This window comes from Dermacentor andersoni, chromosome 10 (genome assembly GCF_023375885.2).
Source record: "Dermacentor andersoni chromosome 10, qqDerAnde1_hic_scaffold, whole genome shotgun sequence".
NCBI classification, from domain to species: Eukaryota; Metazoa; Arthropoda; class Arachnida; order Ixodida; family Ixodidae; genus Dermacentor; species Dermacentor andersoni.
The window spans coordinates 100,723,175-100,795,263 of NC_092823.1; the positions used below are offsets into that span (position 1 = coordinate 100,723,175).

Consider the following 72,089-nt stretch of genomic DNA (forward strand, 5'->3'; position numbering starts at 1 on the left):
CACATTTAACGTCAAAGCATTAATAGTTGCATTGTTTCTCTATTCACTATATTTAGACGATGGCATGAAAAAAATTGGTGAAGGCGTCACACTAAAGGCGAGCATAGTCTACGACACGGAGAAATATGGAAAAATGCCTGAGCAAAACGTAACCGAATACTTCAAGCATATCTTCTCTCGGGTAAGAAAACTGATATGCTGTGTTGCCTTCCTCATGGAACACAGGAGAGGCACGCATATTTGTAGAATATTAAAAAAGACGTGGCTACTGCGCTAGCGCATATATGTCTCAGGTCAAGCCAAGGCGTCCTGCTCAGTCCTCACTACGACTTGCAATCTTTTCTGCGTCTGTATGTGTATGAGTCTGCAGCGATACACATCGAAATTTCTCGCATATTCTTGATAGACTTACTTCACACGCATGTCGCCTCTCAGAACACGCCCCCCCCCCCCGCACTCAGGGCACATACTTTTTAGAAATGCGCGTATTATTATATTTCAAATGTAAGTGGTACTGCTTACCTCAATTATTGGCAATACGCTGGAAACAATGATTATTTGTTGACAATTAATGTTACTATGTGGCCTAATGTAACGTGTGGAGATATATTTTAATCGACTGGAGGAACATATGCAGGGCCCGGAGCCAATGTGGGGCTGCATCTCGTGTCATTCTGATGACGATACGACAAAGCTACGTGTAAAATGAGCCTTATGTTCTCCCAGGGCATTCATAAACTTCAATGTTGCCTTTAAACCTGAAATAATATGAACAACCTATGCATGGGAGCACTGCTTTTGCCGATATTTACGGAAAAAACAACACTTTACCAACAATACAATACATTTGCCTACAGTGTGATAGAGCCTTTGTAGAATCATTCTATATTAAAATATGTGTGTGTGTGTGTGTGTGTGTGTGTGTGTGTGTGTGTGTGTGTGCGTGTGTGCGTGTGTGCGCGTGTATGTGCGCGTGTGTGCGTGTGGATGTGTGTGGATGTGTGCGTGTGCGCGTGCGTGCGTGCGTTCTGAGCTGGTCGTATACCTTGCCCAGCCGCTGACATCCACATAGGGCTGCTTGTGACATTGCTCTCATAGATAACGGGCATTGTCGGTGGCTTCAATTTGCACTGTTCCCGGGCTTCTTGTGTGTTCATGGTGTTTTTTATAACCGTACATATAGTTTTGTAAAAAAGACTATGAGCGTAGATACGGTGATGTTTTCGCATTAGAGTTTCTAGATGAAGAAAACTTACTTTCACGCTAATAACCATGAGCTTCAGATGACTAAATAAGAAGCATTCTCACTCAATTTTTTTATCTCATCTCGGTTTGTTCATTATATGGCAAACTTCAAATTAGTTGCTTCGAAATAACAACACATTTGAAATAGTCACAATCAAATTCAAAGGCTCAATCCAAGCCATTTGAAAACCGAACATGTGGGGCAGTACAAATTGCAGTCCCTCTACCAGAACAGATGGAAATATTCTCTCACAAAAAGCATGAAAATCTAAGGAACTCAAGCTAGCGGATAGTCACTGATATGGCACGTTTTGCCGGGCCACCAACTGTCGCGAAGTGCCGTGCTCCTATTTGCCATGCCGTCATTCAACTTCGTCGCGCACCTTCGCCAGGCAGCGTTTTCATCCTACCTAGGAGCTCAGCACGCCCAATTTCAGTATTGTCTGGATTGCGCTTTGACAACTGATGATGATGATGTACATATAAAATTAGGTGAGACTTTCAAGATGTAAAGATATGGTATGTATTGAAGTGTAACTACCTGCAAGCTTGCGGTATAAAATTTGCCATTTATGCAGCCACTCGAAACGGGATAATAAAACTGTCGAATTGTGATATTATTCGGCTGAGTATTGTGTTATTAGTGCTAGTATATGTCAGCCTCGAATAGGATCCCCTCTGCATAAGCAGCCTGTACACACTACTCTCATAGCCTTTCTATAGAACATATGTGTGCGATAAGAAAACGCCCAGCACAGTTCCAATGTGCTCGGCCTAACTTGGAATCCGAATTTCTTCCTGGAGCATGCATTGCCTCTTTGTATAAGTTAGCGTATTTCGAAATATGCGATTCTCGGCGCATATGCAAGTAACGAAAAATACCCAGTTAAATGGCTTTCCTTGTTTCCAATAAACGATTGCTGCCTGTGATATCTGCTGCTCTTCAAAGATGGAGCCATTTAGGTGTTGCAGCGTCTAAATTTGTGTCAGAACCAACCACTCAGGTGCACTAGCTGCAGCATTAGCACGTAACGTCTCGACATTACTTTTTTGTTGGGCTCCTGGTAATCCAATTGTTTATACTATGTGTTACAATATGTAATAATGTCAAGACCACGGTGTCGTGCGATGCTTTGGCCGAGAATTGTATTTGTTACCTGATTCTGGAGGTATATGCCATCCTAACTACAACCTGTGCAATGACTAACCTGATCTTTATCTGCATTTAATTTTAATAGGCTGAAGAACACTTTCGCAATAACTCGGTAATGATAACTATGGAAATTCAAAACATCAGTATGGTAAGTGCTCAAGTCTCTGCGTAATAACCAAATATATATATATATATATATATATATATATATATATATATATATATATATATATACGCAGTTGTATCTTTCCCTTCGATCGAACTGGAAAAATATAGAATAGCACAAGACCTCCCGAAAATACATGAAATATCCGCAAAGATATCAGCGACCATAAACGTCAAAGCCTAGGCCTGATGGTCACACCGGAAAATAGCAACTTGAGGCACATCATAGACAAAATATCCCCTCACGTGTGTTAGTATCTACAGTGTTCAAGTAGAAATTAAAGCGCAGGGATACCTGCATTTATTTCCCTAAAAAATTGCCAATCCAGGTCACTAACTGTCGTACTCAAAGAGACACATAAACTATATGAGATGACAGTTGGGCTCACTGGTGAGCTATTATTAGAAGTGAATTAGACGCTGCAGCAGGTGATGGACAGCGAGTTATTTGGAAGCCATTCGTTGTCATCATCATCAGCAGCAGCAGCAGCGGCAGCAGCCTATTTAATGTCCACTGCAAGACAAATGCCTCTCCCTGCGATTTCCAATTACCCCTGTCCTGCGCCAACCGATTCCATCTAGCACCTGCGAATTGCTTAATTTGATCACCCCAACTAGTCTTCTGCTGTCCTCCACTGCGCTCCCATAGTCTCTCCATTTGTTATTTTTAGCGCTGTGTGCTTATTTCGATAATTGAGGCCTAGGATGCGCTACATGACACTGCTTCGGTCACAGTGAGCTATGTGGAAAGTGATCTAACATGTAGAATAGACATATGACAATTTATTAGAGCATGTCCAGGAAACACATTTACACCGAAACGTTGCTGCTCAGAAATGAAGTGTACATAACACTTGAAGCGCCATTGATCTAGCGACACTAATGTTAACACAACTTGATTTATAATGTGTTGAAAATACCTGATGGCCAACAGTATGAGCGAATAAAATAAATACAATTTTTGACCCGCTTTGTGGCATAGTGCGTTTTTTTCTTCTCTTTGCTCTGCGAACCTAAGAGCGTAGTATCAAATCAAGCTTACGCTGGGTGCATTTTAACAGAAGCCAAATGATTGGATGCACCAAGCCAAATGCATTGGACGCACCTTAAAGAACTCCACGTGGTGAAAATTATTCCGGAGTCTCTAATCATATTCCGCCTCCTAATCATATCGTGGTTTTGGCACGTAAAGCCACAAAATTTATTTGTAAGGTTAGTTTTGAGTGTCTTTCTGTAGCTCAGTTATTTCTTTTATGTTTAATGTTGTAAAGCCTTAAAAACGTATCGGACTAAATCCGACTCACTGAGCAAGTAAGATTTGTAAATAGAATATTGTGCTAAATATATGGTCGCCAAGTTAGCAAAATTTATGTTGGGTCCTGTGCTGCAACTTAATGTTCGTTCCTCTCAGCAACAAACACTTTATGCATGAATAGCTGTTGGATATACCACGTCATCATATATGAGCAAACAGCGTTAAGGAGTATAACAATGGTAACACAATTGTCACAAAATTTGCTTCCTCGGCCGAGATACGTAGATTGCTTAGGCTCTGAATCAGCATTTTCAGCGAAGTGAAGAACGAATGCGAACATTAACTTCATCGAGCGATCGAGCTCGACAGTCTACCTCAGAGGACTCCATTTCGCGATGAGAGTGGTTCTGGTTATCTTGTGCCTCGGGACTATTAAAGACGACATGGTCAGGTCTGATTTGAAGAACCTGAAATAAAATCATTAAAAAACGACACACTGGTGACCTATTTCATATGACATTGTTTACATAATAGTGCAGAAGCACGTGGACTACGAAAGGAACAGATGGGACAGAGTGCTAACAACTGAGTGTTTATTGCACAAGAGGAGATATATATATATGAGCGCACAAAAGGAAGCTAGAAGGAAGACGCAAACATATCAAGCTGGCCAGAAACCCTGACCAGTTCACCAGAGAAATAGCAGAAGCTCCACAGATTAGGAATAGGGACAGTGTCAGTTGCCCGTCCTGTCGGAGTTCTCTGTCCTTATCGGAGAAAAATGTTTTTGTCGCGTTAGCCGCCTGTGCCAATTGATCTTGCTGAGTTTTGTTTGTGTCTTCTTTCTCTATTCCTATTGTGCAATGATATATATATGCCTTTGCTAGTGCAATAAACGCTCAGTTGTTAGTTAGCGCTGTGTCCCGTCTCTTTCTTTCGTAGTCCATGTGCTGCTGCGCTACTGTGAACATATATATATATACATATGAAATTGTTAGATTTGATTTCCTGGGGTATAGAGGCATTGAGAGATTGGAGAATATGTCTTCTCTCCCACAATACCTTGCCGTCTTGTTCGCATGAAGGCTTCTTAAAAGAGGAAAGACTGCTGTGGACCCTTCTTGATTAGCACCCGTGCCTTTCGTTTAAGCTCGGATCTAAGTCGACACTGTACAATGTATACTGAGGCACCATGGTGACAGAAATATGGGCGTTAGCTGCTGCATATTACCACGCTAAAACTAAGTTTACAAGCATTTCGCTTAGTTAAAAAGTACATACTGGGCATCAAAGGCACCCACAAAGCTTCGTCCAGGACATTGCTTTATCCAGGTTCACAAGTTTTCGTTTCATTCTATCAAGCTTTAGTTGCCTTGCACACGTGCCCAGTTTGCTTTGCGCATTTTCCGCGTGCCTGCTACGGCTCGGGCGGTGTGTTGGATGATATTGATGTTGATGACGATCACTGGCTTCCCCTTTCAAACCGGGTGGTGACCAATAGTCACCTGGCCTGCTTCAGTTCTACATGCTGTACATATTTTTCATGATTCTGTATTTTTTTAAATATCTGATGTCAACCTTAACTCTGGTATTTAAACTCTGTGTCACAATGTTGCACCCTTATGTACGCTTGATGTAATGCTGATGATAATTTATTGGCATCTCTTGTGAAACGGGGCGGGACGAAAAATTCAGCAGACACAACTAAGTCTGCTTACTTGTTGGAATGTGAAAGCATTATAATCATTTAGGTCAAATGCTTTTGAATTATGGTTTCGACATATATTGAAGTTCTTTCTGCTGAAGAGGCGTGTCTATTTGCTCATACGTTATTAACAGACCGGAAAAATTCGGACCATTTTGCTGCATAACGATTGATTTAATTTATTTCGCTTGCTTCGTTTCCTGAGGCGTGCTTCCTTGGGCGACCTCGATTTACAGCTGACGCTGAGTTAGAGGCTTCGGAGAGCATGCTAATATACACAGCACTGCTGAAATCCAAAGGGCAGCTGACGTGCGGGAGGCAGCGACGTGACGTGTGCAATAACGCATGTACTAGGCACAACTTATTTTATATACATAATTTGGCGGCGAGACTACATCGCAGCCGACCGAGTAGATACAGCACCGATGGACTCCGAAGAGCAAATGACAGGTGGGAGCCAGTGACGGAAACAGTGATGTTACCTATACAATCACGCATGCACTAGGTTAAACTTTAGTCAACCGGAACCGTGGAGCAACCACGGCGTCGGGGAAGCTTGCTCTTCTGGCATCCCAGAGATCCGGGGTTGATTCCCACCCAGACTGAAATGTACCAAATTCTCTTTTTAATTCCATTCATGGACTTTGTTTGCAGACACTTGTCTGATAACCATGGCGTCAATCCGAGTATTTTTGACGTGTTTTTACTCTTCGCGCCGTCGGCCACTTTGTGTACCATCTCTCGGTCACTCTGGCGAAGAAAACGCCAGATTTTGCCGTAATGCTTTCGCATTAGTAGTTACCTAGCCTGCTTGCGTTAATCAGGCATGTTATACGTGTCTTTCGTTCTAGTATTCTATAGCTCTGGTTGACAGCGCCCCTAGTGCATTTCATGAGTGAGACGCAAGGAAGCTAGGCGAGCATGTTTAACGATGCTGCCGGAAAAACTGCGAGGGCAAACAAAGTGTGTAGAATGCTACGGTTTGTCCCACCACTATAGGGCCCACTTGCTTCTCTCCCACTAATAGAAAACAGCAGCAGGTCTCATGAATAAAAGAGAGCGAGGGGAAGCCTTTCTTTCAATCATAGAGGTCATTGCTCTTGAACAAATAAAAGAGAATGTTGGAATCTAGGTGGGTTTCGCTTGTAGCCAAGAGCTAAAATGAGACTACCACAGATCCCGCCATGGTGGTGTAGTAGCTTTCACGTTGCGCGGCTAAGGCCGAGGGTGCGGGGTAAAATCTCGGCCACGCAGCCTAAATCTAACGGTGTCACAAAGACAAGAACACCCGTGTACCACGCCTTGGGTGGACGATACAGATCCCCGGGTAGACAAAATATTTTGCAATCCACCCCTAATAATGCCTTATAATGATATCGTGGTTCTGGCTCGCAAGGTCCCCCAATTTACTGTCAAGCTGCCACAATAATTATGTGAACATCTCCTTTCTCACTGCTTGTTCCAATTTTTCACTCCACAAAAATGAGATTGTCCTGGGCTTTCTTCTTTTGTTTTCTTGAATAAAAACATTTTTTTACTGCGGTCCCGCTTTCAAGATTTCTTAAATCTTGGCACCTCGACATCCATACGAATATGCACGCTTCGAGGAATGCAAATATCTCGATCTTGCGATCAACAGATACTTTGCAACCATAGGAATAGTTTACCTGGTGCAGGCCTAGCTGAAGCCTAAATCAGTGGGTGAGGCTTTTAATCTGCACGTGGTATAGTTAAATGATGATGAGAAGAACATATTTATGGCACAAAATATAACATTAATGAAATATTTCTGCTCAGACGAGCAAATGCAAGTCACACAATGTTAAAATAACTGTCTTCGAATTCTGTCCAGTGCAATATAGCTGTAACACAAGCAGTTTTACATTTGTAGCCTGCAGAAGCAGTCTGATTTGAAAACCACGATGAGTTTTTCAACTATTTTACAGAATGCGGATCTGGAGGTCAAGATACAAAAGAAGCCGAAAGTATTGGACGGGAATGCTACACTAAAACGTTTACAAAACTACTCGGTGTCTCATGGTTTAACGAACGACAGCATTATTTATCTATTCACTAAGTAAGTAGTTGGTCTGCTTTCTGTTAATATCTACAACAGTTTAATAAATAACTGTTGTACGTGTTTCATACAGCACTATTTGTTGAACAGTGATGTTTTTTTTAATTTCTATACGTAGTTGTGGGCTGACATTAGAAATGATTCCTTCTAAAGCTCTACATAAGGAATTCACTTCACGAATTTATGTAGGTAAACGTAACTTTTTCGCCAGTCCTAGCAACGGGTATAAACCAATTAAAACATAAAAATACGCTAATTGTTTGGTTGCATGTCGCACTTATGACCGTAGAAAGAGGTCATCGATATGCTAGAGATTGTCTATAGTTACCAAAAATATTCCACCTATAACAACCACAAGCACAAGTAGTGTTGCAAATTTTGGTGCCGGTGGTTACAATCCTGAAGAACTGACAACGTGATTTCAGCGATGTCATTGGAAATTGTTTTGTTCATGCACAAAAGTATGTTAGCCTTCAGCAGCAGTGAATAATCTCCTGCCTTGCCGTTGATAATTTGTTTCCAGAAAAAATTCTAACAAATTTTGAACATTTTTCAACAAAAATGAAATACTTTTTAACGTGCCAGTAGAAAAAATTCAGGAATATGCACTGAGACAATGTGGTATATGCTAAGACATAGGCTAAACAGCTTCTGTTTTTCTTTACGTTTTACACTGTTTCTTGAAGGTGGTGTAATAATGTGCAATGGTTTATCGCATAATTATTTGACGCTGCAAAATCTTGCAAAGCTGATGAAAGTTCTAGAAAACAAAACACTTCAGTTTCCGTGTTCATTCTTACCAAAGGTTTGAAATGATAATGGCCCTGCTCTTGTTTTCATTCGTGTCTGTTTCTTCTCTCTGGTGCTGGGCATGTTCACTCCTAATTAGCGGACATGAAGTATCACAGTTTGACTTGACGGAGAAAAATAAGCAGCCATGTCTGCGCTGTACATCAACCCCGCTTCGAGGCCAGCATGCTAAAACAAAGTTCATACACATAGAGGAAAGTCACTCTTATTATCGAACACGGACACTTCAATCACTCACATAGCCACAAGGCAAGACAAGCAGTGCCTCCATGTCCATTGGGGTGGCATGCCAACTTGCTTTACGAGCTTGCATGGGCTGCTCTTTGAACCAGTAAGTTTAAAAAGCTTAACTAGCAGAAGACTTCTCTTCTGAAAACAGCGTTAAGGCCGTCAACAGGCCGATTACCTGCTCTAGGCAGCCGGTCGTCTATGTTGCTTGGCGGCGATGTCATAGAGTGCCCACAGACGAGGAAACGCGCCCTCCTTCGCATGGGATCTCTGACGAGGGAATTAAAAGCTATGAAATATGCCGTGAATGAAAATGAATGAATGCTTCGCTGCCGATCGCACTTACGTCGTATCATCGTTCATCGCTTCTCCTTGACTTCAATGAATCTGATAAAACAGCGCCACGATGGTGCTGTTCATGAGGCCTTGAACTTGTTTTAAAAGTCAAGCTGGGAGCATTGCTACAAAGGAGGAGTACATATTTCTTGTGCCCTTTAGTACATACAAAATCATGAGCCATTCCACTGTGGGAAGGTGAATGACCAGCAAAGGTGTTTAGCACACGACAAAAAGGTGACAGAATTTTCGGAAGAAAACTGATAACTCATTTACCGTCATTTTTATATACATTCGCATGGACGACTGGACCGCCAGCCCAAGGAGCCGACGGATACTAGACACGTGTGAAACTTCGATGGGACCGCCACCGCGGTAGAACAGAAGGACAGCAGAGTAGATAAGAAAGCCCTTGGAGCGCCCTAAAAGAGGGAGGGGTGCGGACGTAGACATGGCCGACGCGGTTCAAAGTGTAGCATCTCTGCATATCAGCTTAATATCTTATATAGGTCTATTTCTATCCAAGATAATAAGCTTATTTTAGCCAGTTGGTGGAGTACTTGGAGCCTGCTTCATCTCCGACGCGGGTCGGCTCAGTATTGCATATACTCCGGGGTCAGCCCACAGCTTTTCCACACAGAGAACAAAAGGCAACAAAGGTATGAACGCATTTCTTGTCCTGATCGGTGGCCATCGTGACCATGAGTACGCACACACATTTTCGTATCACATCTGTTAATAAATGCGTCAACAATTCGATGCCCACCCAGAAATAACCTTGTTCGTCACGTAAGACAACGAATGGCTCGTATACCCGTAGGCAAGCAAAAAAATAAACTGAGAGTCTACTCATATGAAAAATAATGCCTGTTGATAACTAATCTACTGAACATGCATATTCAAGGGATGAGGCGTATCCAACGTGCAACTAAAGTTTAGTGTAAGATGTCCTGAAGATATACAGAAAAACAGAAGGGAAAGAAAACAGAAAAGACAAGAGTGAACATAATCATTTTGTAGAACCGTCTAACAAGTGCGTGTTACTAAGCAATTGTCAAAACTGCTCGCAAGAAAGGTTATTGCTTTGGCAGACAACAAAAAGAAGGTGAGCTGACGCGCTCAGAAACCTCACTAGTCGTTACTGCAGCTTCCACGATCTCGCGCGTGCACCAATCTTTGTCTCCAAACAAGACTACAGTGTTATCAAGATATGGCTTGCACTTAGTCTCGGCATTGTATGGCCAGGTGTCCCTGTCCTCCCTTTTTCACATTCCTGTCGTGCTTGCTTACCCATTCATTTAAGGATTGTTCCAACTGCGCTACGTAGGTTTTTCAACACAATAGTGGTATCCGATAGACAACGCCTACGGCACATGTGCCGAATTATTCCTTGTACTTCGCACCCCTTCTGCTGGCTTTTGTCCGCTTGAAATCCGGTGGAAGTTAGATGTCAGCGCATGTCCCCTTTGTGATTTTGTGAACTCTGCGCCTATACAGTACAAAGCATCGATTACCAACTAGGCCGAACCAACGCTTTGCTCTCGTCAATATTGTTCGACTGATGCAATTTTTTTCCCCGAGCCATCCTACACGTATACCGGGTCAGCAATTTTAGGGTTTACAGAAATTTTTCGAAGCACCTATGGTAGATACCACAATTCCATTCATTCCTTGCCCTGCAATATTCAAAGAGGCGGGCGTTATTTGCACGACAGATCGAAACGAATATTCAACAAATATCAGAAAATCACTAATTAACTTCGTCATTATCTACTTTATGGCATATGCTGCAATTTACGAATGGTAGCCGGTGAGATTAAAAGGTGTGTCCCCTTAGAATTAATTTTCAGAATTGTAGCAGTTTCGAAGTATTCATTGCAAAAGTAGGCAGTGCCAAAGATGGGCGCTCAAGATACACTTGTGCTTCACTGCATAAATTAGTGGTTTGCTGAAAAAGTTGCCAAAACGATAGTGCAGTTTCAGCACAAGCTTCACGGCGCATATATAAAAACCAGCGCTATTCTTCGTATTTATCAGTGTAAATGCCTTGAAACCTAGCTAACTACAATGCGGAAATTTCAATATAAATTGATCATTTGTTGATTTTGTTGAATTTTAAAAATGGCCTGTGGTAGATAGCACAATTCATGTCATTGGTCTAGATTATTCTGAGAGGTGGACGTTACTAGCACGAGTACTTCAAACACATATTCAAATGGCAAACAAAAAATCACTAATTCACTTCTTTAACAATTATTTTACGACACATATTGCACTTTACTAATTACAGACGGTTAGCTTGCAAGACGCATCCGCTTGAAATGAATTTCTAGGATGACACCTGTTTCGAGATATTTCCCAATGTTCGGAATAAAATAGATGAGCGTGCCAATTACTTTGTGCTTCAATCTCCAAACTGGAGTCTTTCTGGAAACGCATTCTAAGTAGATGACTCATTGTGACAATCAGGACGGTGCTAGCGAGACACGGCTTCTAGGCATCTTGGCTCCCTGACGACGCCAATCCGAAGCCAACACATCACAGGCTTTCCATCTATACAGCACCAGCGCAACGCCAGTTTTCCCTCTAGGAAATATGCGAGAAACTGTACGCCTTTTGCTGCAGACACGGTATTTTGCTTGTGGTTTCGAGTCATTGTGACCGCGTTTTGACTGCCACTTGAAGCAAGAACGTTCATGTACCGATCATTTCATATCCTAAAGGAACATCAGTTGCCGAAAAATAAGCAATACAAGTTGCTCTGCAAAGGCAGCTACCACCAGCTAATTTCACAACACCTCAAATTAATGTCCTAACTAATTTTAGGCTCGGGTTGACTATCCAGAATTTCCTCGGCTCAGTAACTACTTCAAAAGTTCTTGACTCACGTGTACTAGATATAATCATGCGTTATATGTAGCTCCTTTTCATCACCTAACTAAAATGTTTATATGCTATTATTATTTCTATAATTAAACAATCCGCCGCTTTTCTTGGTAGTGACCTATCTTTATTGCCTGCAGAACTCCTTGAACATAGATGTTTACTCGTTTTGCTATGTACCTTGTACTCCCCACTAATCCGATAGAAAATAATATTACAGAAACTAAAGGTTTCTATTCGGGGCAACATGCCTGCTCTCATCGAAGATGACAGTGATAAATAGGGGTAATCTAATTTTTTCTTCCGATACGGTGCACAATTCGTTGTCGGTTCTCGACATTTGTGGTGCTTGCTGCAAATGTCAAGCTTCCAACAGGCGCCATTTTGAGCTTTCACTATAGTACGTTGCTCTGTGAAAGATTTTGTCTTGACACGGTCTAGTATACCTGACAATATAATAGCTGTATTCCTCGACAACCGTTAGAATACGTTAGTTCTGACTTGATCTATGCACCAACGCAAGCGAGCGGGTGGCCCGTTATTGGATCTCTGTGCGAGTTGTTCAAGGATGCAAAATCTAACGGCAAATTCGGGTACTTTTCCACCCGCGATTCGTGCGCCAGCCCTCAGAGTAATCAGTTTCACTCACTCAAAAGCAGGGCTCGTATAGTACCGCAGGTTTGATCCGAGCAAGAGTGGCGCGTTCCAGTTGGGTGAACACAGTTCGGCACTGACAGAGAAGGGGCGAACTGTGTTCGAGTGGTCATGGCACACCATCGAAGGATGTGAAGACAACGAGCCACCTGCGGTGATGGGCGAGGTGTTTCTCGGCATATTTCAGGTCGAACACAATGACCACATCACTTGCTCGCTTTAGATGAACATACAGTGGCGTCTCGTCCAATTTTGGACATCATGACCGTTATACAAAATTATTTGCGTAACAATATTTCTCCGACATTTGCATAATTCCTTTAGATTATCACTTCTTAAACTAGACAAGTTACGCAAACACAAGTGAAGCTTTAACACTGAGAAAGCCCAAAGATTTTAGGGAGTAAACAAATTAGCAAAATTAACTTAGCTAGTACATCCAGGCCGCCGAACAGCAAAATACACAGAAGCACTTTAAGTGCGCTAAAGCTCCGAGAATATCGAATTCCCCACAAACCACAGTACTGGAGCCACCTTCAGTTTCCAGTGCAGTCTAGACATGAATTTTTTTCGCACATAGGGTTGTTGTGTGGATCACGGTCACGTGAGTGCAATGTATGCATACAAACGTCACCTTGTTTGCCATTACATATTATTAAGGCCATGATAGGCATTCTATGCGCGTTCGTATGTTTATTTTTCTTGTTTAAAATACACGCAAAATTTGCTTTTTACCACATTGGCGAAGAAGTGTGATCCGTCAGGACTAAGGTTTTGAAATTGAAAGTTGCATAATTTCTCTTTCTTGCAGTAGGACCCCTGTTGACAACCGTTACTTTGGTGCTGCGTTTCCAGATGTTTTTTCAAGTAAGCCACTGGAAAGTGAAATATGTAGGGAGCTCTATGCCAGTTTACGTAGGCAGCTTCTTCGGTACCCGTGTTTAGGAGGGCATTGAGAACCATGCAGCAAACGCGTGCAATGCCAGACGGGCTGTGGTGCTTATTTTTGTAGCTATGCAATAACTTTGTTTTACCTATGTCTTCCTGCACTGAAGGCATCGATCGCTTGAGAAGCAAACGTCTGTTTATGGGCCATTTCACAGGATAGTAAATAATCTACTTTCAATACTTGCCGTTGAAAATTATCTACCATATCTGCAGCCAAGCTGATGAGTGGCGTTAATGCTACCTGGGAGCTCGAGTAAGTTTAAGCAAGAAGCCGTGAAAGTGAACGTACGCTTAGGTTAAGGAAGAGATCGTGTGTTTAGCTTAAATTCCGGTTATCTTCCCTTTGAGTACTAAGGTTGTCGCAAATTTAACGCAATTGCTATTGAGTTTGGCGTGTAAATGAAATCTTAGGTTTTCCAGACCCAAAACCACGATTGATTACGAGAACATGCCGGAGTGGGGCATGCCGGATTAAGGTTGACCACCAGGGGACCTTTGACGTGGCTCCAATGCACAGCCCAAGGGTGCTTTTTGTATTTCATCGAAATGCGCCTGCCGTGGCCGGACTTTCATACCGCAACCTCGTGCTTGGTAGCGCAACACTATAGCCGCTAAGCAAGCGCGGTGGGTCTCGTGCTTAGCAGTGCAGCACCGTAGACGCTAAGCCACCGCGGCGGGTGAATTCAACGTTGCAATAAGACAATCACTTATTTCTTTATGCTTTACACCACTGTGGTATATGTCTGCTTGGTATCGTCGTTGCTATAATACTGAGCTCCCCGATTTCACTAATACCTTTCGCAAATTTCATTAGAGCGTACGAAAAAAATCTAGCTGACCAATTCTCATGACAAATGTCCCCGTTAATGCTATTACCATTACAGCAATGTATATTACACTGCACTGTCCATCTTCGAACATGCCTATATGAAGCCTGTATGGGGCCAGGCTCCCTTCTCGCACTTCGAACTTTAAAGGCTGCTCCATCTAGTGCCCCAGCTACCACGCGCGCGCATATCACGTGCGGTAGCGTGAATATATAACGAGACAAGATTTCCTGAATATATGTGATGCAAATTCGATACCGCCCAGCGCTGGGCAACTTAATCTTTTGTGCTGTTGAAGAGGGGCACATAACCAGGGGCACACACTTAGTTACCCAAATTGGCGTCAAAGACGTTCAACAAAAATGCGGCTCATGAATAGTGGCAGATACCCTGTAACCTACGTTAGGCCCGACCACTTATTTCAAGCCCTGTTCCTTCGGAAGTTTGGCATTGATAACCAAATTATCCACAGAATTTGCCGATTTGTGTATGATTACCGTGCCGTTCTTAACGTACCTATTGTATCAGACGCTGGCAACAATCGTAATAGCATTGTCAACGTTTCTGAAAGCTTTTTTTTGGCATTTTTCATTGAAAATGTCTGAAGTGAAATGTCTGTCTCTAAGACTCGGTTTCCGTGTGACAGTATTCATTCAGAATTGGTCGAAAGAGAGATGACGTCCATCTTTTTGAGCACAGCGCTAGCAGAAAACAAGCGAGCAGTATGTCTTGCGCAGTTTTGATACCCATGTCAGCCGCTTTCGCAGTTAAATGTACACATTCGCCCTCGTTTTGTGTGTGAGCTGAAGCGTAGTGAACCCGTCCTGGTGGCGTAGCAGCTATGGCATTGCTCACACTAAGACCGAGGGCGCCAAATGTCGGCGGTCACCTCTCGAAGTGGGTGAAATGCAAAAGAGACCCATGTATCATGCATTGGGTGTACGTTAAAGAACATTAGGGGTCAAAATTAATCTGAAGTCCCTCACTACAAACGTGCCTCACAATGGCAATTTGATAAAGGTATGAGAGTTATGTTAATGGCGTCAGAAATTTATGGATGCAGAAAAGCGTCAGAAATTCATTGCGTTGCAGAAATTAGCTGCCCCGGCATCTTAACACGCACTTGGATAAACTCCTGAGACGAGACGATTTCTGCATGACATTAGCGCTCACTGTCTTATTTAAATAAATTGCGCCATTAGAAAGCGAGCAAACTATTGACGCTGTTAGTCTTCTACAGTACGTGTTTTGAATGCGCTATTCCTTGCTATTCCTGGTCAAATCTTGACTATCAACTGTGAATATTTCTGTCTAGAAGTCTACATTCCTGAATTGTCCCTGTTACTATCTCGAGTCACAATAAAATTAATGTTTTCCTAGGTAATTGAATCACCCAAAACCTGCCTAATTATCATGCGTGAATATAAAATCTCGACCAAATTTTCTAAGAGATCCGGTATCCTTTAACCCCACTGCTGTGTAAATTAGGTTCTGTGACAAATTTTGTCAAGACATTTTGTCTCTAAGCCTATAAAAGAAATGAACCTCCATGTGAGTTAATATGAAACAAACAATATGCCTGTTTCCCTGCAGCGTTCTCCACGTTTGGGACATTTTGCAGTAACGCCAGCAGCGCCGCAATAATAACTCAGCCGCCAACCAGTGGGAGTTATTGGCAGACTGTGAAAGCGACGGCAGAAACGTGAGCATAAGTCTTTCTTCTTTCTGTGCAGAAATAAAAATTATTTTGGCACAATCAGCCGAGCAGGAAGTTCTCAGAAGACACTAGTGCGCATTCACCTAGGCAATGAAGGGTATGTGTGCTATCAGAAACCGATCATTTTCAGGTTGCTGTCAATGAAATTTCGCATAAGTTGATGAGATTCTTGTTAAAAGGCAGAAGACAAATCACCATCTCGGCAACTTTCATTTTCCTTTGGAATAACAGGGCAAGTAGCGATGTCACATAGGCCGACACTATCAGGCGTTTTTTTTTTAGACAATTAGGCTGTATTATCACGATGATATTCTGTATAAGTAAATGTGGTAAAAATTGCTGTAGTACTGCCTTTTCGCTTGAGAATATTCGACCGCCAGATGAATCGAGGCACACAGTCAAACTGCTGAGCAACACTGAAATTCTGCCCGAATAAAAGCTGGGATTTTATGAGTTAACAGAACTTTTACAGGCATTGTATCAAACGTTTACAAAGGTTAATGACAACCCTGAAAGGATCAAGGGGGCCAACAATTTCATATTTTGGGAAAAATGAGGCCTTACTGTGACGGACTTGTAGGCAAGGTTTGAAGCGTGTAGGTATTATGAATGGCACTTTGTGAGTATTTATTGTATATCTGTTTCTCTTGACTTTCATGTGGTATACGAGGAGTGTTTGCTTATTCTTATATGTGAAATGTGTGGAGTATACTGTTTATTTATTATTACACAGACCTTGCGTCAGAACCCATCTCACAATTGCTGGAGACGGTAATGCGTAAGCATTCAACCAATTCAGCGACAGAACGTATTGCCGCCGTCGAAACGAATTATGCATTAAGCTGTACTACAGGGAGACTCCTCTTTCGCGCTTTCCTGTAAACATTCAGCGCCACCTAGCGCCGCCACCAGGAAGCCTGCGCGTAGCCTGCAAAATGCATGATGCGCCGCTGCGCGCGAACGCTGAGTATCACGGCATGCAACAGCCGGGCTCCTCTCTCGCACTTCTTTCTGAACACACTGCGCTATCTAATATCACAGTCAGAAAGTCCGCGCATGGCCTCGGAGACGAGAAGCGTGACGTGCCGGTGCTTGCGAACATTGAGAATTCGTCCCACGCTTGCTGCAAACTCAGTGGCGCATGCGCAGTGACCCAGGTTGGCGAGAGGTTCATTGAAGAGCGTCCCATACCTAGTGTATGCATGGCGCAGCTCGCTAGACTCTTCGCGACATCTACATCTACAAACGTTGGCATGTGAGGCGTTCGTTTCAGAAGTGACGCAGATCCAATGCATTTGTGGCGCAGCCGGCTAATGCGTCGGGTCTCCTTCACAAACGCTTGTGACTTGGCTTCGATCCTATTCAGCGTCGGATAAGTTTTGGGGATCTTTTTCGTCATTATAGACCGGTACATCCACAGAGACACATACCTAGTTGTCCAAACGGGCATCAAATACGTCCATTGAAGTGCGGCACACCCCAAGTGGCGCATACGGAGCAACCAAAGTTGGCAATCCCACAGGCTCATTACAGACCAGCGCAGACAAAGTGGCGCATATCCAGGACTCCAAGTCGGCGTCAAAATGTTTCGGCGAACAGTGCCCCTTACCCAGCGTCGCATCTACAGTGGCGCCTGTCGACGTGAAATAGGTTTGTTAAAGAGTGGCACATATGTACCCAGTGCCACATACTCAGTCACCCAAATTGGTCTGTTGGTTGGTTTTGAACCCTTCGTCCCCGCGCTGTAGTCCAATACGCTACCCTTTTGACTGCGGAAGAACCAGTGACTCGGGTAGGCGGGAAAAGGTTAGAAGCAAACATCGATACAACCATAGACAGATGCACCGAAACATAGCTGCAGAAACTGCGTAAAGTACCCTATTTTTGCTAACAAAAGAGTGTGAGAGAGATACAAAAAGGGAGGAAAGACAGGAAGGTTAGGCGGTGTATGTACCGGCTGGCTGCACTGTACTGGGTAAAGAGAATAACAGGAGAAAGAAAAGAAAAAAAATGAGAAAAAATCACACAAAGGTGCGCTACTACGCGCTACAACATATAAAGACGGCCGCATAATTCACAAACCCTTAAAAACTTGAGCAGAACCGTTAAGGCCTTGAGTGCCGAAGCCCGTCAGGACCAGTGTCTTAGAACATTTCCTGCGATGAAGGGGTGACTGTCTAGTTTTTACAGCGCGGTCGCGAGCACTTTTCTTGACACATTGTTTCGGGGACAGTCAAAGAGGAAGAGCTCGATCGCATCCTCGCAGCCGCAGGTGTCGCAAGTAGGCCTGTCAGCTATTCTAATACAGAAGGAATTGGCGTTCGAGAATGCCAGGCGGCACAGAAGTGTTCCTTCCACTCGTGGTGACCCTAGTGGAAGTCGCAGTTCCAGACGTGCATCCAATCTGTGTAGACGTGCGTTCGTGAATTTACTGCTGTTTCACAGTGTTCGTAAGCTTGCGTGCGAGAGATAAGTTGTATCCTAAGTATTATGTATGATGGAAGTTTGGCGTTCCTGGCTTGAATTGAAGCGTCCCTCATTGTTGCTTATTACTCGTGTTTTCTTATTTTTATCCATTAGACAAGACTCCTTATTGGTTTCACCGGTGTCTCCCTTGAATTATAGACGGCGCCTGCTTTTATTTGGTGAATATAAGGGAAGCGCTATGAATAATATGAAACCAACTTCAAACAGTCAGCGTCTTGCGGCCATTGAAATAATTACGTGTTCATGTGCTCCTTAGTTGTTAGTATGTATTCACGACTGAGCCAAAATTTATCCCTCTTCCCACGGATAAATACGAATGACACTAGTGAGAAATTCACACTAGTCAGAATGACACTAGTCAGAATGACACAATTTGTCAGAAATTGTGCAAAATTATGACCAATCTTTTGTACAAAGTTTATTTGCGTGTGCATCTAAAACAGCATTCGTAAAAAATTACACTCATGAAGTGCTTGATAGCGGTAGTTGGCCCATTTCAGGATATGTTTCCCAATCTCCTGAGGAAACTCTGCGTAACTCCACGTTTATATTTAACGGCAGTGGGGCTGATGTCAAGTTCAATGAGTAACAAAAAAATTAACGTCGCTGGCCTAGTTAACAGGGTTCCAAATTATAACTAGCCTTTCTTATTTGCTTGTTTTTATGTTCGTAGCTGTAGGTTCGTAGGTTCGTAGTCGCTTTTTCTGGTGTTTTGAGTTGAATAATGAAGCCACCTATTTTACGTTCGTTCAATATAATGAACCGTATTCGAAGTAACGTGTAGGTGAAGTTCAATATGTATGGTCTAATTACGGCCTTTGCAGAGTGTCACGCATGTCAGCTGTGCAAAACGTTGTATGTACGTATTGCGGCAGCGCACATTTTAGCTCGCTTCCTTTAGCGAACTGCGAACGCCACCGAGAGGAAAGTAACCGAAAATTATGGCAGGTTTACATTCTCGCGCAGTAAGATGAGTGCGGATGAATTGATACCTTAATGTTAGAATCATTTCTTCGAAAGTACTCGAAAGCAACCTATGCGGGCAAGATATCAAAGGGGCTGGTCAAATGAGGGTAACAATGGGTATTTAAGGTATACGGGCCATTGACAATTTCTTGTCAATTACTCTAACGAAACAGATTCACTCGAAACAGAATTGTGAATAACCAAGGTCCACAAGTCCGTTTTGATGTTTTTACATAGGATCTCGCAAATACCTGAAGAACCAATGCATTTATCAAATAATTGCCAGGTGCATATACAAACATTGTTGTCATCCTCAAATTTTTTATGAATGATACATCCTGTGAGTTCACCTGCTACCACTCGTGAATTGCAGCGCGTGTAATAAAGAATAAATTTGAATCTTAGTTGGCCAAGTTTTAAAAAAGATTTTCAAAAACATTTAAATTTCTCGTAGAAACCTTTTATATATTTTTGAACAAGCCAACTGAAGCAGTACAACATGGCTACAAGTCGCAGGCGGTCATAAAAAAGTTTTCACTTAAGCAAAAACATCTACCTATTCAAGTTTATATGTTCGCAACATGCGAATGCAACCTGCAGAATAATAAAATTTTGAGAACTCGCATCTATTGTGCTATTGTACCACTCTTGTTCCTCACCAAATCTGATGTCACTTCCGTTCTTTTTCAGGTTTGGTACAAGATACTTCATACAGTTCACTATGAAAGACATGGAAACAATGAACGAGACTTTCTCGTATGAACAATTTATTTTCTGCTGACGCAGTCGTAGCATGCACTGCTAGTTTCTACGTACTTTTGATGCCCAAATTTAGATCTTGAGCCCCAGGGGTCGTGTTTGCAACTCTAAACATATCCATTGAGCTAGAGTTTATTTTAACTGCAATGCAGGTCTACAAAGTGAGAGTGACGCTCATATTTGCGAAAACACGTTTTTGGCGCGACAGATATTAACTTTGTTTTCCTCGGCAGAGGGTAACAATTTCGACATTTTTATGGTTAACCTAATACCTTTCTTTACTCTCTCTTTCTTTCTGAAGCGGAAGAAATTGTATGCATTGATGAAAAGAACTTATCTGACCAAACGACAACTAAGCTCCCTCTCCAGAGGGAGAGGGAACTTAATTTTTATGATTTCGCGGCCTCAGCCGTCATCACCCCCGCCCCGTCTGGTAAGAAACACAAAAAAAAGAAAACAGGAAAGCACCGAAAGCACCTGCGAATGATGTTGCCCGCAGTGCCCCTGCTTCATTCTCGGATGCTCCCCTAGCAAGCCGAGCTGGAATACCGAATCTACGAGCAACGTCTTACACAACGAAGATGTATGTGTTTCGGCAGCGCCGAGCTATCCAAAGAGAGTAGATAATCACGCTGCCGAGGGATATGACAATTCCGGCTGCTTGGAGCCTAATTTATATTATGGATACCTAAGACCCACAACTTGCAAGCGTTCAAAATGACCGCGGTTTCTGGTCTGTTTGTACACCGAATTTCATGGAAGTTGAGCGTATCCGTCGAGATTAATTGTATTACTGGTTCGGTACTGTTGTGTCGGCAGCGGCAGGCAAGCGGGGGCTCGCGCCCAGCGAACGCGCGGCGAGCGCCGATGCAGAAAGGGAGACGCGGAGCCAACTGCTCCTGATGAAAACCGGACTAGGACTGGGCCGGCTCGCGGCTGTTTATTACTAAAAAGGACTTCGCACGCCAGAAGACACCTCCTGATTGGTCCCAGCTCTTCACATGACAGAAGGGGGCTGCGCCATCTAGCTAAACTACTACGAAACATAAATGTATGATAACACAGAGATCTGGCAGGGGGCGACACTATACTACAGTTACGTATGTCGAAACGGCATTCTTCGACCCCTGAAAGCTCAGTAAGATATTTTAAGATATGCGAGAACAACATTTATGTTGATGCCCCTCGGTAGCGTCCTTCGGGAAATTTGCCGACGAGCTATGACGGACTAGAGAGAGAGAAAATTGATTCTAAACCTCCAAATAGTCAAGCGCCTGCAACAAAATAAAAAAATAAACAAGGAAAATAATTTCATATGGACAAGCTACAGGCCGAGGAGTAAACACGCCTATGTAAATATTGTAAGGAAGATGACGAACGTGCGCGCAGTCAGCAGCATCGGCAGTATCAAGCGTGCAGCAGATGCTCGAGCTCGGGAACTGTGCTCCGTGCATCGTAGAACCAGCGGTCGCTACGAACCCCAATAAACCTCCTTTATAAGTGGTGGAGCCGTGCGGGGTAACGTTCCACTCTACCATCCTGGAACTCCGTTCTCGGACGCTACCCTCTGCCATGCCGGACGCCGACCAGCAGACTCTTCCATCGCTACCCGTCCCTTTCGCTGGCACCGTTCGCCAGCGGGAGCCTTCCATCTTCAGCGGAACCTACGACAATGACGTTGAAGAATGGCTGTCGTCCTACGAACGGGTGAGCGTTCACAACAAATGGAATGACTCGGACACGCTGGCTTACGTATTATTCAACCTCGCAGGCGTGGCCAGTCTCTGGTTCAGAAATCATGAAAGGGATATCCGAACGGGGTCGGTGCTCAAGACATCGATTACAGAAGTATTTGACCAACCCGCCGTCAGGAAACGCCGAGCCGAGCAGCGTTTGCGTACACGCGCACAGGACACGGGTGAGACATTCACCAGCTATATAGAAGACGTTCTCGATATGAGCAGGCGCGTGAACGCTGCCATGACGGAAGCGGAAACGATCAAGCATGTCATGAAGGGAATCGACGATGACGCGTTCCAAATGCTTCTGGCCGAGGACCCGCGCACTGTTGGCGACGTCATCAGCTTGTGCGAGAGCTATGATGAATTGCGTAAGCAGCGAGCTCTGACAAGGCGAGATCCCACACCAAATGCGGCATCACTCTGCAGCCTTACCATCGGCCCAGAACAAGCCTCCCTGATAACGCAAATCAAGGATTTCGTCCACGAAGAAGTCGCACGACAGCTATCTCTGGTGTCCGTCACTCAGGAGTCTGCCAGCACTTTGCCGTCTCATATCCGTAACGTGATCCATGAAGAGGTCGCGGAAGCGCTGCCGGCTGTTCAGCAGCAGGATGTCGTGACTACGCCAGTCACTTATGCTACGGTTGCTGCAATGGCCCTCGCAGTGTGCCCGTGCATCGCTTCCAGCAGCCTGTGCACCGCCCTCCCCCTCCCGTCCCCTGGACCACCATTGCCGTCACTAACCCGTGGCGTACTCCAGACAATCGCCCTATATGCTTCGCATGTAGGTATCCCGGTCATGTCGCAAGGTTCTGCCGCCGCCGATCGCAGGCGTTCGATGACGATCGCCGAGCGCCCTATGTGCCGCCTGATGCAAATGCGCCTTGCGAACCCTTCGACCCATCACCAGCTCGCTCCCAGACTGATCGCCGTCCTCGCTTCGAACGCCTCATTTCACCCTCCCCACGCCGTCGATCGCTCGCAAGTATCGCAAGAACTGCGCAAGTGTCGACATGCCGAAGTCCTCCTCCTTTACCTGCCAATGTCATTGATGTGTTTATCGAAGATGCCGCTACAGTAGCCTTAGTTGATACCGGTGCCGCTATTTCAGTTATGGATGCCAGGTTTTGCCATTCGCTTCGTAAAGTGACGACGTTTCTGTCTGGATTGTCGCTCTGAACGGCGAGTGCTCAACCCATTCGCCCTACCGCTGCTTGCACTGCCCGTGTGATCATACAGGACGTTTTGTACACGATTGAATTTATAGTACTTTCATCGTGCTCCCACGCCGTTATTCTACGATGGGATTTTCTCTCACGCCACAATGCCACCAGCAATTGCGCTCAGGCTGAGATTGAACTTTTCCACCTTGGTGACCAGGCCTCGGTCGATGCTCATCCCGCCGCTAAAATTGTCGTGAAAGAAGACACCTGTATCCCTCCGTGCTCTTCAGCATTCGTACCAGTCTTCTGTAGTACCATATCCGATGGGACGGTCTTCTTCATGCCCTCTCATCACTTTGTTACACGAAAAGCGCTTCCTTTGCCCTTTGCAGCTCTTGACTTTGCCACCGGTGTGAGCACGATGCCCATTTACAATCATGTTTCATCTTCGCTATCACTGCTCCGCCGCGAATGCCTTGGTTACGTCGAGTCGGTCGATTCAACACGAATTGTCTCCGTCCTCGACGAAGTGTCTTCTACTGTCGCCCATGAACTGAGTGCCCTCTCCTTACCAGACTCAACATCGACTGGTGTGTTCAGCCCATTCATCGCCGAAGATCTGACGCCTTCGCAGCGATCTCAACTTGTCGCAATCCTTCAGCACTTCCGCCTTTCTTTCGACGTTGCGCAAACCTCTCTTGGCCGTGCATCGACAGTCAAGCATTACATCGACACTGGCACTCACTCACCCCTGCGACAAAGACTATATCGCGTGTCCGCTACGGAATGTCGCGTCATTGCAGACCAGGTCGATGACATGCTCTGTCGAGGCGTCATTCAACCTTCCCAAAGCCCATGGGCCTCTCCCGTGGTCCTCGTCACAAAGAAAGACGGTTCCTTCCGCTTCTGTGTTGACTTTCGACGGTTGAACAAGATCACGCTGAAGGACGTCTACCCATTACCACGCATCGATGATGCTCTGGACTGTTTGCAGGGAGCCGAGTTCTTTTCTTCGCTGGATTTGCGGTCAGGCTGCTGGCAGGTTCCGATGGCAGAGGCCGATCGCCTGAAAACTGCCTTTGTTACACCAGACGGCTTGTATGAATTCAGCGTCATGCCTTTCAGACTTTGCAATGCACCTGCTACATTCGAAAGAATGATGGATAATGTTCTGCGTGGCCTCAAATGGAACATATGTCTCTGCTATCTTGACGACATTGTGGTGTTCGCCCCTGATTTCCCAACACACCTGCTCCGCCTCCAGCACGTACTCACTTGCTTTACCAACGCCGGGTTGCAACTTAACTTGAAGAAGTGTCGATTTGCTGTTCGCCAGCTAACAATTTTAGGCCATGTCGTGTCAAAGGAGGGCATTCACCCGGATCCCGAGAAGCTACGTGCTGTTACTGCGTTCCCAAAACCTACTACTATGAAAGAGCTATGCAGTTCTATCGGCCTCTGCTCTTGCTTCCGGCGATTCGTTCGAAACTTTGCGTCAATTATATCGCCTCTCACGCAGCTCCTTGGTGGCGCTAGAGATCTCTCATCATGGTCTCCAGAGTGTGACGACGCCTTCACAGCCTTGCAATGTCTTCTCACGACGCCACCCATTCTTCGCCATTTTCACCCACAAGCGCCAACCGAAATCCATACCGATGCAAGCGGTGTAGGCCTTGGCGCTGTGTTGGCACAGCGTCAACCTGGCCACCCAGAATACGTCGTCGCATACGCGAGTCGCACGTTAACCAAGGCGGGGGCCAATTACAGCGTTACAGAAAAGGAGTGTTTGGCCATTGTGTGGGCGCTTGGCAAGTTTCGCCCATATTTATACGGCCGATCTTTTGACGTAGTGACCGGCCACCACGCACTATGTTCGCTGTCGACGCTCAAAGATCCATCGGGCCGCCTTGCCCTCTGGGCATTGCGAATCCAAGAATACGACATCCGCGTGGTGTACCGTTCCGGGCGAAAGCACTCCGACGCTGACGCGCTATCCCGATCACCGCTTCCCCCGAAGGCCAGTCACGACTCCCCCTGCGAGTGCACATTATTCTCTCTGGACGTTGACACTATCGCTGCTGCACAGCGTAAAGATCCCTGCACTGCATCTCTGATCGACCTTCTCTCGGATACGTCGAAAGTTCCAGCGTCACATACGCTTCGACGCCAAGTGCCTCATATTGCGATTCGCGACCAGCTACTATATCGACGCAACTATGCTCTAGAGGGACGCACCTGGTTACTCGTCATTCCGAGAATCTTGCGATCAGAGTTCTGCTCCTCGTTCCACGTCGACCCTCAGTGTGGCCATGCGGGAGTCTTCAAGACCTACGAAAGACTTCCACACCGCTACTACTGGCGGGGAATGTATAATTTCGTTCGAAAGTTCGTCCACTCTTGTCATGAGTGCCAACGCCGGAAAGCACCACCGCACAACTCCGCCGGTGAACTTTACAATGCCCATCCCGACCCTTTGATCGCGTGGGCATAGATCTCTACGGGCCACTTCCGTTGACTCATGCCGGCAACAGGTGGATAATCATTGCGGTAGACCACTTAACCCGTTATTCGGAGACTGCGGCGCTGCCAAATGCTACAGCGCAGGAGGTCGCCAATTTCCTACTTCGCCGTTTTCTCCTTCGTCATGGAGGTCCACGTGAACTTTTAAGCGATAGAGGGCGCGCCTTCTTATCTGACGTCATCGAAAAACTGCTTGTTGAATGCGCTATTCATCGTAAATGCACTGCTTATCACCCACAGACAAACAGTACCACGGAACGCTTTAATCGAACTCTTGGTGACATGCTCGCTATGTATGTCTCTCCTGATCACTCTAATTAGGTCCTAGTTCTTCCGTTTGTCACCTACGCCTACAACACCGCAACTCAGGCCACTACCGGATTCTCACCCTTTTACCTTCTTTACGGCCGTCATCCTTCGCACACCATCGACACCATTCTGCCCTACCGGCCGGACCCATCTGAATGCCTGCCGATCTCGGAAGCCGCCAGACAAGCAGAGGAATGTCGCCAGCTTGCCCGCCGATTCACCTCGGACGACCAGAACCGCAAAAAAGCCGTTCACGATGCCCAGAACTCGACTCCCACTTTCCTCCCGGGCACTATCGTCTTGTTGTTAGTGCCACACCGCATGCCTGGGCTCGCTTCAAAACTCCATCCGAAGTACGACGGTCCATACCGCGTTCTCGAGAGAATATCACCCGTTAATTACCTGGTTGAGCCGCTGGCGTCGCCGTCCGACATGCGACGTCGTAACCGCGAAGTCATTCACGTTCAGCGTCTCTAGCCGTATCACAATTCTACCGTCCTTCCAGAAAACTAAGTCGCCAAGATGGCTCCTTTATTTCCGCGGGGCCATTGTCAGGAAGATGACGAACGTGCGCGCAGTCAGCAGCATCGGCAGCATCAAGCGCGCAGCAGAGGCTCGAGCTCGGGGACTGTGCTCGGTGCATCGTAGAACCGGCGGTCGCTACGAACCCCAATAAACCTTCTTTATAATATCTTCACGTTCTCAAAAGACATTCGCCCCTGTAGAAATTGCCGTGAAACATGAGAGTACGCTCATGTTCCACGGTAATGTATCCATTCCTGTTGACTCTTTTGCCGTTCAGTGTACTTTATGTAGTATTGCCACGTTTAATGGAGAGGCGATTTCTGAAAGAGGCCGTAAAGTTCAGAGTCGTGTAAGGCGCAGCGCAGCACCGACAAAAAACAAAGGCGCGAGCTCGTGAGCCAGCCCGTCCTCGTCTTCTTCTGAGAGCAAGTGGCCCAAGCGCGCGGCGCAAGCGCGTGGCATTACCCCTCATCCCACAAGAGCATCGACTCCAAGCTAAACAAATCATTGACGGGCGAGAAGACTTGTCTACGACAAAAGCTATGGTACGAACACCATGACTATTATTGTGTGCGATATGGTTTTAACCGCACGACGTGCACAATCTCAGGCCACGGTTGTCGGCGGCGCTCCTGCTGGGTGCCGTCCGGAAGAACTTCATATTGAGTTCCCTCACTCGCCGAAGCACTTTGTAAGGGCCGAAATACCGACTAAGTTTTTGCGAAAGCCCTTTTCGTTGGACGGGGGTCTGTTGCATGGGTCGAGAGTACGCCGCACCTCCACCAGAAAAATGCCACGTTTAATTGACAGGCGACTTCTGAAAGAGTCCGTTAAAGTCCGAGTCATCGAAAGCGCAGAGCAGCCACGACAAAAGACCAAGGCGCGACCTCGTGATCCAGCCCATCTTCGTCTTGTGGGAGCAAGTGGCCCAAGCGCGTGTCGATTTATCGAAGTATAATTTCTGCCGTTTATCGGCAAAATCATTAAAATGGCGCTAGTTAAGCGGTAAGTAGAATATCTCTAAAGCTATACCATCGGCCCTCTTGTCATGGCTGGATTCCTACGTACTGGCTTGTTTGCCAAAAAACATCCATGTTTAACGCTTTTTCGTGACGTGCAAGAAGCTAATGATGTGGAGCATTCCTGGTGAATGAGATTCAGCCGGTCTTGACGTAGCGTTTTTAATTGTGGACGAAGAAATTTATGAACATTTTTCTTCAATATCACAGAGCATTACAGCTGACCTGGTGTCTCGGGAGGTAGATCTCAGTATATTCCTGTTTTCATCCTCAGACTTGCAAGTGTAATGAATCACAGTGATAGATGGTTTACGTCAGAATGTCTTCGTGAGACGTATGCATCTTGGCACAAGGTGTGACAGGATTCCCACTACGTTGCAATTAAGAATCTGAAGTATCAGCAGAAAAATTCAGTGCCCTTCCACTCTGCGAAGGATGAGCAGCGAAGCTGTGTATGTGGGCCCCGTAATGCGGAACTGTACTTTCGCCGCGGGTCAACCTGGCGTTGCACAAGCTTCGGTATCGGCCCTCGTATGTGGAGTGCTTAAAGCCTGTTTCACCTCCACCGCGTGTTGGTCCAGCATCGCACGATCTTTAGGATCGGCTCACGTATGAAGAGTGGGAAGTACCACATCAGAGTTTGAAAATCTTTCTACCACATGGAATATGCGTCAGTCAACACGTTTATCATTTCTCAGTGCCATACATATAAAGCCGACTGTTAAGTTATAGTTTCATGCTGCAGCAGCCCCACTTTCGATACCGCCATGTTCTTCATTTTGTTCGCCATGTTTGGGCTGGACCTGCATTGAGGATTCACTGGTAGACACAGCGTTCTAGCAACAATTCTGGCATTGTGGTTCAAGTGATGCGACTTTTCAGCAACAGCTAAAAGTTTTAGGATTCGTCACGTTGGTTGCGTATTGCTCAACAAATGTAGCGCACCTGTTTGCAGTGGCGTATAAAAAACGAGGCAGCACTTATGATGTTCTTAATAAACGGTTATTAGTACATAAGCCCGTTCTGTGTAATAGTTGTCAGATCCGAAGAGTTATTGTAGAAATGCTACTGGAACTGCCATTTTGTCGCGCCTTCAATGGAGCGCCATTTGTAAGAGACAGATGAGCGGCACGAGAAGGCCCTGCGAGCACTGCTTGTAGAGATGGTCTCGTTGGAGGTCATGATCTTCCTGCCGGCTAGCTATACGAGCAGTTGACAATTTTTGCCACACTGAACTTATCGGTTTCGAGGTCGATAATCGAAAATTGTTAAAAAAACCTCAAAATAAAAATTTTGATGCTGCCTATTCTGCGCTAAAATATCGCTATACAACAATTGAAGGTGCATTTTCGGATGCTGATTTTCGTCTCTTCCCTTCACTAATCATAAATCAGTGTTTGTACTGCAAATGCTAAATCAGAATACACAAATGCGATTTCAGAAAGTGTATAAGTTATAATGCGTTTTCAGCAAATGTATGCAACAACGCTAAAGTGAATAGCATCCCTGACTTCATCGACAACGATGTGATGTGATTTGAAACAGCTATTTCTACAAGTGATGAGTTTCAGAAAAATTGATGTTTTGCTTTTTTATACCGGCTGCTGCAGTGTTCATATCATTTTCTTGTTTACATTGCAGACGCTGTCATGTTAACGAAATAATCAAAGATTCAGAAGAAGAGTAATATCCCGTTTCAGCTATAACCAGCTTAAGAACCACCTGTTACGAGCAAAAAACATTACTAATAAAGACTGAGAAAATTGATCCTTATCAAAATCATATAGAAACTTTGTTTCCTATTTCCTAGTGCTCGGGAGGAAGTACTTCCATCATCAGAAACTTGGCGCTGAAATTCTCGCACTTAGTTCCCTATTCAAAGGAGTCTTTTGACATCTTCCCAAACAGAAATATCTGGTGCGAGCAGCTGTATCGCCTAGCACTTGTCTTTGTTTGACATATGTACAGTCATGCCTTTCTCAGTACAAATTCTACAGCTTTCAAGGGTGAAGAGACACTAGGATTTTACGTCAAAGCATTGACGTCAATGTGTTGACGTCAAAGTATTGACGTCAATATTATAGGAACAGAAGTAATTTTTCAACAACTGAGCTTAAGCTGCACCGAAAGGTTTACGATAAAGTGAGAACATTTCTCATTTTGTACTATACTTAAGCTAGATAACTCGCCTTATCGATGGCTTTTGGCGTGTTTAAAGAATATCCAATTGCCTTTCAAGCGTTTCATACAGTACATTGACAATATATTTCTTCGAACACACCTTCTAAAGGAAATGCCTACTTGTTCATTTACGTTCGTATTCTTCATTAGTCCTCATATCTTACAGCGGAGGACTTAGCCGTTCTCTCCAAGCGAAGACATCTCGGGTAGGACGAATAACAAATATATGTATGCTCTAATACTAAATACTCGGCGAAAAATTTGTACAGTGCTGAATACACCATTTGCAGATGCATCTGAGGAAAGTAAAAAAATATGCTTTGAAAGAATTATCTTTAAAATTAAGACACGGACAAAATAAAAAGTGTACGACATAAACAAACAACATAACATCTTAGCAGCGCTTTCTTTCCTCAAGCAAATCAAATGGCCAAATTTCCAAAATTTTTATCGCACGAGGAAGTGGGTGCGTTATACAGCCGTCCCTCCTTTTGATTAAAACACCGCACTACACAGAAAGCCGTTCCACAGCAGCGTTGCGCTTAAAAAACGCTAATTGGGGGGAGTGCTGTATTACCACAGCAGTATCTTCGTCGCCGCTGTCGCATTAAAATTCAGGGCATAATTTTTGTACAACTACACATTCTGTGTGAACCACTGTTGATTTGTGGTAGAAATAAGTGCCGTGTTGTGCGAAACTTTGTTCTTCCTTTTCTCGCAATACGTACACAATAGGCAACCGAGCAAACCTCGATGCCTGCGAAAACACATTCATGGCATCACAGTCGGAGGCATCCTTGAGAAAATAAATAAACCGGCATGCCTGCTTTTCCCACGATCATTCGTGAGAGCCTTTGCACCACTATTACAAGATCGCGTTACAAGTACGAGAACACGGCCTTTCTCCATCGATGACTAATCAACTCCGGTTCAAGTTCTGTGAACAGCTTCTTATACACAGAGTATAAATGACCGTCAAAAAGTACCTGGTTGCGCAAATTATGTTCAGTGACAAGCCAGTAAAAGATAAGCCGTGAACGAGTCCTCAAAATCACGGAAACTCATCTGGCTTCATAAGGCGCACCGCTCACAGAAGCGTCCACATGATTCCGTGAGACACTTTTGTAGACAGTCTACGTTAACCTGCTGATATTGACAAGAAAAGAGCTTGTTATGGCACCAATGCGCGGTAGTCCTTTAACAGAGAATACGCAAGTGTAAAAAGTAACTGAGAAGGGTTTGGGTGCGAGCTAGTTGGTACGTGTAATTCCCTTTAAACAGCGCCAAAAATTACATGAACAAAGAAGAGCACAGGAACAACGCTGACCGACAACATCTTTATTGAAACCCGCACAAATATATTCTATTCCCAACGGGCTAAAAGAGAGAAAAGAACAAAGGAAAGGCGAGTCATCGTCAATCTACTCCTGCTATGCAAGCGTCGCAAACGTAAAACTATACAAATGCGCTGTATGTACACAACCGAAACTGATTAACTTCTAGGGAAATTAAGTTTCTTCTCGCAAAGAGCATTAGAAGGGCCGCTTACGAAGTAGCTCCTAACTCACAAATTCAAAAGGCCTCAAAGATTTCCCTAATCATCTTATTGCTGGATCTTCTCAGCACACGTGTGTCTCTAGGCCGGGTGAGCAGCGACGCTTTGCACAAACAGCTCGATTACTACCAATATTAATATTAACACAGTGCGCATGCTGTCGTAAACGTTCATTAAGGCAGCGTCTCCTTTGCCCTATGTGAGTGCAACACCCTTAGACAAAGGTGCACCCTTTGGGGCGTATGTCTGCCACACAACAATGATCGTCATCTGCCTTGCTTGCGTTTCCTTTCTTGAATACGCCGCGCCTGCTACGTTCCTGTCGGGAATGCTATTTCATGCTTATAACGCGTATGCCGTTCGTTACTGGGAAGTACCGGGCTCACAACCTTTAAGAAAGGAAATGCGAACAAGAGAGATGACGTTTATTGTTGTGTTGCAAGCTACAACCCAAAGGGTGTAATTTTATTTCAGAGTGAGCCGCAAGAGGTCGGAATGCCATAAACTACATTCGTATTGCAATCTACGGGCTTGGCGGTGTGTCGCTTACTACAGAGTCCAGGCGCTTGCCAGCTATCGTTTACTTACTTGCAGAACCTTCCCTACTTGGTAGGAGCGGTAAACAAAAAAAAAAAAACACAGCGGCCCGGCACGCGGCTTTCTTGATGCAGTGGGACACACAATGCACAGACGGAATCACAACAGTCTTGGTTATGTGCCATACCACTTCGTGTGGTTTCGTGGGGGAATGACCTTCATGCAATAAGACTTTCATCAAGAATGACAGATAGCTATAGAAGCACCCCTTGTATAGCTCCTTGCGGTAAGCAACTTAAGTTCCTTAGAATTTAATCAGTTTCGATTGTGTCCATATTGTGTATTTAATTCTCTATGGTTTTAGGTTTGTGACGAAAGCGCAGCAGGACTTGATTGACAATGACTCGCCTTCCTTTTCTTCCTTTCTCTCTTTCAGCCAATTGCGAATAGTATACATTTCTGGGGGCTTCAATAAAGATGGTGTTGGCAATCAGTGCTGGCCCTGTGCTCTTTTGTCCGTGTGTTTTTGTCGATCTTTAAAATGAAGTAAAAGGTAACCCTTGTTTGCAAATTTTCCATGCGCAACAGTGCGAGATGATCCAATAAATCCATCTGATGACCTTACTACCCGACTCCCCGTGGAGAAGAAAACGAGTGCAGGATATATTTGAGTCAGATGTTCTTGAAACAGGATACTAAGATCCGCAAGATTCGTTATGGCATTATGGGTATGATTATGACAATAACAAGTGGCAATTCGGTGAAATTCAGAAAAAGCGACGTCACCTTGGCATGCTGCCGGAATGTGGTACGCTCTGCAGATTCTGAATAAGATGCCAACAAATTGGGGCAAATAGAAACACCTTTCCTTGATGCATTTCCAGAGCCACCCTTTGGAGAGAGGGGAGTTGGCGCTACGCTTCAGATATGCACGTGCCAAGCTAGGAAAGCACAATCTTAAGAAGCCTTCTCTGTGGCATATGGCATGTCCTGAAATATCATTTCGAAGGGGGCGAAATGCGAAAACACCCGTGTACATAGATTTAGGTGCGCGTTAAAGAACCCCCAGTGGTCTAAATTTCCGTAGTCCCCCACTGCGACGTGCACATAATCAGAAATTAGTTTGGCACGTAAAACCACATAATAAAAAAAAACTCTTTTCATTCGCGGTTATAGCCGTGATAACACTCGTACTTTCTGTCAGTATCCGAAGCAGATTCAATTGGAAGTCCGAGAGGCAATAGCCTAATGTGGTGTGTGAAAAATTCGTCAGTGTAACCAGCACTAGAAACTCGTCCTTGCAGAGAAGTAATTTATTCGGAAAGAAATGACACGAATGAGCGAATAGAAATAGAGTCACTCGAATAGATCAATCGAATCTGCAGGGAGCCTAAATAACAATTACTTGCAGTCCTTGAATTCCTACTTAAACAGTCTTGGTAGCACTTTTCATGTTCCGATTGCCTGTGAACCACGCCCACGCACGAAACTAGGTAAAGACGCCCTACCTTCTATTGAAGACCACGATGAAACCGTTCAAGGTGGCATCCTCTAACCTGCTAATTATACCATGTCGAGCATGTAGAGATTGATAGAGTTGGGGTGGGCACACCCGAGGCTTGGCAAAGTCTGTACCCATAGTCAACCAGAAACAGACACCCGTTGTCTCCGCAGAGGGTGAACTATGTGCGTCTAATGTAATGATAGTGCCATAAGCTCCGAGAGTAAATAGGGTCTGGGGTGAGAGAAATGTTAAGTGACTGTGTACCAAGTGTCGTGTTGGCAATACCCGGCATCACCTATGACTTTCTTTTGCTTCGCCCTGACAAAAAGAAAGCGAAATACATACCTATAGTGAGATGGCAACAGTTTTGTTGAACACAATATTAAACTGATGAAAAGTGTGGAAAGATTAAAGCCTGTAATGTCAGTTCATTGTGAAGAAAATGCCAGGGTGAAGCGTACAGAGCTGCTAGGCATAGAAAGCTAACCATTAGCATAGAAAGGCTAATTATCGACACGTACACGTATAGTACCATGGAACATCACAGGATTTTTTCACAACATTGGTAATACCAAAGGACTTTTGCATAAAATGCATTTTGAGAGCCCTTTGTTCAAGAAACAGATCTAAACCACACAGTTAACTTTCTCAGGCAAAGAGCCATCTCCGGCAAAGAATGAGACGACCCTATGATTTCACGTTAGGCGTAGCAACATTTGTAGGTTAGTTGTAGTTGACATGATTTGGCACTACAGGTGGCCATCGAGGTGGTTGCATGGCAGTTTTGCAAGAACTATTTAACAAGTCGATAACCATCTTCTGCATTTACATATCCACCAACTAATCATATCAGCTCAGCAAAACAGAATTCTAAGGCCTCATGAACGAGCTCCAGAATGTTACTTTATCACTGGTAATTTTAATGGTCATAGCTGTTTGTAGCAGACTTCTTTCGCGACGGGCGACGTCGCCGGATGGAACAATTTCTTATAACAAACGATGCATTTCTATTCAATATAAAAGGTGCCCACTGACTACAATATTTCGCGTATTGCGCATTTTTGTTGATTCAGCCGTTGGCTCTGCCGCACTTTTTTCCCACTTACAGTGGAAATTCGTCAGGAACTCTTTTAGAAGGAACAGTTGCCGCGTAACACTGAACTTCATAAAACAACAAACTCTCTTCCAAATAGTTGAAAGTATCTACGCACATATCACGAGAGTATTCTATGCATTTTAGCACAGATTACGTAGTAGCATAATACATCACTTTTAATGCTGATGCCACAAAAAAATTTTACTCCACAACCAAACGGAAGTTCATACAAAGGTCGGGTCCAATGTTGAAATAATGAATGAAGCGAAGCGCAATGAAAACAGAATAACGCATGAAGCATACTTCGTTGTTTTCCAAATGCAAAAGTTCTCTTTAAGTTTGAACACAATAATCACGGAGAAGGCGGACACGACGCGCGGCCAAAAGAGCAAGCAGGAAAAGGCTTCTCTCGGACGTCAATTCCTTTACGCACGAAACCAACGTATGCAAAGGGCTCAGAAGGCTAACGGGGCATGAAACTCGTCAGTTGTTCGCGGTGAGTGACCCAGGACACAATATGAAAGATCAGGCAGATTCTCATCGGGAACACGTCGACCGTGTATCCATCGCCATGCATTAGTGAAAATATATGCTCAAATAAAAATAAATAAGGAACGGCTTACAGGCAGTGCAGACAGAACTAACCATACAACCATAAACCTATGTAAACTTCAGCGCAAAGAGAGTATAATGTATAACATAATTAAGATCCTGGACAGGGACATGCAAATGACACTCCTCGATGCTTTTTATGCTATTTAGGCTGCAGAACACCTTCCGACTAGAAACAAGACATTGTTGTCACAAATTAAAGAAAGCTAATTACACATATTAAGTTAAGAGCTACTAACCGATGGCGCCCACAAGCTACCTATGCAAGTCTTTTGAGAGAACGATAAATCGCAGTTTTCCCTATTAACTAGGATTTTAAAATATGGTTCATCGATGCCAATGTAAGTGCAGATAAGGCCGATCGTCATCCAACCACCTCGTGCGCATCAAGTCTAACATTCGGATTTGTTCACAAACCGTACTTGTCGGTATTACTTGACGTGAAAGCGGCGTACGACACCTAGTGGTGCTGCAAAATCCTGTGGGACCTGTCGGGAGTGGGTATGGGCATAAACATGTTAATTTTTTTTTCAGAGCTACACATGATACCTGACATACCGAAGTTGAATCGGTAATGCTCAATTCCGGCATTCTTCAAGAAATTTCGTCTAACGCATAGTGGCGTTCTTTAACCTATTATGTTTTGCAGATCAATCCTACTCCATATGTTTCATTCTGTATATATGAACGATGTGTCTGTAAGATTTATATCTTGCACTCCCGCACTATGTGAGTGACACATTCAGGTCAGCACATACGAAGTGTCGAAAAGGGGTAATAATGATAGGTTTAAGTTAAATCTCTAAAAACGTGTGGGGTTACCTTGCTCATTAAAGCTCATTATCAAACTAAATGAACAGCGCCCACTTCTGAACTCGGAGCACACGTTTTTAGGCGTAATGCTTGACAGAAAACTATCCTTCGTTCAGCACATCATGTGCTTGAAGGCTTAATGCCTAAAGACATTGCTCACATTGAAAATGCTGTTGCGCACAACACGGGACAATGAAAGAAAGTGCTTATCAAACTCTACAATAAGTTTGTGCGATCGTTTCAGGATTAGAGCGACATGATATATAACTCAGCCGCACTGATCGCATTAAACATGCTGCATCCCGTTCACCATTAAAGGGAAGCTACAACACTTTGAAAAGCAAGTGGGCGTCAAGCGAAATATTATAGCTTATTAACTCCTGCATAAGAAAATTATAGTTCAACAGGCCACAAGCGTGAGCCAGTTGCCTTAAATTGGAAAAAAAAAACTCGCAGTTTCACCCGAAAGGCTAAGCATCGATTGCGTTAGCAAATTAGCAGACAGCTATAAGACATAGGGATAGTAGGTTTATCGGCCGCATGAAGTAGTAAACATTCGCATGCTAAATAAATTAACAAGCACGGTCTTACGCGCGCACAGGTAAGCATGAACACATCGCGCTCGTTGACCGCGGGAACTCGCTCTCAAAACGCTGGAAATGAGGAAACGCGGCAGCAGCAGCGAGCGAACTGACATTCGTGCTGTCTATCGCTTCAACGGAAAGTGAGCGCCGCGAACACACTACACAGAAAGCTATGAGCCACCGACACACCTAGGCTCTTCCCCCCAATGCAGATTGCTCTCAATATACGGCAAGGCACCCGCGCAGCGCCGCCACATTAGCAGTTACAGCCGGAGTAGAACGCCGCCCCCCTCTCTCCTCCTCCCCTCCCGGTGCCTCGCAACGTCGGATGTCTCGCGCACGACGAGATACGGCGCGCTTCCTGCCCGCTTTCGTCTCTTTTGCGAGGCACCACTGCGATATCTGCGAGTTCGGCCCACAAATAAGATTAAAGCTTCTCAATATGTATCAGTTCTCAAGTAAGCATTTCCGCTTTAAGTGATCCTGACGGTAGGCGCCTGCCGTGACATTTTGCACGTTTAGCACACGTACGGAATTTCCGCGTGCATTTCAGCAAGGTTTATTTTAACGCCAGCCTAGCGCGGTATGGTAGCCTAACGTAGAAGCGAGATATTTTGGCTAGCCTAACCTATTCTGCAGGTATTTTCAATAAAGTAGCTTTCTCTCTCTCTCTCTCTAGTTTAGTGCTTGCTTTCCCGCCTACGAGCACATGTGCATGAGTGTTCGCGTTCCTGGCAGCAACTTTTTCAACGAGAAACTCACTACCCGAATCAAATCCTGCACACGAACTCTTTCTCAGAATGCCGATGCTATGCAAAGCTCACAAAGGAGTCTGAAGGACAGCCGACATTTTTATGTAGGAAAACGCAACCTCAATTGACTGCCGTAGCAGTCTATCATCAAAAATGGTGTCGAGATAACAACAAAAAAACTGCACCGCTTAATCAGAAAATCTTCAACAGTGAAAATCTTACTTCTAAGAATTCAGACGCTTCGTTCGATAAAGATGCAGGATAGGGTTTACAGATGATAAAGGAAAATAGTGGAGGGACGTGCTGAAGGAAGGCTGCAGGAATATGCCGAAGGAATTCTCGTAGTTAGCAAAAAATATAAGTCTGACTGATTAGGCTACTACGGTGAATCCACTGAAATTGACAAAAAATACAAGTTGTAAAGGCGGAATGAAGTCATAGCTAAGCACCACGTTTTAGTGGAAGTGCTACTTGCTCGCCAAGACGGTAGTAATAATTTCAAGCCCAAGACTTAATAAAGACGATAAAGTTGCTAAACTGAAAATGTATACAAAACACAAAACCTAGTGCTAGTGAGCGTGCATATTTTCGATACTGTTGCACCAAACACAAAAAGGATTATCTTTTTAACCCATTTTAACCTATTATTTCTAGATGGGACGAAAAATTATCGGCGTTTATCCGCTTCATGTAGCTTTAACTGCAATAAGGCACCAAAGTCTTATTTCGACCATGTTTCTAAGCTGATGTGCCAACTTTGCATCGATATCAGATGATCTCGCTCAATAAAAAAAAGGCAGTGACCAAAATATGTCGAAAGATCTGAGTGCAACTGCATACGCGTTTTCATTTAGCTTTATATTAAGGCAAATAACTTGAGACCAATACGTGGCGTGAGATAAATACTGTTTAGGTGAGTACACTGACGAGATGCGATCGACCAGATAAATAGCAACGGCATGCGTCCATCGGCCCGGCGACGGCAGCGGAAAGCTACTGGTGGGACAACGCAACTTCGAGACAGAAAAGGTTTTGTCCACCGTTCTTAAACCGGCGCTTCGCGGTAAATTCGAAATAACTGAATGATGCGCGAAAATAGGTAACCGTGGTGAGGAGAGAGCATGGGGGAGAGGGCGAGGGCCATCTAAATAGGTCGCGAAGCTTGTAACGAAAAGCGTGCCAAAACTTATCACCTAAGATATCAGTTAGTGGTGTACGACTGAAGCGCAACTAGGTGAGGAAGGGAGAAACGCTGAAATTAGAAAACCTATGTAAATAAAATATGTTCGAAAATTTGTAATCAGAATGCTGTCATATGAGTAAATATTTCGTTTCGACTATCTTTCCTTTATTAAAAAAACAAATGTTATTTTCTCCTATTTCACAGTTTATTAGTTCGCTATTGATGATCCCTACTAAGCAGTGATTCAGGCCCAAGACTTGGCAAGACTGTGCAAACAAGCAATTATGTCGTGCGGAATGGCGTTGCTCACTTGAACGTGTCGCTTTCATCCGAGTTTTTTTTTTTCTTGCGTGTTTGTTAAAAGTATGGCGTGCGCTTCACTTCAAATTTTGCGTGACCTAGAGCACGGCATTCATTGGCGAAAAGTGCGAGTGCAGATTTTTTTTTTTTTTTTTGTCAGGCAAGGTTCACGCTGTGGCATCCGACGCGCTTGTCTCGTCGTGACGCTAAATGTGGAATGCTCCGTGGAGAAACGTGGCGTTATGTTCGTTTACTCCCCATCACACAGGCTCTGAGTGTCCGACGGGTAGCAGAATTAGTCAGTGGAATGTTTTCTAAATTATAATGTGGGGCAATGTTGTTTTGTCTGATAACTGCCGCATATGAATACATGGTGTCACAAGGAATTACATATGATTCAGTGAAAACGATCCGCATATTTTGCTATACATAACGACTGTCGGCTGTCCATTGTACTTTTCATCTATTTAAACATATTTTGTTTGGTCCAATATAATGGTTACATTATTGTAGAGGAATAAAAGTGAAATTGCTTTTGAAACATCTGTGGTAGTGTCATTTATTTCCATCCTATTCGCTCGCTTTGCCAAGGAAGCTACTGGAGCTGGAGCAAATGCCGTCAATAACAGCCTAAATATGTTAACATTAACACATAAGCCACTCCTATAGTTAAAGGACACGCTAAAGTTTCAGCTGAGGCGAGTCGCAAGCTCGCCTCAGCCCAAAACGAGAAGTAACTGCTGGCCTAGCGCTAGAAATGCCGGACGCTAAAAAAATTCAAACATTCACTGCAAGCAGCGCAACATATTGACGTCACTGCTATGTCCGGTTGTGACGTCACTTCTTAATTTTTTTTATTTTTTGTCGCTGTTAGTTGTCTCGCCGATACGTAGATGGCGACGGTTGCAACAAGCCGCCGTTATCTTGACATGTGGGCTTCTATAGAAGCTTCACTACCAGTTTACATATACCTTGAAGAGGGCCTGGGCCAAGCAGACATGGCTACGCGACGCCGCATGCAGAAGCCCTTCTCTGGTCGCTTGTGTTATCCTCGAATTATTTGTCAGCTAACGCTCTCGCCCGCCTTCTAACTGAAGTTGCGTCTTCCCGCCGATAGGTATCCGCAACCGTCACAGCACGGATGGATGCCCGCCGTTCCTGGTTTATCTGGTCGATATCTTTCGGAAGCAAGCCAAGAAGTCCCCACCTAAAGAGCGGGCAGACCGCAGGCACCGCGGACCGTATCTTATACCGTGGACAGAAAATACCACACCGACTAACACTGGGGCAGTGCCGCCAGCGCCTTTGCAGAGGGTGGGGAAGTATGGGAACACTGGCATGATGAACGGCATCGTAGCCAGCTGTGGAAGAAGATGATGAAGGTGCGAGAAGTGGCGGGAGTAGTGGCACGAGCGTGTTCGCGCAGCTACGCAGAGGTATTTGGGCCACGACGTATGTGGCGGCTGCTACCTAGCCCACCAAACAAGATGGGCCACTCGGCCTGCGCCGAAATGGACACCATGCAGGCTGCTGTCTGGCATAGTAGAAAATTTGGAAGACTGAGTATCTTCTAGCGGATATGTGCTCCAACAGGTAACTGCGGCACCGCGTATGTGACATTGGTGTGTGCGCATTCTTTGAAAATTTGCCAGGAGAGCAAGTTACCTGTTTGGTTGGCAGCCATGTGGGCCAGGACACGCACTAGGGTAGTACCAGTTGAGTTGGCCGAGCGCTAGCCGAGAGACGCCCATCTGCAACAGACAAATCCGTGTTGAGCGCGACCGCTTCACGGATAGCCACCGAAACAAAGTTGCAGTCAAGATGCTAGAAATAATGGAGGTTGCAGCAGAGTTTCAAATGCAGTGTTCTTATGCAGTGGCGTATAATGTGCGCCGGTACCATTTGGCAATGTGGTTGGCGGCGAGATTGCCACTTTGCGTGTCTGGTGATATGGGCTTAATGTTTCTTGGATTTTCTCAGAATTTGCTTTGAATAATAAATTGATTTTGCGGTCCCACGCGCTCATAGTAATTTGTTATGAACTATTCTGTGGAACAACTCATTGAGCGATCTCCGCTGCGATAGGTAAGTAGAAGCTGTACAACAACAAAATAAATAAAAACATAACATAACCTCTACACAAGCATAAGTCTAGAACTCCTTTTTTACCCTTATCTTCAAATATAAATGTTTACGCGTCAAATTATATTTATTCTTAACAAGGTCCGGGAGGGGTGTGTGCATGCACTAAAAGGGACTTCATCGAACAGCAGAATGGTGCCAGTGAAGCGACTATCTTATACCTGCATTGACTGCGTTGGGTATCAGGGTTGTTCCAAGACGGTCCCGCTTTACTTCCTCTTCCTGAAATATACAATTATTTAAAACTAAAGAAATTATTGTTTCAAATGTATATTTTGTTATTATAACCTAATATTATAATATATAAGAGATACATTCACTGCTTTTGAAAAGATTATTTCACGGTGGCATGTAGTGCAGGATGTGTACCTCCCTTGTTTTCCTTTGGCATTTCTGTAAAAATCTCGTCCCTTGAATTTCAAGCTATTTGTGTGTTTTGACACCATACGCCGGAATATGTCATAGCTTACCGTGATCGAAGAAATGCCAAGACCTATTGTGATCGTGAAAGTAAGTTTGCTCTAAAGCTACCCTAAAGTAGGGTATGGTAGAGCAGTTTCGGAACGACCATTATGCCTGAAAGATATTCTTTGACAAAAATGTGCAAACTGAAAAAAGTAGTAGTTCAAAGATTTAAGAACACGCTAGTTGACTTCATATTGGCTAGTGATAATAAGAGGCATCTACTAGACCAGTTGATCCCTGTTTTTGAACACGACATTCCAAGGCGGTTATCGTTCAAAGCCCATTTCGCTTCTTTTTCAGCTGTGTAGCTGTGAAGCACTTTTTTGTGCGCTCGTGAAATGTTTATATTAGTTGCTTGCTAGACACAATTTCGGGTATGGAATTTATATTCCAACTCCAGCTTCACAACAATTCTGGTAGTGCCACGTGTACTCTTATTGAACTCTAGAACAGCTGAGTCTACGGCTGTCTCCACGGACCTCTGGTATGTGAACTCCGTCTTACGGGAACTCTTTCACGCCAGCACCATGAACAATTCATTTGCATTCAGCGTCGGTATTCTCGAACACTCCCACATTGTTGAAAGATCACTGGCTTTTGAGGAATGTCAGCGCTCAAGGCTTGATGGTCTTCTTCTAGCCTTCGACGACTTGCCGCTATCTACCAGGGCATTCTCCCGATTCTACTCCTCGTATTCGCCTATTGTCATTTCTTTGCGACCACGAATCTGTGTTTTAGTATCTGTTTTCCAGTATATCTATAGGGTTTACGTTATAGAAAATACGTCATTGCCAAAGTCATTCTAAGACCCAAGTTGTCTCTGTTTACTTGTCCATTTCGGCAGGACACAGCCACAAATATTACTTTCTTCTAGCATATTCCGCGCGTAATCTAGCAGCCTTGATCAATCTCTGATGGCTAAAAAGTGCAAAGACCTATCTTTTGAAAGATGTTACTTCTGCGTTCAGTTTTGCTAGTGTTCTGCCGCATCGTTTAGTGAACGGCGTTCACGTGTGCTTACGACGGGAAATGTGCGCCACTATCACGTGAAAAAGTAGTTCCTTCTGCTGTACTGCGCAGATAAGAATACGGCTTGGTGATAAGCCTTTTTACTGTTTACTTAATCGAAAACAACCATAATTCAAAACTGGGTATGTTGGAAGTCACAATTTTCACTCCGAACCCACGCTTACGTTGTTTTCAAGCATTTCTGGGTGGGTTTGTCTACCTTTTATTGTTTCAAAGTTTTTTCTGTGCAAGACATCGTTACTCTACTGAAACTTGATTGTTGGTACCAGATCGCCTTGCAGTGAATAACCACAAATTATGTTTTTGGATGTGTCATACAGTATGAAATTAAAGCTTGCGTATTGTCACATGGTAGTGACATACGTATAAAGAACACAGTAGCAATACTGTGTAAGACGTAACTAACATTTATTGGGCGAACCTGTGCCCACAAAAACAGGCTACCCTTAAAGAACGACGAAAGCGGCGAACACAGTCGGCGATCGTCATTATCGCATCAGTGGGTCAAGCGCGTCGGCTTTTATACATCAGTGGTCGAATGTTCCTGAGTAATCGCTCGGACCCACGTGTCTTCCCCAAAGTTCTACACCATTCGCGCCGCGCATACATGCAATCAGATTACACAAGGTTCGGTGACAGAACGCGCATGGAGCCATCGATAACATTCCAGAAACTTCCTATACATGCAGGCGCGTCCTGTACTGTGCGATAACATTTGTTAGGTGGTGAAACGTGGTCACCCGATAAAGATAAACAAGTACACGTGTCAGTATTCACGCAGTGGCTACGCCGTTCCGCTGCCAACCCAGAAGGCGCGTGGAGGTCACATTCTCATGGGGGCGAAATGCTTAGACGCCCGTGTACCGTGTATTTGGTGCACGGTAAAGAACCAGGTGGCCTAAATTAATCTGGAGTCATCCACTACGACGCTCCTCATAAGCATATCGTGGTTTTGCAACGTCAAAACTCCCGATTTATTTCTTTTTTTCATTTAAGGACAGCTCTTGAAATTTATACGGCAAAATTACTTCGCCCTCCGCCGCCTGTCTAGATGTAATAAATACAGGGAAGCAGACGTCTTTCTATATTGTTCCGGTAAAACAAATCAGGATAGAAAAAGCAATCGTATTCACGTACACACACACACACACACACACACACACACACACACATTCTATAACTCCAAAAAGACCCGTAAGACGTAGGCCCTCTCGACAAAAGACCACCCAAGCACCGGCATTTGGGCTGTGTTTTTTGCACTCTCAGTTGGTTTACCAGAATGAGTTACCAACTATCCCAACAGCAATGTCTTCGAAGTCAATATAGTGACGCAAATATTGACGTGTATAGTGACATGTCGCCTAGTGCATTCATTACAAACAGATTGTCCAGTCTTTTTTCATAACACGCAGTTCCTTTTGAAGTAGCGTGCGAATCCGTTTGGAGATATGGATGAACAGGCAATATCACCAAGTTGTATTTCAATTGCTATCGCGAACATCGAGAGTTGAACGCACTACCTTTGGTTAGAGTCGGACCCACTTGGAGATATAGGCAAACCGGGTGCACCGCAACCGGGCCAACCTAAACAAATTTTTTAGGTCAGGTATTACTTGTCGCTGGCAAATAGCGATATGGCATGTTTGGAAACAAATCTGCACAGCGCCAATAAATATAACATTGTGCGTCAAATATAACACTGTGCGTCGTATGAAAGTTTGACATCAGTTCATTTTTACTAAGAGAACAACGTAAAACATAAACGTGATACCTCATTCTTGAGCGTAGCTATACTTCTACACAAAAACCGCATTTGACCAATAAATCTATATACCGTTCAAGCATTCACGGTGAACTAGCATTCAAGAGAGATAACGTCGAATTTTGAACTGTCACATGGTGTCGTATATTTTTCTCTGTGCGGAAAATGAGGTGAAAATACCATTTTTTCTATAAAAGTATGCCAGGTGATTCACTCGAAGTGTGCAAGGTGGTGTGTCCTATATTCCCTCTAAATACTGTGCGAGCATTTCATTTTTCACTTTAGAAATTATGAAGGAGTGGCTGGTTTCCCATTGGCTGAATGACAGACAGCATACCAACCTATAGAGTATTTTCTGAGCTGCAAAAGTTTTCAAAGTAACCTGTTTAAGAAAGCAAAAATATAAGTACTCAACTAAATGTCTCCATAACGCGGACTTCATTACGTGGAAAACTCAACGCGTAATTAGAAAAAACACCAAAATTTTGATAATCATATTTTTTACACCTAGCTTCTACCACATATCTATAATTACGAATTGTTACTAGTGAATTTGCGCAGCACATCGACTTAGAAAGAATTCTGAGCATAGAACCAGTTTCGAAATGTGCCCCGTCAAATTTGCGTTAATGAAGGCGCTGTAATTAACCGACACTTAAATAAAATATAATTCATTAGGGCAATCGAACCCACAACCTTTGGTGGAAGTCGAACCCTCGGCCTTTGGTTATTGAGGCTATATTAATTAGGTCCAGTTAACTAATATATAGTTAATAAGGGCACTCATACCCATGACCTTTTTTTTTCTTTTCAGGAGCGCTGTTTCATGCATTGACGCACAAACCCCAGGAACCCCAATCTTTTTGATCACAAACTTTGGAAATTATTGTCTTGGTACTGGCCTCATCTAAAACCTCCAAGTGGATATGCCTTGCGAATTCCTTGGCGACAATTCGTAATGTGCGTTATGTGCTATAATGAATAAAATTAAGAGGTATGTGTTTCATCTGTGCGACTTATTATGCGTGTAGTAGAAATAATACATGTCATATCGTGTTATCTAATTTGAGGATTAGACTTGTATTCTTTAGGTGATTTTAGAGAATTACGTGAGGCTAAAGAAACACTTGGCATATATCTGCAACTACTGGGGAAAGAAAGCTCTTTGTCCTCTTTGAGAATTTGTATTACGATAGCTTTTTATTTCTAGCAGGCAGTGTGTGCCCGGAAAATCTTATGACTTTGAAAGGTGACAGTAGTGCTATTTTGTTTCTTTACAGGGTGTAAGTGTTAGCTCATCTCGTATATTTTATGGTCAGTTCCTGGAGCGATTTCCTACAACTGTTCCCGGATGCCTTAAACTCAACTACGCTGAAAGAATCATTGTACAACAATTTCTGTGAGCTTTCTAGATAGAAAGGCAGTCAGTGTGTTTTATGAATTTAAAGCAGTAGTGGGTGAAAGTAGGTACGAAGTGCCCACGTAAAAAACTGGCTTTTTCTTCGACTATAGATGTGCGGGCGTTTGGCAAACCTAGATGAAACAGCTCACCCTTTATTTGTTGACGAAGTTTCAAGTTTTCCTTCTATATATGTTGGAATTTATCGTATATGTTTATTCCTCAAATTTTCCCATTAGCACGTCACCCTCGTTCACCTCCAATGTGACCTTATATCCTTGAGGTTAAAAGAAAGGTTTGTTAAAAGAAAGTCGTGACGAAAACTCTGTACCTTAATATGCATTTACCTTCATTACTCATTCTATCAAAGAAGATGTTTGGAAGTGTCTTTCTGAGAAAAGTATACTGATGCAGCGCCCATTGCAAGCACTTGCTTGGTATGCCAACATGTCCTTAGAATTATTTGCATATACATTATCCTAATTCGTGTCTTTTCGTAAGCGCTTCCACTGAACTGAAAACGTGCAGAAGAGTCACGCTCCCTCCCTATATTTCTCGTTATCCCTCATGAAAACGAACTATGACTTTTTGATGAGCATGTTATGTATTCCTAATGCTACATCAGACAGGCATCAGAAATGCATCATCTAATTCTCTTTGCAATCTGTTCTTCGGTCTGAGCTGGTTTGGTCTGTTCTTTGGCATCACAAGTGCAACAGAGACTCAAATGGCAATGCACCTTACATTTCTTATCAGAGGACTACAACATTTTTTCGGTATTGCTAATGTCAAAGCACATCATATAGTAAACTGCACGACGTCAAGTCGAGAATTTTTTTAATGCAGAGGCACTAACTGGCTCATGAGGCGGAAAAAACCGCCTCATGTTGTCATGTGTTGTCTGCGTTAGCACACGATGGTACCAAAAAATGACAAACCCTCGGCCTTTCTTGGGATTCGAACCCACTAAACTATTGGTTATTTCAGTCTACGCACCCACGATCTTTGGTGTTAACGCACAGTTAATTAAGATAGTTAATAGCGGCACTGGTACCCACGAACTTTGGTGAGTATCGATCCCATGACCTCTGCTGTGTTAATGAAGGTGATTTAATTATGACGCAATAATTGACGTATTCTTACTTGTGGTACTCGAACTCACTACCTTGAATGGGGACTCGTACCCACGACTCTTGGTGTTAATGAAGGCGCTGTAATTGACCGACAGCTAAATAAAATATAATTCATTAGGGCAATCGAACCCACAACCTACGGTGGAAGTCGAACCCTCGGCCTTTGGTTATTGAGGCTATATTAATTAGGTCCAGTTAACTAATATATAGTTAATAAGGGCACTTATACCCATGACCTTGTGTGGGAGTCGAACCCACGACCTTCACTGGGAGTTGAACCCATGGCCTTTGTTAATGAAGACGATGTCAATAAAGGCAAAGCTAATTAAGATATGATTCGTTAAGGCACTCGAACACACGACCTTTGGTGGGAGTCGAATCCACGATCTATGTTCTTAATGAAGACGATGATAATTAGGGCGCAATTATGATACAGCAAATTAAGGCTCTCGAACCCACCACCACGGCTGGGAGTCGCACTCACGACCTTTGTTGTGGGTTCGATTTCGACTGAATTTGCAAAAAAGCCCTAGTACATTACAAGGATTTTTCATGTAGCCCTTGCCCCTTCATTCAAATATTTGTGTTTCCATATTCAAAGCAGTTCTTATTATTTGTCTTAACTAGAAAATTTTGTTCACATTAGAAAAGTCCTGCGACGCCCCGTAAGTAAAGGTTTCCTTTTTTTAACGTTGTTAATAGACTCGTTGCCTCATTAAGTGCTGCCGACATCGCCCAATCAGAAGTTGTGCGGTCAATTTCTGGTGAACTAGAAATTGAAGACAATAAAGGTCACAAAAAACTGCACTTTGTTGAGGGAGTGAAGATGTTTAAAGAATTTATTGAAGAGCAATTTTAATACAGAAAACAAAAACTGCGCAATGTTGACAAACTGGTTTCCCTAGCAGAGGCTTTTATGCTCTTTTTTACGATAGACGGTATTGAAAAAATGAGATGTGATCCCGTGAAGCAAAATCACAGCCTAAGATCATATACGCTGCATTGTTAAGAAAGCGGGGAAAGCTGCTCAAAGTAACCGCTGTTAAGAAGCAATGCGCAGTGAGCGGCTCGAATGTTGAATAGAGAAAGCAGACATGCCTTATACAAGGAATCTTTTCATTTGTGTTAGTCACAAGAAAGCAGAACACTTTCTGAGCAGCTACCGAAAACTTAGCTTGCGTCTCCTATTGCTCACATTCCCTACGACAACTTACAGGTTTCGGAACTTCGTGGCATAGTAGAGAATGGAAGGTCACCGAGGATGCTTTAGGAGAAACCTTCGGCAACAATACCTGTATATCCTCTTCCGCTGAAACCGAACAATTTCACCAGACAAAGCTGGCACGCAGAATAAATATTACACAGATAGATTTCTTACCAACAAGCCCCTTAAAAACTGACACCACTCCAAGGGCTTTAGAATAACACTGCACCACCCGTAACATCCGCCCGAGCACTACCCTACCTGTTCTTTAAAAGTAATCAACATCTTTTTGCCCTTTACCGATTGCACTTGGTTGACGAAGAATCTGAGAGTGCTTTGCTAAACAGGTCCTTGTTGTGAGGCACGAAGCGGCACAGTTATACCAGAACTGGTACCGTAAATGATTTTCTTGTATAAGAACAATCATAAGGGTTAGACTGGGCTGATGGGCAAGACATCTTTATTACCTGCGCTATGCTGTTACAGCGCAATTCTTGAGCACATGTGTGTCAGGTTCTTATTTTGTGTGTCTCGCATTGTAGCGCAGTAAAACAGAATAAAAACAATATTGCATATACAATTTCAAGATCTAATAAACCTGGTTACTTTGTTTCCCACTCAGTATTCAGTCGGTTTTCTTTCATACTGGCCACTGCACGCCTTCAATTTCAATAGGATAGGCTGTCTTCGTTAACAAAGAAAAAGGTTCAGAATCTGTTATCTCAGTTTTTTACCTAAGTCCGTTTTCTCCATCAGATATTGCTGGAATCTAAAACCGCGGCTTTGAGTGCAATTTCTAAGAAGCGGTTAACATGAAGAATGTGGAAACTGACAATTCTCATCGACAGCTTGCTGCTTTCGTTTTATTGTTTGGGTCTTGGCGTGGGTGGTTTTCTGAAGGGGTTAAGAAGTAAAGAATTGTCCTCGTAGACACCGGTTCATACTGCGGAAATGAGCCACGGCGAAATTTATACAGGCCATTGAGGTGCTTCGACGCTGGAATCTTTGCGAGATCGCTTGAGATGGAAGAAACGCTCTCTTGAATAGCCTGCTCGATTCCAAGCTCAGCATCGCAACGCCATTTATTTGCTTTCTAGCACTGGCCTAAATGACTGGTTTCCTTGCATGACTAAGCTTATCAAATTCAATGAGAAAAGCGGCGGACTTCGATGATCAGGGCTTGGAAATCAGCACACCAAGAACACTTTCGACGAGTGTGCTACTAGTGGTGGGATGCTTAATTGTCTCGCGCACTTTTTCTGCTGGAAAATTCCTAACACGACCGTTACGAGAGTTGGTGAGTCAGAATACGGACTGCAAGCTGCGGCGAGTGCGACCTTTTCCGCGTCCACATGTTATTGCTCTGCTTGTCTTCTCGTCCCCTCGGCACATTAATAACAATGAATTCATCCCGAATTGCCCAAATTACTGTAGTTCTATAGTAATTACTCTCTTATGTATCCTGCCCGTAAGGAAGCGTCGTTGACCAGCCGAGGAAGAGCTGGGGCTTACATGCACTACCTGCTAATAGGGGTCACAGGAGAATCAGAGTCCACGATCACGTTCTCGAGAAACTCCCAAAAATGTCTCCCGCTAATTGGTCTTTGTAGTGGTGAAGGCCACCTCCTCCAAATGATATCTCCTCACTATAACAAGTAGAGCAAATATTTTATGGAACAAACCATTCCTCGATAGGTCACTTGCAAAGCGAGTGCATTGTGCAAATCCAGAAGCTCGTGATACCTGGCTTCAAGTACGAGCTAAATGTATTCACAGAGATGATGACAAGATAGGTGTTTCCTTCAGAAGCAATAACTATTTACAACTTGGATGCGGTGCGGCTTAAATGATTCTTTTGTTTTTCAGAGAGAAGACAAGAGAATTCAGCTGGGCTACTCATAGGCATTGAATTGCGCAACCCAAAGAACCAAGCTCTCGGTAGCGCAAAGAAAGAAGTTCACGTTATTTAGCAGGTGTATCGGTCGGTCATGTTGAATTTGTTTTGTTTCCGCATGGCATGTTTTTAAAACTTTTATTCAACTGTCTAATTTGTCTCATGGTATATAGGGGGAAGAATTCACTCTGCCTACTGTCTGGTCTATTCTGGCGTGCCTCAAGGCTTGGTCCTTGGACCACGGCTATTTCTGATCTCACAATAGTGTGGCGTTCTTGTATTTATCTAATGTACTTGTCGTTGCTGACGACTGCGTCATATTTCTAGAGATAACTAGTAACACCGACAATTTTTTTCATTCAATCATCGCGAGGTAACCATTAGCAAATGCAATTTGGTGCGAGTAGCAAGCCGGGCTAATACTCTACCGGTTTATAATAAGGACAACATCGTTCTTGGTTCTGTTTCAAGATATAAATAGTTCGATGTTTCCATCTTATCTGACATCCATTGGATTACACACATTTCTCTATTGATAGGCAATCATTATAGATCACTAACTACCTGAAAGGCAGATTTTCTGCGCCCCACTGTCAATCTGATACACTAAAACACACTACTCCGATCTAAATTCGTATACACTGCATCAGTTTGGAGTCATAGTTTGAATATTTCATTTATTTAATAGAAATGTTAGAAAATATTTCGTACGCAGTTTATATTCTGTAACCTCAACAAGAAACTTAAACGCAGTGAAATCAAATACACTTAGAATCTTTCTCGTCGCGCCGCGAATTCCTGTGCGTTGGCATTTCGTGAAGTAAATATTCATTTATCATTCTGGCCACAGCATTTCGCTCGCGCTGCCTCAGCAAGCATTTTCATTCATCCTTTTCAAATGGTCCAAGTGCGTTGACCGATGCTTTTGGCATGCCATGCTAATCGGATCCTGTCGCCCCTTGACGCCCATCGAGGAGAATGACGTCAATTGGGATGACCAGCTGTCTCAACTGCTGTCGTCATCAGAAAACGACTACATGACATTTACTAAAGCAATTCTAGCGCTTGAACTTTGAAGAATAGCGAACTCGTAGCTATACTGGGTCGCAGGTTATAAGTTGCGACGTGTAAAGCCATGTGAAATCAAACAAAAACTAACCTTACTTTTCCGAATGGGGATTTTAGTAAAACCATAAATTTATGGTAACTAAAACAGTCGAAAAGTCAACACAATACCGCAGGTACCGAATCCAAGAAGAGCTTTCTTTAAACATCCGGTCAGTAATATTTTTGTCGTTAGGAAGATGGTGACTGGATAATCTACCCAACTGCACATAACATTCACACAAACAATTCTAAATATATAATCTAAAGAGCCATTACACTTTGAAATGTGGCAACTTCAAATAAACCTTGTTTGTTCTATTCGCATGCGTGGAAGCCACGCAGTTACTGACTAGTTCTGCGCTTTGGCTGTTACCTATTTGCAGAAAATGCGGGCTGCTCAAGGAGCGATGCAATGGAACGCAATAGAAATTATCTTCTATACAAGTGTCTCACGTAAGCCTTCTTCACGGTAACGCTACCATTGATTATCAGAGTGTGTCATCCAATCGCTCAAGGTAATTCCGCTTGATAATTATGTGTGTGTCTTGGTGAGGCATCAAACACTAGTGGGGGCAAAGAGTTGTAAGGTGTGCCAGTTGACGCACTTACATCCCACGACATGAAGCATGGCTTATTGTTGAGTCATCGCGTGGCAACCAGGGGATAACGGTGTCGATGAAAACTGGGGGGATGGCCAGCATGGAGAAGAAAGAAATGTACCTAGCCGGCGGCTTCTGGCTTCGAACTGTAGTGCGCTTACAAAACAAAAGATGAAATGTAAACGACATTTTTATTACGCACGGGCAAATATCGCACGCACATTGGTCAGGGTACGAATCGTGTGTTCACTCAATCCATTTCTGTGCCGGTTCCAAGGCGCCAATTGCCGGTAATCATATCTACAGAGACATAGAAGTAATTTAACGACGAAACAGCCATTAACGGTCACTGGTCGCAAAACGGGGTGCACCATGAAAGACAATGACGGAGTACAACAGGAAAGCTGAAACGTCAGCTGATGTCGCCGAAGCGACCAACGCGGTCTCCGTATACCGGGCTCAGTATTGCATAAACACAATATGGCTGCGACGCCTTGTATTGGATTTCCGGAAAGGACCAGGCAAGTAAATAAAAAAAATTTGAAAGGGTGGCGGTGGCTGTTTTAGGGGATGCATGGCAGCCACAGAAGTCTTTACTGCTTCTGACGTTGGCAAATAGCACAGCAGCCAACATACTTCTTCGCCATCTTCCTGAGCTTTGGTCAATAGAAACGCTGATAGTATCCGAGCAAGGCAAAGGTGGTCTGACGTCATCGTGCATGGCGTTAAGTATTATATTGCTTAGCGTCGGCGGTCAACAAGAGCAGTGGAGCAACTCCTGAATAATAATGCTTCTGATACCACAAATGATCAAATGTAAGGGAAGCTGAGACATGCACTAATTACGGAGTGGCACCAAGTCGAGCTTTCTTCAATATGACTTTCTTCAGCGTATCACAGGGAGTTATTCATCCAATTTATTGTCCGTACTTGTCGTGCTTTCTGACGGATGGCGAGATAAACAGTCAAGATAGATATTACTGCAATCATTCTCCTACATAATAGAAAAATAGTATTTTTGATGTGGTAATGACCGGTTAGCTAATCAGCTTGTGGAGCGACGTACTCCCACCAACCAGCAAAGATAACAGTGGTCAATCACTATACTGAAGTGAAAGCCGTACATGTATTGTTGAAAATTGCGGGTAACGCAGACGATTACAATACATTGCATTCCGGTTGTGATTAAGTTCCACTCAAAATTGTAAGGGGGCGGCTTACATGGAAAAATTTGTGTGCTGCTGAAGACCATGCTGCAAATTGTAAGTAAATGTCGGTGAAATTAGATATGTATTGCATTATTTGAAGAAAAAGAAATGCCTGTGCTAGTCTAATGAAACTGAAGCGGGGAAACTGCGGACGTGGTGAGGTGTTTTAATTTTTTATCTCTTGCAAATTACCTTCGCATTAGTACGCGAAGAATAAGTTTCGATTGTAGAGTAGCTGCGGTGGACCACATCGTGTCCAGTAACTGACAGTGTGATGTGTCCCTAGAATCCTTGACGAAGTACCGCTAATGCGGTTTTGCAGCTCGTATCTCTAGCTGACCTGCCATAGTCTGTGCGCTCTGAACGAAATATTTATCTATCCCCGGCTAAGAGAGCGCACGCCGAAACACAATACAAAGAGGCATGGGCAAACCTGGGCGTAAGCAGGCACATATAGTTACCAAAACTCCTTAATGGTAAATTGAATTTTTGTATTACACCTAAACAGTAGCACCATTTTACCATGGCTATTTTGGAAGCACCACCGATAAGTATCTAAATCGTATATCTCCACATAACAATTCTGGCAGAACTCACCTCAGGAGTATTGTCAAATATAATGCGATTACCATTTGCACAATGTAGCCAGAGGTCGAAAAATGAAAGCATATCTAGTTAGAAACTGTTGTGGTCAGTTCGATGTTTAAATTCCTTCGGTTTCGTGCGTCATACGCTGTCTCTGAGAACAGCCTACTTTGCAATTGCACTCGCACTCCAAGATAGGCCCTCACCGTGACGGCATAATGACTGTGTGATTGCGATTAACTGACAACGACAAAATCACGAAACAGAAAGGACGTCAATGAACCGAAGAAGGTGCCGTGATGACGACCGTAGGAAAACAAATGCATAATGACGACAAAATTACGACGACGCACTGACAACAACATGAGAACGGCGGTATTTTCCCGATTTAACAACGACAGCACAAATACAATGAAGAAGGTATAAAGTCAATGAAACAATGAAAGGAGATTGACGACGAGGACATTTCTAAAATTATGAACAAAATATAACAAATATGTGGGACTGGGAGCCAATAGGAAACCATTTTTTTATTTTTTAGAAGTGAGGTGCATGTTATTTCTACCAGTGTTTCAAGCGCAGGGTTGATGGAGCGGTGATATTTTTCCGGTTACAATTAAACATGGCAGTGAACACATCTTTAAAGGGCAAATAGTTGAACGGCACGGGCATTCAGCGTGATACTTTGCCTACTGAAAACTTCCCAAAAAGAAACTGAGATATGTTCTCTGAAGCTGCATTCACAATTCATTTCACTTTATAAAGACGCTGTCAGCTCTGCTTGTCGTATATGACCCTGCGGCGAAGAAATACAACTTGAGTTAATTTACACGAAGTGGAGAATGTGGTGCATAGTAAATCTATATCCCCCCTAAGCAAACTACAGGTGATTTTTGTTACTTTAAAAATTTGGAGGAGGAGCCGATTTAACTTTTGCTGAAGAGTACAGAGCTTGTCAACATTATCATCATTATCACCATCATCATCATCATTGTCATCATCAGACTGGCTAGGCCCACTGCAGGACAAAGGCCTCTCCCATACTTCAACTACCCTGGTCATGTGCTAATTGTGACCATGTTGTCCCTACAAACTTCCTGCTCTCATCCGTCCACCTAACTTTCTGCCGCCTCCTGCTACGCTTCCTTTCTCTTGGAATCCAGTCCGCAACCCTAAATGACCATCGGCTATCTTTCCTCATTACATGTGTTGCCATGCCCATTTCTTTTTCTTGATTTCAACTAAGATGTCATTAACTCGGGTTTGTTCCCTCACCCAATCGGCTCTGTTCTTATTCCTTAACGTTACGCCCACCATTCTTCTTTCCATAGCTCGATGCGTCGTCCTTAATTTAAGGAGAACCCTTTTCGTAAGCCTCCAGGTTTCTGCCCCGTAGGTAAGTACTGGTAAGATATATCTGCCATACACTTTTCTCTTGAGGGATAATGGCAACCTGCTGTTCATGATCAGAGAAGGTCTGCCAAAGGCAACCCAGCCCATTCTTATTCTTCTGAATATTTCAATCTCATGATCCGCATTCGCGGTCACTACCTTCCCTCAGTAGATGTATTCCCTTACCACTTCCAGTGCCTCGGTACTTATCGTAAACGGCTGTTCTCTTCCGAGACTATTAAACATTAGTTTAGTTTTCTGCAGACTAATTTTTAGACCCACACTTTTGCTTTGCCTGTCCAGGTCAGTGCGCATGCATTGCAATTGGTCCCCTGAGTTACTAAGAAAATCGCAACTTACTAAGGTTTTCTCCATTAATTCTAACCCCCAATTCTTCCCAATCCAGGTGTCTGAATACGTCCAGTCAACACTCTGTGAATAGCATTGGAGAAATCGTATCTATCTGTCTGACGCCTTTCTTTATTGGGACTTTGTTGCTTTCTCTATTGAGGGCTACGGTGGCTGTGGAGCCGCTATAGATATGTTTCAGTATTTTTACATACGGCTCGTCTACACCCTGATTCCGTAATGCATCCATGACTGCTGAGGTTTCGACAGAATCAAACGCTTTCTCGTAATCAATGAAAGCTATATATAAGGGTTGGTTATATTCCGCACATTTCTCTGTCACCTGATTGACAGTGTGAATATGGTCTATTGTTGAGTAGCCTTTACGGAATCCTGCCTGATCATTTGCTTGACAGAAGTCTAAGGTCCTCCCGATTCTATTTGCGATTACCTTAGTAAATAGTTTGCAGGCAACTGACAGTAAGCTAATCAGTCTATAATTTTTCAAGTCTTTGGCGTCCCCTTTCTAATGGATTAGGATTATGTAAGCGTTCTTACAAGATTCCGGTACTCTCGAGGTACCGGAATCCCCTAAGCGGCCTTCCGCCTTTGCATAGCTCCCAAGGCTTTCTTTACTTCTTCCTGCTTTACTTGGGGGATTTCAAATTCCTCTGGACTATTCTCTCTTCCATTACCGTCGTAGGTGCCACTGGCACTGTATAAATCTCTATAGAACTCCTCAGCCACTTGAACGATCTCATCCATATAAGTAATGACATTGCCGGCTTTGTCTAATAACGCATACACCTGCTTCTTGCCTATTACAAGTTGCTAGTTCCTAGGGCCTGTTTTTTGAGCAGCATCACTTTCTTTAAACATACCTTTTTGCAGAATGTAAGAATATAATTCTTGATATGCAGATAGGTAGATGAGCCAGACTTTATTTCCCGAGCAATGAAATCGTAATTACCAATCAAACCAGAATTTCAATAATGATATTGTCTCGTGGTAGTGAATGTCAAGAAAGCAGCCAAACTGAAAAATACGAAACTAGCGTTTTATTGGGGGAACTTGTGCCCTCAAAAACAGGCTACACTCAAACAACGGCGACAGCGGCGAACACAGTAGGCGATCGTCGAAATTCTCATCAGCGGGTCCACCGCGTCGGCTTTTATAGAGTAGTCATAGAATGTTCCAGACTAATCGCTGGGATCCGCGTGTCTTCGACAAAGTTCTACACCATTCGCGTCACGCCATGAAATCAAATAACACAAGATTCGGCGACAACAGACAGCGGATAGAAGCATCGATAACATTCCAGAAACTTCCGATACATGCAGGCGCGTCCTGCGCTGTGCGATAACATTTGTTAGGTGGCGAAACGTGTCACCCGATAAAGACACAAAAGTACACGTGTCAATATTTTTTACACCTAACTTTTACCACCTACCTATAGTTACAGATTGTTGCTAGTGAATTTGTGCAGCATATCCGCTTAGAAAGAATTCCGAGCATGGAACCGGTTTCGAAATATGTCCTGTCAAGTTCGCGTTAAAATACACTGTTTTATCACTTTTCTTTATCTTCTTTTTAGGAGTGCTGTTTTATGCAGTCACGCACAAAAGTAACAGGAACCCCAATCGATTTGGTCACAAGCTTTCGAAATAATTGTTTAGGAATTGGGGCGCTATAACGTAAAACTATTCCAAACTTTTCTAATCCAATTCTGCAATCAACCCACCGCGATTGGTCTAAAACTTTTTTGGACAACCCCCACGAAAAGCGCGATAGCTCCCCATCTGATATGACGAGTACACACTGATTATGCATAATATGGCCGAAAAAAAACAAAAATAATTATTTATGATTCGACGCCTTTTCGTCATTACCCTCGGCTATCGGTCCAAAGTTTTCGGGCTGCACCTCACCTCCCTCTTACGCGACGTCACAAAACCGCAAAAGCTTACCACGTCAAAGTTACGCGTACGCGTTAAAGATGCATTGTTATGCCGAACAAAACTGAATTTTCTTCTGAATAGCCGAAGCTGCCCCGTGCCGAAAGGAATAAAAGATGGCTGTCGCCGATCGCTCTGGCACTGGCTACTCACCCCTGCCGGAGAGCATGGGTTTATTTGCGTGTAATAAAGCTTTTTGCCTGGCCGTGTAACGTTTTCGAGAACTTTCGGCACGTTTACGACCTCGTTCCACCAACTCTTTTTTACCGAGGATCCGTTTTAGCGTCATTCCTAAGCTTCCGTTGCATGCCGCCGCGACTGTCGACGAGCCACCGCAACTTAAGAGAAATCAGACCAATCGCAGACGGCGGCACCACCCTCTTCATCCGGTCATCAATATTCACTGCAATGGCTCGGGCCCATCTAATCCCTCTCCACTTGAGCATGCTCCTCGCCTCTTGTGAGCCAATTAGATAAGACAAGCCGCTCAGTGCAGGCAATGTTATTCGTTTGTCAAGCAAACAAAAGTGACCTATGAAGGAGGGGAGCATTTGACTGGTTTGTTCAGACAACCCTGCGGGTGCGCGCCCGATGCTTGCGTCGGCGGTTACGCAAATTTGACGTCAGGAGATCGGAATGAGATCATATTCGAATAGTTCTAGGTTATACGGCCCCCGATCTAGTCTAAAAATTATATCCAAATGTATATTCTTTGCGAATTTCCCAGCGACAATTCTTGAAGTGCGTTATGTGCTATGTTAAATAATGTTAAGTGGTATGCGTTTCGTTTATGCGAATTATTACTTGTACATTTAATTTCTAGTAGAAGTATTACCTGCCACATCGCGTAATTCAATTGAAGGAATAGAATTGTATCCAATAAATGATTTTGAAGTATTAGGTGAGGCTAAAAAGTCATCTGGTATAGATCTGCAAATGCTGGTTGAAGAAATCCCTTTGTCCTCTTTGAGAAATATTATTACGATGGCTTTTTTTTTCTAGCAGGCAGCATGTGCATGGTAAATGTTCTGACGTTGAAAGGTTACAGTAGTGTTATCTTGCTTCTTTCTTTACAGCGTGTAAATGTTTGCTCATCTCGTACATTATACGGTCAGTTCCAAGAGCGATTCACTACAACTGTTCAGGGATGTTTGAAACTCAGCTACGCTAAAAGAATTCTTGTACGGCTCTTTCGGTGAACTTTCCATATAGAAGGGCCGTCACTGTACTTGTTTGTGTCCATTGAATATAAAAGAGCAGTTGGTGAAAGTATGTACAAAACGTCCACCTAGAAAATTGGCTTCGTCTTTGACAGTCATTCTTTTTGGGTTTGTTAAATATAGAGAATAGGAGAGATGACCATTTATTTGTTAAGCAGTTTCAGATTTTTCTTCTATCTATGTTGGAATTTATAACATAGGTTTATTTTTCCGAATTGCAGAGTTTAACACGTCACCGCCTTCCCCTGCTCTGTGACGTTATATCCTTAAGGTTAATGAAGTCTTTCTGTGAACTTTCCAGGTGGAAAGGCGGTCACTATGCTTTTTTTTATTTTACGAATCTGACGAAGAGAATATTTATTTTTTCATTAAAAGAACTCTCGCAGGCTCCAACAGGCCTTTTGTGAGAGAGGGGATTTTACAATATATATCTTCGTAAGTGGAATCATTACAAAAAACGCTGAGAAATAAAAAAATTATAAAACGTGTACTAAGGTCAATTAAAACAAAGTGACGTGAAATAATAGTCAGCGGAACACTATATACCCTAATGCAATGTATGGTGACATACACAGTTCAAGGGTATATCTCTGGACATTGCCACATACAGAAGTTAGTGAGAAGCGTATAAATAATCAAGAGAAAATAATCAAAGCAACTGGTCACAAAACGATAGCAGTTAAATTATCAGGGAGAATATACAACATTATCAGGGAGAATATTTCATTTTTTAATTGCTAGTGGTAACGCTGACGAGTTGAAAGCGTTTGCGCGTATAAAGATACGTTTGACGGCGCGGTTGTTGAGTAAACGGCGCGACGTTCCTAACGGTTGGGAGGAAAGGATGGCACTTTGGTACTGACGATTCGTTATTTAGTAAAGTAAGCAGATTAAAGAAGTGATTATGCATGATTCTAAGGAGGATAAGGAACATGACTATGTAATATTAGTAACACTGGAATGAAGGCTGTAGTATTTGGAGATTAAACGTGCGGCGCAACTTTAAATCAGTAAAAGAGCCTTGATTAGACATGATTTAGGAGGTGACCAAATAGATGACGTGTATTCAAGTTGAGGACGAACGAATGTTAGACGTATGTTAGACGTAAAGATGTATGCCAACTTGTAAGGCATTGTGCGAACTACGTGACAATTACTGAGAGGGTAATTAGATGCTGAAGCTGATTTCTTGCAGGTGAACGTCACTCGCTTTCATTTATCGATATTAGGAGACGTTTGCAAGCGTGAGCATCAATTAGTTGCGAGATTCAGGTCCTGTTGGAAGGCAAGATGATCAGCTGAAGAAGAAATCTTACGGTAGACTACGCAATCGTCAACGAAAAGTCTCATGTCAGAGAAGATACCCGCTGGTAGATCGATAATGTAAATTAAATATTATCTTAGGGTCAATATCCCAGGGTAAGATTAGCCTGGGGTAATATTTAACTACCAAAACACTACCCTGGGGGACGCCGGAGGTGACATCGCTCAGAGGAGGTGAGAAGGAATTAGTAATGCTGTATCGCTTATGGAAGGAAAAAAATTCTCACTCAAGATAAAGTTAAAAAATATAAATTAACACAAAAATACATATTAGATCAAAATGCGGAACGCGATCGCGAGATTTAGAAATAGTGAGCGAACTGAAGGCATGTTCGAAGCGTGCACCAAGAAAACCTGCTCCCTCTTCGAAGGTAAATCTGCTGGTATTTAGTAAAGTTAGAGAATGACTCAGCTGACCTTTTATTTGTTTTCACCTTTTCAGGCCTTTCTTTTATATAAGCTGGAATTTAACGTACAGGTACAGCTGTTCGCCAGTATAATAATTTCCCGGTGTAAAACAATCAATAAGGCTTTCACTGGGGCTAGTTGGTGTGACACCATTCTGTTTACCTGCATTATACTGTTACATAGACGAGAAAAGATAAACTAGCACACATGTACGCAATTTCAGCGCACATGTGTCAGGTTCATCTTGTCTTTTTTATGAGTATAGGGCAGTAAGACCGAACGATAAAAACAACGCTGTACATGCAATTTTAACTTCTCCAAAACTGCGCCTACTTTGTGTTGTTTACTCAGTATTAAGTCCTTTTTGTTCAATATTGGACGCATCAAACCTAATTTCTCACTAGGATTGGCTTTCTCCGGTAAAAAAGAGTGAGCTTCGGAATCTCTTATCCCAACTTTCTACAGAAGGCTGTTTTCTCGATGATATATTCTTGTAATGTAAAACTATGGCTGTAAGTGCGATTCCTAAGAAATGGTTCTCATGAAGAACATGTAAACTGACCATTCTCATGGCCAGCTTGCAGCGCTCGTTTCGTTGTGCTTGAGACTAGGCGTGGTTGGTTTTCAGAAGCGGTTAACAAGAATTGTCCTGGTAGGCTTCGGCGGAAAAAAAACCAGAGCGAACTTTATACATGCCGTTGAGGTGCTTCGACGCGGCAACATCTGGGAGATCCTCTGAGATGGGCGAAAGGCCCTCATGACTGGCCTATTGGATTCAAAGTTCGGCATCGGACCACTTATACCCTTCCTGGCACTGGCCTGCTTGACTGGTTACCCTGCGTGACGAACCTTATCAAATTCAACTATGAGAAAGTCGTAGGACTTCGATGCTCAGGAGCTCTAATCCAGCATACAAAGAATGCTTGCGACGGGTACCCAACTAGCGGTGGGATGCTTAATTGTCCTGCGCACTTTTTCAGATGGAAAACTCCTAACACAACCGTTACGAGAATTAGTGAGTTACTGCGGCTGCAGCGAGTGCAGGAACATATAGCCGTGTTTTCTGCGTCCTTATCGTTATTTCTCTGATGGTTTCCTCGTCCCCTTTGCGCATTCCTAACATTGAATTGACTCCGAGGTGCCCAAATTGCAGTAGCTATAAAGTAATTCTTTTTTAAGCTCTCCAACCGTAAGGAAGCGTCGGTGCCGAGGCGAGAAAGAGCAGTGGCTTACGTGTACTCTGATCTGCAAACAGATGATACAGGCAAACCACAATCTGCAGGCGCGTTTTCAAGCACCTCCCATCAAATTTCTCCCGCTAAATGATTAGTGTAGCGTGTTGCAGCGCATTGAAGGCCGTCAAGGCTCACTTGACGGTCTTGGAGACCGTCAAGGCTCAATTTGCAGGACGTGAGCACACTACATCCCAGCTATTTATCATCTATGTATGACTTCACAGTAATTATCTTCCCACTGCGTTGAAGGTCGTTTCCTTCAGATAATATCTCATCACCATATGCAGCAGGGCTAACGTTCTACAGACTAAACCGCTCCACAATAGGACACTTGCATAGCCAGTGCATTGTGCAATTACGCAAACTCAATATCTGGCTTGAAGTACGCATGAAAAAGTATTCACTGAGGGCATGACAAGAGCGGTGTTTCCTTCTGAAAGAGTAACTATTTTCAAGTTTCATTCGATGCGGGTTGAATAATATTTTTCAGAGAGAACACAACAGAATTTCGCTAGGCTACCATCAAGTATAGAATTTCACAACCCAAAGTACCAAGCTCTTGGTACCGAGAAACTTGGCTCTCGTGAGAGCACAGAAGCTAGTTCACGTTATTTAGGAGCTGTATCGACTGGTCACGTACAATTTGGTTTGTTTCCGCATTGCATATTTTGAAAAGCTATATTCAACTGAAGAAATAGTTTGATGTTGCACAGGAGCAAGAGTAGACTCTCTCTGGCCTATTTTGGCGTGTGTCAAGGCTTGGTCCATGGACCACTGCTATTTCTAATCTACAATTCTGGCGGCGTTTTTTATATATGTCATGTTCTTGTCGTTGCTAGCGCCGGCGTAATATTTCTGCAGATAACTAGCAACGCTGAGAATTCTTAAATCTAATCTTCGCGTTACAGCTTGATGGTGCGAGACACGATGTGTTGAAGTAAACATTAACAAATGTAGGTTTGTAGTGGGTAGCCGGACGTGCTAATACTCTGCCGGTTAATGACAAAGATAACACCGTCCTTCGTTCTGTTTCAAGAACCAAATATTTCGATAATTCTATCTTATTTAACATCAATTGGACTACACACATTTCGCTATTGATAAACAATGCTTATAGTTGATTAAGCTACCTGGAAGGCAGATTTTTCTGTCCCCACCATCAATCTGATTCACTACAAAACACTTTTTCGATCTAAACTCGTATACGCTGAATAAGTTTGGATTCCTAGTGAGAATATTTCATTTATTCAGTAGAAGTGCTAGAATATATTCCATACATAATTTATATTTTCAAATTTCAAGAACAAACTTAAAGGCAATGAAATTAAATATACTGTTAGAATCTTTAGTGTCGCGCCGCGACTTCATCTGTGTCGCCCTCTCTTTTTCAGAATATATTTTTAATCCTGCACTGTGGAACAAGCAACTTTCACCAACCCATTACGTATATTCTCGGCTTCATCTCTATCAAGAAGTTGGTATTTCGTCAAATATATATTGCTTTATCATTCTGCCACAGTATTTTGTTCGCGCTGTCATAGCAAGCATCTTCATTCTTTTCAAATAAGTACCTTGACTGACCTTTTTAGAATGCCATGCTAAGCGGATTCTTTCGCACCCTGACGTCGGTCGAGGCGAAGTACGTCAACTAGGATGACTAGCTATCTCAGCCGTCGTCATCAGAAAACAGGTACATGACATTTACTAAAGAAACTTCACTTTGAAGAATAGCCAACTTGCAGTTATACTAGGTGGCAAGTTATAAGTTGCGACGTCTAAAGCCACGTGAAGCCAAACTAAGGTTAACCTTACTTTTGCGAGTGGTGGTTTTACTAAAGCGACAGATCTATGATGAATAAAACAGTAGAAAAAGTTAACACAGTTACCGCAGGTAATGAATCCAACAGAAGGTTTTGTTAGACATCTGGCCCCTCATAGTTTTTTTCGTTAGGAAGATGGGGACTGGATAATTTAACTGCACACACCTTTTACACACAAAAAGAAACTGAATACATTAGGTTGAACGAGCTATTATGTTTTCAAATCTTGCGACGTGAAAGAAAGCATTTTTTTCATTTCCCTGCCTCGAAGCATCGCAGTCACTCACTAGTTTTGCGCTTTGGTTGCTATCTAGGGGTATGAAATGTGGGTCGCTGTAGGGGCAAGGTAATACAACGCAATAGAAAATATATTAGCAACATGGGTCACCCAAGCCATCTTCACGGTAATGCTACCATCGATTATTAGTGTGTCTCAGCCAATCGCTCGAGATAATTATTGTGTATCTTGGTGCGTGTCAGATCATTATGCGTCTTTGTGTCTTGGTTTGATAATTATGTCTCTACTATTTCTCGGCAGGTATTGCTCTGGCAATATGTAATCACCTGTGAGTTCATCTCCGAGGGTAAAGAAAGCTATCCGAAGAAGTTACATAAAGGGGGAAGAAGACAGAAGGGGATCTCCCACCTCGTCGCCTTCCCCTGACCCCATCTGGGGCAAATAATAAAGTTGTTCTCTCTCTTTCTCTCTCTCTCTCTCTACATTGAACAAGGTGGTAAACGTAAGGTCGGGCGAATTGGTCAACTCCCATCACTTTTGAAAGGTCACTTTTGCGATGACATATGTAATGTCTCGCAAGCGTGTCTGTATGACGTATAGTCCAGAGCACCTCACAGGGAATTTAGTGTACAGCCCATTTTTCCGCGCTGGAATGCAATGCGCCAAAGTCCTCGGGTGCAAATAGAACGCGCATATAGCAACAGGCATAACGAGACTCATCACGACTTTGACAGAAAAGAGTTCTAAGGTGTGGCAGTCTACGCAACGACCATGGGACGGCGACCATGGGACGACGGCACTGCATGACGTTTACGGAATGATGATCATTAAATCGGAAAAAACGGCAAACACGATCACTGAAGTACAGCGACGGCACGACGCCTATCTCCTGGCTTTGACAATGACGACGACTGTATGGTGATGGCTAAATTGCGAAGCAGGAATGACGTCCATGTAACGACGAAAGCGTTCTCATAAATAAGGCTTGCTGACAATGGGAATATTGTGAGGATGCCGGTGGTAGTACCATGACAGCGTGACAATGACGGCATAAAGAAAAACGGGGATGATGAGCGCCGATGTCGATAATTGAGCAAAACGAGAACCAGGTCAAAGCTGGAGCCAATGTTTCGACAAGTGGACTTGTCTTCTTCAAGGCGACATATGCTTTCCTCGCCACAGTATATAGAGGTGGGGTTCTTCTAAAGGGGAGAGGGCGTAAGGCGGGTGGGTGCGGCAAGGAGCGGATGTGTCTTAGCGTGTCGAATTGAGAATAAAGGAGCGCTGACACGTCAATCATGTGTCAACGTTCGCGTGTCACCCGGCGTGTCGACGGCGCGCACAGCAGCCCTGTATTGCCTGTTTCACTGGTGGTCGTAGGATATCGTGTCTCTGAAAGAGATAATAGAAGGAGCAGCAGAAACCGGTGGTCCTCAAAAAAGAAAAATACGGAAAAAGAACGCAAAAAGGAAAAAACTGAAATGGTATAAATAAACAGGGGGGAAAATCGAAAGAAGAAGGGAAGGAAACGAGAGAAAAAAAGGAAAAAGAACGCTAAGAAACCTAAGAAACCAAACTAATTGTTGTTGCCTATAGCTTGAAATTTAGCATGGCGAATATATTCTAGAACTCCTTTTGAAACGATTATGCGCATTGGTTGCAATGTCTTGAACTTATGAATAAGGCATGATTCTCTGTATTTTCTTTCTGGTTCAGAACGGAAATTTGACTGTAAGATGCATAGTTTAAGTTCATTAAAGCTATGACCTGGTTGGTTAAAATGCCCGGCGATGGCTTTGGTAAGCTTTTTAGCTGCGTCCGCGCGATGTCCATTTAATCTCAAGATTCATTGCTTGTCCTGTTTCACCGATATATTGGTTCTTACAGCAGGAGCATGCAAGCATGTAAATCACATCCATACATGTACAAGTGAAGCTAGATTTGACTTCGTGTGTATAACTAATTGCGCTGCTTTTAATTTTATTGTGGCTTTGAAGGTGCCCGCAGGTATTGCACCTGGAGCGACAACATGCTTTTATAACGGGGGAATGCTGTTGGCTGAATTTTGCGTGCACCAACATGTCTTTAATGTTCCTATTGCGGCGATAGGCATTGAAGCAGGCCATTGTCCATACTTGCGGGACAACGATGGTGTTGGTGTTAGGAGAACCGGGTTTCAATACTGGAATGAAGACTATAGAGCGAAAACCACGGCATCCCGACGACTTCAGCACAACGAATACATGATAAGACGACTGCTTGACGGCGATGGCATGAGAATGGTGACATCGTCACAATCGAATTAAGTCGGCATGATTACCATGGAATGTGCAGGAATGCACGTGATGTGTGCGATGGAATGTGTACGAGTGTATGAAAACAATGGGGTAACGACTGCTGCATCACAAAACATGTATCGCGTTGATGACATGACGATGTCGACATCACGAGAGTCAATGGAGCAAGCTGGAGTGAATACAATAGCGTGACCATTACAGCATGACTACGACGGTCTGACAGTGGTAGCATGACATAAGCTGTATGATAAAGACAGTGCCACGACTTCGCAATAATCACTATTGAATGACAATAGGATGATGACGGTTGAATGGAGAAAAAATGTTGGCGTCGATAAAACGACGAATGCTTCATGAAAATGACGGCACGACGAACATTAGGCGACGTTTCTGAAATGAGGGGTACTGTACGACGACAGCGCGACCAGAAAGACATAATTCTATTGGGGATGAGAATGGCATGACGATGACGTCATGAGCAGAGTGGGAACAGATAGCCAAAATGACGATGATAGAATGACCGCGACGCCTTCACGAGCACGAGAACGTATCTAGTGTTCTAAGCTAGCTGACAGTTTGGGTCAGTGGGCCCGCGTACAAGGTTTGAGAAACATAGACTGATACACATGCGGACTTTCAGTCTTCCATGCAGCAGAGACGAGATTTTCGCATAGCGAGATGTAGTGCCAATGTTCGGAATACCAAATTGCCTTGACATGAGGCCTTGTTGGCAGGCGCTTGCTTACAAGCTACTCTGCCGGTAAAATCGCACGAATTACAATTAGGAAAACAGCTAAATTTCCGAATGTCAACTAGGCCACCGTACGCAAGTGGTTGTCACAAACCAGGTCCATCTCGTGCGACACTCTGGCCGAGTGCGGCTTTTAAACTATCCGCTTCCACCGTGTCTGCAGCCCTCCTGCTCCTCTAGCTCAAGATATCTTGATGTCATACACCTTTTATAGCGATGCCTACGAAATTGACACTCCAGACGCATTTTTTGCCGCCGTCGTCGCCGACCACGTCAGTGTCTCCATGATGTTCTGTAAAAAGTTTTGCACTTTCGTATACCTACACTTTTCCCTCACTGCTGCCTTTAATACTCGCAAAACATCGTTTAAAAGAGCAAGTCATTGCTGAATCCACGTCACATTCCATGGAGCTATGTGAAAGCCAACTAGAAGTTGTCACACGTGTCTTTTTGCAGAACGTTTAACTCAAATGAGGCATAGAAGCTTCACCTATCGGAAATTTCATCTCGTACACTAACTTTATTAGAAGAAGCCGACGACAAACAAAGAGTTGTGTTCTCATCCAATTTCATTTCCATTAATTTACCATTTGTTGTAATTCAGTTAGTAAGTACTAGTTATTTCCCCTATTTTGTCCTTGGTGTCTGTTTCTTGGCTTCTTATGAAACGATTATTAAAACTCGGGCACCTCAGTTTCCTTCCTTTTTGTCGAGCACATCCACTAAGTAATCTTTACTACAGTCTTCACTAAGCTGTCAAGGGGAGACGTACACCTGTTTGCAAAACACTATCATAATAAGAGACCTCTATTCAATTACCTAAAATAACAGTATTTCATGTCGCTCTTGATTAGGGCAGGACATGTTTGCTATTTATGAAAGCTTACCCATAATTTTGCAAACGGGGTGCAATGCTTGGTTTGTCTTGGCACTTATATTATTACATTTGTTTGTTTTGCAAATACCACTATCTGTGAAGAACAATACACGCTATTAACATCCCTTACGCTGGTGAGTACGATCGCAAGAGTTCTGTTCGGCCATGGTTGTTCTATTCTGACGGAAGCGCAATGCACAATAGTAATTAGGATTCCCCCGTTACTGCACCCATCTTAACCGACTGTAGGACTCGGACTATGAACTCGACAAGTATATTTTCTTTCAATTTTTCAAAGTTTTTCAATGTCCGCGTTCATTTTCCGCCACTTTCCTTGCTTCGCCTACTCAGACAATAAAATGCGTCCTTAGCAAGAACCGAGCGTTGAAGAAAATAATACAGAACGTCAAACATCACGCGGGGTTTTGATGACACGCTCCATCATTGACATGTGGTTGAAGTCATTACGACTCTCACAGTAACACGTGGCCTCCAGGCGCGTTTCTCTCTTTCACTCTGTGTGTTCATTTGTGCGGTGTGACAGCCGTTTCCAAGTGTTCACCAACGTTAACAGCCACATATTCAGCACATGACAACTAACCTGAAGAATGCTGTGAAGCGCTGCCACATTGATCGAAACGCGTTTAGTTACAATGTAGCTGGTACATTAATAAAATTCCAAATAATGCAATTAGCATTACTTGAAAATTTCGCACAATTTATGGTATATCTTTGTTCAACTATGTTCATTCACGCAAAGTAGTAATCTGTGTAGTTATTGGTGAAATGAGTATAGCCTCAGTGTGCTATGTTGAGGGAACGAAATTCAAATCCAAGTATTATGACACTGGGTTTTAGCCGCTCTTAAAGAAACGCCAATATATTTTGTCCCACACACTGGGAATGAATACCTCAAAAGCGGTATAAAACTCAAAAGGTACCGTAAAATAAATACTTACGAAAATTCGACCGAGCCCATCTCACGGTGACTGTCAACGTAATGTGTGTAGCATTGAGCCAGTAGACCAAGACAACATATTGCCTCTAGCGAAACAAGTTACGTAAACGTGTGTACTGCATCGGAATTCCACTTTCGCGCGTCCCTAAGGACACTCGGTGCCATCTGGCGACGCCTCCGCAAAGGCTGCACATAGCCTACGAAATGCGTGACGCGGCGGTGCGGGCGGACGCATAGGAAAACGTGATGCGGCAACCGAGCTCATTTCGTGCGCTTGTTTCAGGACAATCTACGCCCTTCTAGGGTTACTAAGAAGTCTGCGGGTGGCCCCCGACATGAGCAGCGTCGCGCACCATTGCCTGCGAACCCGGAAAATTGTTCTCTCGATTGCTGCGCACTCAGTGGCGCATACTCTGTGAGCTAAGTTGGCGAGAGATTCATTGAGAAACCAGACCGCCCCAGTTCATTCGTGGCGCAGCTCACGAAATCGCTGGCGCGAGAGGTGAAAAAGTAGCACATACGCAGTGCATTTGTGGCGTATCCCGCTAATTGGTCCGGTTGCTGTTCCTGAGCAACCCTTGTGAAGTGGGTATCATTCCGCTCAGCGTGGGGCAGGTTTGATGGACCTTTGTAGTATTCGTATAGCGGCGCATTCCGCGTCGAATTTGCCTAGTTTCCAAAGTTGTCAAAGCGTTTCACTGCAAAGCGGCGCAAACCTACTTGCTCGTACTCAGTGACCCAAGTTTGCGTCAATGAGGTTCCTTGAGTACCAACTATGCGTTTTCACATGACACTTTAACAAGTTTTGTACCACCAAAGTCTTCCTAATACCATCCAAATCTTGGCCGATCCCCCGCAGTGGGTACGCGCTATCGAAGAAGGAAATCCAATCCAATCCAACCAGCACAAACAAAGCATGGCAAAGTGGCACATACCAAGTACTACAAGTCGGCGTCAAAGCGTTTCCTCGAAAAGCTCTGCCTACCCCGTCTCGCATCCATAGGGACTCATGTTGACGTGAAATAGGTTCGTTGAAGAGCCGCACGTGTGTACACTTTCTCCAATACTTGTCGGCTCAAGTTTCTCCTAGGGTTGGTTTCGGGCCCTGTTATCCCCGCACGGCAGCCGGATGGGCCATGTGTTCAGCCAAGGACTACGCAGTCATCTAGCTAGGCTTGAATGCGAGGATATACAAACATTCATAGATAAAGATAGGTAACAATATAAACAGCCGACAGAAGCTGCCTCAAGTACTCTAAACATCTGAATGCAATAAAACTGATTTATTAAAATTTGATGATTTAGTAAATATGTGCTTGAATTTACTTTGGCGACAACTGCTTCATCGGATTTTTTTTTAAATATGGACACTACGACCACCACCCGCGGTATTAAGGTGCAGACACCAGAACATATATGTACCTTCATGCCTGCTATTTGGAACTAACACCAAACAAAGAAAAAAGCCACGCCTTGCTTCCGATACTTGAGCAGCTCTCTAAAAAAAACCGACCTTTCTTTCATTGCAGTTGCCTTTGAGACGTCATGCTATTATGCATATGTAGCAGATCCTCCGACGTGTATGCAAGTAAGTCGTGTCCTAGAATCAGACCTTTCACGGTACCGCCTATAAAAGCGCGCTTTCCAACCACGAATTTTGCATCGTACTTAGTTGATCTGCGGTACATCACTTTACTTTTTCTCCACTATGCATAGCCTTGCTGCTATTTTGATCTCTCTCTCTTTACATGCGTGCTGTCAAGGCATGACAAGCAGCAATGGCAAGACGTCTTTAAAAAAAGGTAAGTTATGTTTCCTTTCGTAGAATTTTTCACGCATTTACTTTAGATGTATAAACCAGAATCCGTTATTCCAATAACAATGGCTATAGAGAGTGTTCTTTTTGTTTAAATTTATACAGCGAAAGGGTTATCTTAGCTGTACTAATAAGCAGTTGCAATTTCGCCCCGAAAGGCGAAGCATTGATTAACAGATAAGCGAACTATACGAAGTTAGGGTAGCAGTTTTATCGGCCGTATACACTTGTATACCTAGGCATAGTAAATAAATTAACAAGCATGGTGTCAAGTGCGCACACGTAAACATGCACACATCTCACTCGATGGCCGCTGAAACTCGCTGTCAAAACGCTGGAGCGAAAAATCGCGGCTGCAGCGAGAGAATTGGCCTTCGGGATGCGGCTCGCATCAACGCTAGCTAAGCCGCAAAAACGCACTACGCGGCAGACTCTGTCCCCGTCGTAGCTAGCTTTCCACTATACAACCCAGTACTACTATCGAATTATTATCGCAGTATTATGAACACCCAAAGGTACTCAAGAGACATTGCCACAACAAGAATTAGATTTCGTCGTTTGGCAGACTAGAGGCCAGCATGTTGTGCTATAAAGCAGCAAACGCGGGATGCCAGAGGCAACCTTGAGTACTTCTCATGTTGAACAATTCGACGTTCGCACTGTAGGTGCGGTGCAGAAGAAAAAAAAAAAAGAAAATATAGTTTAGGCCTGTTTGTAGTGTCAAGTTAGAAATCGCTTGAGAAGAAGGCGCTATCATCGAAGATTATTCTATTTCTGCAGAACTTCGAAGCTAGTTCATACATTTCTCGAAGGAAGCCAACATATTAGCCATGCCAAGGACTATACTTTTGAGTGCAAGGGCAAAGTATACATAGTTAATAGCACGGGAACACTTTTATGAGACCACGTCTTGAGGACACGCAAGATTCATGAAAATGTGTTAAAGCGAAGGATGCCGGTGGCAAGATTCACACTTTATGAACGTTTTTTTCGCAATATTTTTCGTTTATGCAGCTCAGGGAGTGCAAGTTTACTTCAGCCAATAAAGTTTGGCACATCAAGATTCCGTCTTCAATCCAGCTTTGTTAGCTCCTCCAGGTTAAAGGACATATCACAATTCCAGCCAATGGCGACGTTAGGTAAATGCGCATATCCATAAGTACAAAATGTATGCGTGTATGTAGACGTATCACTGTCCTTGAGTGCAGGAGCTACTTGCACTTTCTGGAAGCAAGTCAGCGTTTTCCCCAAATGATGCTTATTATGTGCTTGTTGTTGGTGATGCTTGATGTCAGTAAATATATTAAACAGTTGCCTTTTATTGTTTGCTTCTATAAAGTTTTTTAATTCGAAGTTCTTCAATTCGTGCATCGCAGGTCTAGATATACACACGGGGTTCATTCAAATTGATATTCTGCCTAAGGCCCCAGTGGATACTTTTTTACTAAGACGCGGCCGTTTAAAGTTCGTTCAGGATTCCTACGTGAGATATCTGTTTACTGCACGTATACTCTAAGAACAGTTTACACCCTTTAGAGTGCCCCTTCTGCCACACAACGATAATCGTCATCTGCCTTGATGCGTTTCCTTTCTTTAACGCTGCGAGCCCGGAACTTTCCAGTGACGAATGGCACGTGCGTTATCAGAAGGGGCTCTCCAAAGGGTCTAAACTGTTCTATGCTGATAACGCGCGTGCCGTTCGTTACTGGAAAGTTCCGGGCTCGCAGCGGGTAAAGAAAGGTAACGCATCAAGGCAGATGACGATTATTGTTGTGTGGCAGAAGGAGCACGCCAAAGGGTGTAAACTATTCTTAGAGTGTATGTCAAGCATTACGCTGTGGTTATGGCAAAAATCATTCATAAGCACACGCAAGAAGAAATATTCAATGTCTCGTTTATGCATCTAAAAGATCACAGGCCTGCACGGATAGGAATGCCTAGTAAATTGATTGAACGTGGTAACTGCAGGTACTACGTATGTCAATAGTAGTGAAGTTCGTCGCCAAGCTGTCGGGCCGCATTTGCGGTAGTACGCGCTTGAAGGTTTTGGCGGTGAAGTTGCCCAGCCGTATTTTCGGAAGCACGCACTTGGGTGTCGCGGCATAGTCTTTTTGCGTGGCTTTCTCGAGAACGAACCAAACTGTCCTGCCGACGTAGACGGCACCCTGCGGCTTGTGCTACCCTCTGACAGGCACGTACCCAGGGGGGGGCCCGGGGGGGCCCGGGCCCCCCCCCGAAATCAAGTGACATACCCCCCCCTCCCCACCCACGCCACCACTCCTCACACATTCCTAAAGCGCCGCCAGATCAATGT

The 72,089-nt window shown here is 43.8% G+C and overlaps 2 long non-coding RNA genes and 1 pseudogene across 2 annotated transcripts; all 3 read left to right on the forward strand.

Annotated features, from left to right (window-relative positions):
* The first annotated feature begins 2,481 nt into the window (after positions 1 to 2,481).
* Positions 2,482 to 13,378, forward strand: LOC140213570 (uncharacterized). The gene is made up of 3 exons (XR_011890444.1): positions 2,482 to 2,546; positions 7,470 to 7,600; positions 13,323 to 13,378. It is a non-coding gene; the product is annotated as an uncharacterized lncRNA (long non-coding RNA).
* On the forward strand, positions 9,426 to 9,604 carry LOC126546421 (U2 spliceosomal RNA; annotated as a pseudogene).
* A 2,504-nt stretch (positions 13,379 to 15,882) lies between the features above and the next one.
* Positions 15,883 to 29,266, forward strand: LOC129387917 (uncharacterized). The gene is made up of 3 exons (XR_008615074.1): positions 15,883 to 15,988; positions 20,147 to 20,212; positions 29,135 to 29,266. It is a non-coding gene; the product is annotated as an uncharacterized lncRNA (long non-coding RNA).
* Positions 29,267 to 72,089: the final 42,823 nt, after the last annotated feature.